This window comes from Gossypium hirsutum, chromosome A08 (assembly GCF_007990345.1).
Source record: "Gossypium hirsutum isolate 1008001.06 chromosome A08, Gossypium_hirsutum_v2.1, whole genome shotgun sequence".
Taxonomy (NCBI): Eukaryota; Viridiplantae; Streptophyta; class Magnoliopsida; order Malvales; family Malvaceae; genus Gossypium; species Gossypium hirsutum.
In genome coordinates, this window is record NC_053431.1 from 87,428,026 (window position 1) to 87,500,114 (window position 72,089).

The window sequence follows — 72,089 nt, forward strand, 5'->3', positions numbered from 1 at the left end:
ATCACCTTCCGAGCACCTTAATTTTCTTTAAGCTAAACCACCTCATAGTATACATATACACATTCGGCTAATTATAAAACAAATCAGCACTCATAACCGAATCATTAACTAAAATCACATTCGGTAATATGCTTTTAAATAATTTCAATATTTATTAACATCTAAAACTAATTTGCTTGGGGTGCCATGAATTATTCAAATCGGCCGAATATCATTGAATTTCTAAAATCATGCTTATAACCACTTGGCCGAGTTTCACATATCAAAGCCACTTATATATATTATTCAAAGTATTTAACAACACTTAAAAATCCAAAACCATAAAACTCAATTCATATAACACCAAACTCAATGCTAAATCACCCTAGGCACATTCGGCACTAGCACAAGCACACACACATTTAACTTTTCTAAAATTCAACTTTAACAAGCTTCCTATGCTTCCATGATAAAAAACGAATGCTCATCTTACCACCAACATGCATATTTAATTATCTCAAGTCTCTCTTAATCAATTTATTCATAATAGCATGAACTCAACAATCCATTACTCATACAAAACAACATAACCGAAAATCCCTTCATGAACTAATCACTCACATGTAACATACTTTTCAAAAACAAGCTCATAAACATATGAATTTTGGTATCAAATTATCCATTGAACATTCGTTTACTATCTTCTATCCTCAACTCAAATTTCCTCACTCATTTTCACTAAGGCCAAATCTAAAATGCCTCATAACAAAAACATCAAAACACCCACCAAGACACTCTACAACCCATAGCCGAATGCATCACTTCAAACCAATAACAAAAATTGAGTCATGGGCTATGAAAGGAGCTTAGCAATTAACTCAATTTCACATAAATTATCAAGAAATAAAATTAAACATACCTCCAATTAGAATCACCAAAGCCAAATATCAAAGAGCCCTTTTGTTCTACCTTAGATTTTGAGCTTGCTCCATTGCCGAAATCCTCAAAGCATTTTTCTCCATTCTTTCTCAAACATTCACATGAACAAGGCAAGGATGTATGGCCTTCTTTTTTTTCTAATACTTATTTCCTATTATAAAACCATGTAGTCATTATAATATTAATACAAAATGCATATATTTTTTCATCCCATACCATCATGGCCGGCCACTTCCTCTAAAGTGGGGAATTTGACATGCAAGTCTACATTTTTTCCACTATGCATTATTTGCCCACTACCATTTAACCTATCACATTTCCAAAGTTTCACACATAAGTCCTTTCTAATTAATTTCACATTTAAAAGACAAAAATCAAAACATGAAATTTTCACACACACACTTTCACTTATAATAGGCATAAAATATAACATTTAATTATTCTTGTGACTCGATTTTGTGGTCCCGAAACCACTTCCCGACTAGGGTCAAATTAGGGGTGTCACAGACAGGATCAGGATGGACTTTGTGTTGGGGTTGCCTTTCAATGCAACTAAGAAGAATGTTGTTTGGGTAATTGTGGATCTATTAACAAAGTCAACTCACTTTGTTGCAGTGCGAACAAACTACTCATTGGAAAAGTTAGCAAAATTACACATTTCAGAAATAGTTCGTCTGTACGGTATTCCTTCTTCAATTGTGTCTAATCAAGACCCTAAATTCATTTCAAGGTTTTGGAAGCAATTACAGATATATCTTGAAACCAAGCTTTGGTTCAGTATTGTCTTCCATCCACAGACTGATTGATAGTCAGAGAGGGTGATCCAAGTGCTGAAGATATGTTCAGAAGTTGCATGATTGATTTTGGGTTGAATTGGTAGAAATATCTACCCTTGGTGGAGTCTACCTAACAATAGTTATCACGCTAGTTTGGGCATGTCACCTTTTGAGGCACTGTATGAAAGTGGAAACACAAAAATATATAAACTTTTTCAGCACCTGTTGAGCCCTAATTCATGCAGTTTCGTATTAAATCTTGTCAAAATTCATACTTTAATTATAAAATAATTAATTTTCACTTAAACTATTAATTTATTGAATTTTAATTATTTTTATAATAAATTTTCAAAAATTTGGTTTATTTTTGACAGTTTTGCATAAAAGGTAAAAATTGGCTCGACAGACACCTCAGAAGGCTTGAACCGTTGGAGAAATTTTTGCATCGAGTGAACCAAGAGCAAGGTTGAATATTTTTTCAGCCAAGGATAGTCCAAATGATGATTATTTTATGCACTTTACATTTTTTTATCCAAATTTAATTGGGTTAAAAATTAATATAAAGCCATAAGGACAAAATGGCCCAATTGTGTTAATAAAATAAGACTGATCCAACAAGAGAAATGGCAGCCCAAAAGCGTCCAACAAGCTGACCCAATCAGCTGAATTTTTCTGATTTTTATGCTTTCAAAACAACCCTCAAAGTTTCCTTAAACTCCATTCAAACCCCTCCACTTTTTTGTGCCTTTGAAAATTTGCCTTTAACTTAAAATAGCAAGTTTGAAATATTCAAACTTGCTTGTTGTACGACCGGACAAGGAGGAGTGTGTGGCTGCTAATAATTTTCTATTTTTAGCAACCACTCCCACCTATAAATACCCCCTTTGCTACTTCATTCAACACACCTTCATTCCTACACATCTCTCTCTCTTTCACTTAACTTCTTCTCATTGTTTTTCCCTTTTTCTTGTCCAATTTCCTTGCAGATTTTCCTTTTGAAAAAGAGCCTTCTTCCACCTTGGAATAACATCTTTCAATTGTTCATAGAGGCTTCAATTCAACAAAACAAGCAGAGAAGAAAAGGAACGCACTAGTCTGACTTTAGAGATATATTGGATTTGCTTTCTAGTTCTCTTCTCTTTAATTTTCTTGTTTATGCTGAGATTATGAATATGAGGGATTGTTTTGTTATTTTTATTTTACTAATTAAAATGGTTTAAATTAATTTTTGTTAGATTGATTACATTCTGTCCACTCGAATTATTAAAATCATGTTTGTATTGTTATAGGCATTGGTGAGTTGTTCAATTAAATGAAACTATGCTTATGTTATACTTGCATTATAAAATGTAAGGTAACGAATGAATTAATTATTAAACCTATTGAAATTATAATTAATTGACACAATATTTAATTGGTGCATGTTTAATCTTTTAAGGTAGCTGAAGGTTAAATTAGCGACGGCTTGCAAGATTATTGTGATTAAATTGTTTCAATATAGAAATATGTTGTTACCTCACTTAATCTTTTATATGCTTACGAAGATTGATTAATTGTTTGAATTGCCATTGAAAAATGTTCAAGAGATCAGTTAATTTAGTAAGTACGTATGAGCAGTAGTTAGCAAATTACCAAGTTGCCGTGAAAATATTCGTAACAACATGAACATGGGTTTAGTAATTCTAAGTTAAGGAATGTAATTGATCTAACACAATTATGTCATCTTGATTAAAATCATATTTTGAAATCGTGCATTGAAATTTTTATTTCTATTTTATTTTACTTAGTTAAATTTTAGTTTTTAATCACTTCCTCAAAATCAAAATATTTTTAAACGCCAAAGTGTTTGATTTACATTTCATAAATATTTTTCTTTCCCAGCCCCTGTGGGTACGATAACTCGACATTTACTTGTCACTTTATTACTTGTTGTGATTGTGTACACTTACACATTTCCGTCGTTCCAAGTTTTTTACGCCATTGTCGAGGACTATTTTAAAAGTAATTATTTGTGAAATTGTTAATTTTGCATTTTGGTTTCTTTTTCTATTTAATTTTAATTCCATTACTTTTCTATGATTGTTTTAGGTGTTTATGAGTATTGGTCAAATTATCGATTTACTCCCCGTAGATCCTGAAATTGAAAGAATTTTTTGACAAAGAAGTAGATAAGCAAGTCAAATAAGGACCAAAATTTTGAGAACAAAATTTTTTAAAAGGTGGGAGAGTTTTCACAACCTAGTTGGTGAGTTGGCCCCGCTTGGGAAACTACCCTAGTGATAATCGCCTAAGTTGCGAGGCTTAGACAGGATATGGAGGCTAACCTTGTGGCGAAATGCTTCTTAACACTTCGCCAATACAGTAGAGTTCCACTTCACGGTGTGGCGAGTTCCTGATTGTGGTACGAACCTTATAAGGCGAACTTTCCCTGTAACATCCCTAAATAGGGCCTAGTCAGAATAGTAGTTTTGAGACCACAAATCTGACATCAAAATATTTATTTTATGATTATTATTAGGCCTAGAATACGAATATATGCATGTGTTAAAGTTTCATGAAGAAATTCTAAGTAAGGTGTCCAATTGGAAATTTGGGACTAAATTGAATAAATTGCAAAACTGGGATCCTAGAATCAATTTGTTTGAAATTGTTTTAGATTATGAATTAGAAGGTCTTGGAGAGTAATTTTCCCAAATTCTAAATTTTTGGACAAAAATGGGCTTGTATGGATGAAATTTTAAAGAAAGGGCATGAGGACATTTTGGTCATTAGGCTTTTTAATGAAATAAAAAAAGGAAAATGGAGCAAAAATATGCTCATCTTCTTCCATAGCTGTCGAAATTTGGAGGACACCATAGCTAGGGTTTCTTCAATTTTCAAGCTCAATAGTAAGTGCTCCCAAGCCCCGTTTTTCATGTTCTCTGTATTTTTAAAATCCCGGTAGCTTGCTCTTTCCATTTCTACCCATATTTCATGCTAGGGTTTATGCTCAAAAATTTACCCATGCATGAGTTATTGGTATTTTGATGGATTATAGAGAAATATGAAAGATAAATGTGTGTTAAACATCTTTTCCAAGTTGGTTTTCATGAGAAACCCTTATAGGGACTATTTTGCAAAAGATGTAAATGTGTGGTAGAAATGAGGAAAATAATAAAAAATGTGGGTTGCCATAAGAGAGAAAAATGTTCGGTTAGGCTTGGGTAAGATAGAAATTACATGTGTTCCATTATACGAGCCTAGAGACTAAATCGTAAAAATGTCGAAGGTTATGGGCAAAACAGTCATTCAAATTGGGGGTAGATATTAAGCTTGAAATGTATAATGTGGGGTATTAATAATAAATTTTGCTGTTATAGACCCCGAGGAACAAATTTTGGAGGTCGATTGTGGTAAACGTAAGGTTTCGGAATAACCGAAAAACAATCCCGAAAAGAATTCCAAGTAAGTTCGGATAACTTAAAGTAAACCCCTAGTATGCATAATTGAATGATTTATGGATGCATGATAATTGCATTTATTATTAGTATAAAACATCATTGAAATGCATATTTGATGGTAACATGTGAAAGATGTCTCGGTTGAGGTTGATAAAGGAGATTGGATGGATAAACCCTGATTGATATGTGTAACGAGATCCTACATGTGTTGCAGTAAGGATTTATCCTAGACGGGTAATCCGTTGATCTCAATTATGAAAAGGATCTAGCCCGGACGGGTGTTCCTTGAATGATCGAGCCTCCCAAAGAATATATATGCATTACAGATTTAGCCCGGACGAGAAATCTGAATTGGGTCTAAATTTAGCCTGGACTGGTAATTTAGATCCGAGCTCATTAAGGGTGTTTGTCGCTATAAAAGATTTAGCCTGGACTGATAATTCCGACACCACTTTACGAGTTCATATAATGGGGGATTTAGCCTGGACTGGTAATCCCGCCATATGATGTAAGGTTCGCGGGAGTGCATATATGGAATGATCATTTGTATGAATTGCTGGATAACGGGTATTCCATCGAGATTTCCTAGAAACTCAACGAGATTAACATGGGATATATATATGAATGAAATGTTGAATGATGAGCTCATCTAGTTAAATTACATGATACATGATTATGTAACTAACTCAGTGATTGAGTACATGTGATATGAAATCATTTCATAATGGATGATTTCATGAATTAAGTATGGATGTATGCTAATTACTCGGTAAGTTTACTTTCCGATTATTCGTGCTTACTAAGCATGAAAATGCTTACCCCCTCTCTTTTCCCAGTTTTACAGAGCTCGAGGACTCATAAGGATTGGAAGACAGTTGAAGAAGCAACACACTATCAACTAGTCAAGCTTTGGTATAAAGACACTTCTATTTTGTTAATGCATATATAGGGCTTTGAGTATTTTTTTCATATGTGTCATTTGAATTGCCAAATGAAGGCATGTAAAGATGCATTCATCTTTTTGTATAAGGCCATGGAAATTGGCATATTTGAAAGCAGGCTATGACCTGCCTTTATATGCATGTTTATGATCCATTACGATGGGTTGCTACAGGTGGCAATGAGTTCAAAAATGAGCCAAATTTTGAATGTGCTACAATAACATAAGAACCCATAAATACTAGATGGGAAATGACCTTTTTGTATGAAACCAATGATATGAGGTTTTCATACAACTAACTTCATCAAGATCATTTATAAGTGTATATTCATGTTTTACTTTGAATTTGGTATATTTTAAGAAAAAGAAGTAGAAAGGGGTGACTAAAGGCTCGGAAAATAGCCTATTAAAATGCACATGGTCAGACACACGGGCGTGTGTCTAGACCGTGTGTGACACACAGCTCATCCCCATGAGCGTGTGGTATGGCCGTCTGTCTTTTGCACCTAAAACTTTAAGTCAAATTAGTACACGGGTAGGACACACGAGCGTGTGTCTGGGTCGTGTTAATTTAACAGAATGCTCAAGTTTTGGACACAGGGTGAGCCCACGGGCGTGTACCTTGGTCGTGTCTAAAAGTCAGTGTTGCCCACGGGTTAAAGGCATGGACGTGCCCTAGACCATATGGGTGTGGGTGATCACACGACCTCTTATACACGGGCGTGTGACACTTCTAAATGAGGAAATTTTCTAAAGTTATGGAATATTCCCGGTCCTATCCCGAATCATCTCTAGGTATATTAGGGCCTTGAAGGCCCATTTAAGGGACGAGATGTGAATGCTTGTAAGTTTCAATTCTGAGCTAAACCTGATGAGTCGGTTCAGTATGTTTTAAATGAAAAGTTTCGGTAATGCCTCGAACCCTATCCCGATGCCGGATACGGGTGAGGGGTGTTACATTCCCGCTAATAAGGTCGCGACCTGTATTTTTGTGTCACTATTAAAGTAAGCATGTTAGCTTGTGGACACATTTACGTCATCTAGCACATGTTAGTAATTAAGACACTTGGAGAGCCTCGTAGGATGTGATTATTAGTGGAAGCGTGTGAGAGTGAGTAATGATTAGAGATAATCCTGATTGGGATTTGGACATGAGCTATCTATAAATAAGATAGCATGATAGGGAAGAGAAGATTTTTTTATTCATTTTTTCTGCTAGACATTGTTATCATTGAAGAAACCAGGAGAGTTCTTATTTGCTAACGAAGGTGTTGACTATTAAAGCCTATGAGATCTTCTATACCAGTTGTCTGTTGGTAAATTTTTAAACATTCTTTTAAGCTTTACCAGATAGATAGAAGCTAATGTAAGAGAGGTTCAATAAAATTTCTTTGAATACTAAATATGAAAGAAACTTCTATCTAGAAATTTTTTGCATGTCTACAGATTCTTGCTATATTGTAAAGTTGTTTTTTTTAAAGAAGTTTTATTGTTTTAACTAAAGAAATGGGAGAAGGTCTCAGTATTAAAGGGAAGGAACCAACAGAGTAGACAAAGCTCTAAGTAAAGTATTCTAGTGAGTTCCTTTGCACCTTGTGTCTTGTATTTGTATCATTTTATTTAATCCTTATCACTGTACAACCAAGTGGCTTTTCCCTTTGTCTCGAGTGCTCATGTCTAAGGAAACATATTCAAAGAGTCATTGCATACAAGGTTATATATGGTTAAACAGACCTAAAAAACTTGGCATATACATGGTATGCGTACTCCTTCATTGGTACACAAGCTCCATATCCAGACAGGTGTAATGCAGCAACAAAGGGATGTTGTGTACAATGATAAAAAGAAGACACGTGATAAAATGTTTTGCCTCTAATATGACACTTTGGTGCAAACCATGATTGGTGAAAACCCGACACATATGTGTTTAAACAAAGAGGGAATTTAAGGGGATACTGAGGTGATGTTTTTTAAATAGCTCTAATGAGTGGATATGAAGATACATGAAGAATTAGTTTTTTGGAAGAAGGATCAGAAGCTAGCATAAGGAACAGAGTACGTGAGAAAAAGGGTACATATGATAGTACTCATTGCTTAAAAAGTAAAATAAGTTTGTCTTTCATAAAAAGGGTAGTCACACATATGGCGTATCCACGGAGCAATTGTGCTCATGGCTATCATTTATGAGTTTAGAAACCAGTGTTGTCCTTCGGAAGGCTAAGTTTGATCATGGTAGTATTCACTAGTTATCTATGGATCAGAAGGATGTATCTGCCAAATATGTTGAACTAGTTTATCAGTTTGAGCCCTATTCCTTAATGTCTTATAGTAATATTAACGAATTTTATTTCCCTATGAACTCACTAAGTTGTCATGAACTTACCCAGTTTCTTCTTACTTTCAAGTTCTTAAGTTGAGTGTGGTGATTGATGGGATACGACCAGATCTACGACTAGTTGTGAGCCTTTTTTTTTCATAAAACATGTATTTTTTTAGAGTACTAGGACGTTTTTGGATTCCGTCATTTTTAAAACCATTAATTTGTACTTGAAACGTTATTTTGAATACTTTGAATATTAATCATTAGCCTAGTTGGCTTATCTTTATTTTCAATTTATAAATGTTGTTAAGCAGTCACCAAAGGCTATTTCTTGTACCTTTAAACCCTTAAGTGCGGCGGGGTACCATTTTAAAAATTTTCTTTCAAATAAATTGATGTGATTCCTAACCTCGAAGTCAAGACTGATCTTTTCAATTTAAGGAATAATGAATGAGGTTTTTGTTTTCAAGGTCCAACCTCTGATGGAACGCCCAAGTCTACATTTGTTCGAGAGTTAAGCGGGTCTTAGCTTTAATATAGCTAAGGTTCTTTAGCTACAACTACTACGGGTCGAGGTTTCCATCTATTGAACCATTTCAAGACTATCTATCCCGTTCAAGATATTTTCCAAACTATCCAAGTTCGGGAAATCGCATCATAAATTTATTCTTAAATTAACAGTATATCGTACTAGAAAAAAGGGTACTCGCCAAAATGGATAGTTATTTTGAAAGGGGAGAGTTTTGTGTTTCCAACGAGTCGGCCTATGGCGCTCCATACCCGAATCCAGCAATCAGGTCAGGCATAGGGTGTTACATGTGTCATGTCAACATAAAATGCACTTGGATTGTCACACAGGTTATTATATCAACAAAGTTAAAAAAGATAATGTTTGTGTTAGCATTTTCATTAAAAAAAGATTTGACTCTTTTAGAAAATTTAATAATCAAATTTAGCTAAAAAGGAACAATGGCCAAATTGACAAAAAAAAATGTAAATATTGAAGGTTAAATTTGACATTATGCTAAAAAAATTGACGGAATGACCTAATTAGAATAATATTAATAAATTTGAAGAGTCAATTAAAATATTTTAAAATTTGATATATAGTTTCAAAATGTTTGGTGCAATTAACCCTTTTATATAAGGGTAATATAATTTTTGGCCTATGAACTTGGCAACTAGGTTCACTTTAGTACTTTGTATTTCTTTTATCCACTTTGGCACTTGAAAAATATTAAAGTTTGTTAATATGGCACTCTGGAATTGTGCCACTTCTTTACTTGAAAAGTTCTTAAATTTCAAGTGATGATGTGGTATAATATCTAAATGTCAGATTTAGTATTTTTATAATCATATCGATGATTGAATAGGTAGACTATCAATTATCGTTTCAACTAGTTTGATTGATTTAACCATTGGACTAATAATAATTAAATAAATAATTAAAAAGTTACAAATATCTAAAAATTAAAAAAAAATATTAAATTGGTTATACTTGTTCAACTGTCGACTTTTATCCCAATTTTAATTTTTACCAATTTCAAGCAGTTCTTGAGTCAATCGGTTCAATCCATTTGTTTGTACCATTACATTGATCAATTTTTGGTCCATCAGATCCTATTTTGTTCCAGTAGCACTGGCCATATCACCAAATCTTAACAAAATCCATATTAAGGGACCGAAATTGATTTAATTGCTAAGTTCAAGGAACAAAGTGGAAAAAAAATTACATGTACCAAAATGGATATAATTCCCAAGTTCCGGGGCCAAAATTTATTTTGTGTAAAATTAACATGATTTTATACCCATTCATAACTTTTTTTACAATTGATATTTTAACAATTTAATCGTTAAATTTATTAATATAATTGTACTTGCTATGCATGTAAAACTTCGAATCAATATAAAATCTCTATCATATCAATTTAAAATATTGATTGTATTAATATATTTAACAGTTGGCTTTTTTATGTAAAAAAATAATTAAAAATTTTTTTTCTATCAAACTTGACATGTAAAATCTACATGAATAAAACATTAAAAATGACGATTAAATTATTAAAATATAAATCATAAAAAATATAAAATATAAAATTATATTAATTTTATATCGATTTAAATAAAATTGTTCTATATATTTATTGAGGTTGATAGGTGGTTATCCGACAAGCTAGCGGGTCCTAGTATGACTCACTCCATAATATTAGGACGAACCTAAAGAAAAATTACTAAAGTTGTGGGCCAAAGTTCACGTAAGAGATCCTTATAACAATTAGAATGTAGGTATGGACAAATAAATTTGACATTTTATGTATATTAAAAAATTTTCGTGTTTTAATTATTAAATTATGGTATCTTTCTTTATTGAGTGAAAAAAAATAATCTATATTTATAAAATCAGTATGTTAAAATTTTGGTTGAAATGTAAAATCAAAATATTAAAGTGATTAGTTTCCCACATTCAAGTCGTGGTAATTTTTTAAATTTATTTTGAAAAAAAAAAGAATAGCAACATTACCATAGTTAAATTTATGGCTTTATAAAAACAAAATCTTACTTTAACAAATTTTCAATTGAGTTGATATTTAATTAATTTGTTACATCAGTTCAAGAATTTAAATATTTATACTATATTTAAACATTGATTAAGTTAGTGCCGTCATTCAACTCCCTAAAAAGAAATTTCAAAAAAAAAACTAAATTAGGTATGATATCAAATTTTATCATTATTATTTTAGACAAATCTATTATTTTTAGGGTAAATTATATCTAATGTCACTCAACTTCAAAAGGTTACAAAATGGTCATTAAACTATTCGAAAGTTTTTATTTAAATCATTAGGATACTAAAATTGCTTATACATGACCTTTTTTCTTTTTTTTCTTTTTTGCATCACTTGCACCAATTGAAAACTCTCTTTCCTTTTCTCTTTTACAGTTTAATTCTTTTTCATGAAACAATTTTGAACGTCACGAATCTGTAAATCAAAATCCAGATAACTTTCTTCTCCGATCTCTGAGATTGACTACCATACTGATCATCAAATCAAAGCATCATCGCTTAGAGCTCGCTACTTGAATTTAAAAAGAAAAACTTAACAACCAAGTGAAATAAAAACTTTCGAATACTTTAACAACTATTTTATAACTTTCTAAAGTTAATTAACTAAAACGTAAATTTACTAACAATTTAATGACATTAAATATAATTTACCTTAAAAATTGTAATTTTACCTTTCTTACAAAAATATGATTAATTTTAATAAATATTATTTTCCACCCTCTGCAATAAAAGTGTAGTTTTATATTAATAATTTTTTTTAATTTGATAATTTCCTATATTTTATATTACGTTTATACTAATCTATAGAGTAGCACAAAAACTTTCACAATGGATCTTATTCTTCTTCTTTTTACATGAGAACAATGGGTCCCTTTATTTTTATTTTTTTAGATTATAAGAATAGTTGGATTTCAATTTGACCCTTATATTTCACTTGACATTCAATTTATATATTTTAATTTTAATATAATTTAGTCCCTCAACTTTTATAACATCATTAATTAGTCTGAAAATTATATTCTAACTAACATGTATGAATTTTTAAGAATTATTAGCACCTTTAAAATTCATTATCAAATTCAAGTCCGTTACAATATTATTTTTTTGTTATATTGAATATTAAGTGAGTTTTTTTAATTTCAAAATATCATATTCTAAAAATAAAATTATGTATATTAAATTTAAAACATAGGAAGAGTAAAGTGTAACATTTTAATTATTACTCTATAATTTAATTAAAAAATAATTAATTAACTCGGGAACTCTTTAATTAATATGATATTTTTCTTAATTTTTTTACCATTTTCAAAATGGTTGGGGATAAGACTTTAAGAATTGAAAATTGAAGGTTCAAAAATTGAATTTGCAAAGCAAGTACGTAAGCAAATATAATAATTAGAAAAAAGAAGACGACGACGAAACAAGGCGAAGCAAACCAGATACATTGAACCTGGACACTTTGGGTTGGAGCGTCGTAGGCCTATAAGAGAATCTATCCCTCCCCATTGTTTGATCCACAACTCCACTATTCTCCACCAATAGAAGAAAAAAGAACAGCAGGCTATCACATGGCTCCAACAATGGCGGCACCAGAGGAAGATCTGAGGAAGAGGAACCAGGAGTTAGAGAAGGAATTGAAGGAGAGTAGGGAAAGAGAGGAGCAGATGAGAAAGGAATTACGAAAGATGTGGGAAAGGCTGAGGGTCGCGGAAGAGGCGGAGGAAAGGCTCTGTTCTCAGCTGGGTGAGCTGGAAGCAGAGTCCGTCAATCAGGCCCGTGCTTACAACGCCCAAATACTTTCCCTCATGGACCAGCTCTCCAAGGGTAGCAACCTTCTCATCAACAACCACCCATCCCCTGCATCCATCTCCATCCTCTGATTTTGCTTTTGGCTGGTGTTTTTTTTTATCTATCTAACCGAAGGCACGGGGCTTCTAAATCCGTTAATTTTGGGTATGGTATGGATCCGTACATAGTATTTGTTCTAATTTTTGGTTTTAATTGGAGAAAGTTATGCCGAAAGGCAGTGGCGGATATGCCTCAGTTTTCTAGCTGTTTCGAATTGTGAAACTCAAACAAGCAAACGTTGGGCCTTTTGTTTTAATTGGAGAAAGTTATGCCGAAAGGCAGTGGCGGATATGCCTCAGTTTTCTAGCTGTTTCGAATTGTGAAACTCAAACAAGCAAACGTTGGGCCGCGTAAAATCATAATTCTTGTTCATCTTGTATTATTGTAAACGAGTTGCGTTTGTATTATGGAAAAAGATTTATTGGAAACTTTATTTTTTTTAATGTTGTGTTTATTTAATGGACAATAATTTGATTAACGGCTAACAAGTCAATTTTTGAAAAAAAAACTTAATTATGAATAATTATATTTTTATATAAAATTTAATTTAATTTAAATTTAACATTATTATATTAATAATAAATTTTTATTTTTAAAAAAATTTAGAATTATAAAATATTATAATTTCAATATTTAATAATATAAATAATATTGATTGTTTTAACAATTTCAATATTATTACATAATTTATTAAAACATTTCGTATGTCATGCTAAGATAGGACTATTATCTTAGAAACTCATCTTATGGAAGTTAGATTTCAGGGCGACAATACTTAATACGGTCACAGGTCGAAGTCTAAATGGAGGTCCTAGTTGATAGTTGTGGTGTGGTCATAGGTTTGAGTATAACGGGGGACTAGTTGACAATCGTTATGCGGTCGCGAGTTCAAGTTTTTTAGATACCTATAAATGATGCCTTATATATACCATGTAACACCCCTTACCTAGTCCAATCACCAGACCCGAGCACTAGGATGCTATAACTAAATACCAAACAATTACAAACAAATTATAATTTTTAAAATCTCAATTAATTATTAAATAAATCATAATTAATTAAATTAGCATGTGATTTAATTAATTACAGGTTAATATCGAGCTTACAGGAGGGTAAAACTAAACAGGCAATCATTTTAGATCAATTTGAAATAAATTTAAAAAGATAAGAAAAATCTGAAAACAAGGATCGGACAACCGTGTCCCCTAACTGTGTGCGAAAGCTCAGCCCGTGTGGGATGAACCATACAATTGTGTCACTAAATCGTGTACAAGAGTTGTGCCTGTGTGAGATAGGCTACATGGCCATGTGAATAGGTCAAATGGCCATGTGGATAGGTCAGACGGTCGTGTTAGTAACTCATGTAACTCCCTGTGCCCATGTGCACCAAAATCAATTAAAATTTTATAGACCACACAGTCGTGTTACGAGCAATTTAAGCAATTTACCCATGTAACACTTATGCCATAAGCTATCCTTTAAGCCATATTTTAACCTATTCAAAAGCATTTAATTCAAAACAAAAATCATCATTTTCAGCAACCATACTAAATGCCTAACCAATATGCCACAATTGACACCTCAATCAACAATTCAAAACTAGCCAAATGATCATATTCATTAATCCCAATAGACTTTCAATGGGACATCAAATATTAAAGCCAATAATAAACACTTTTAACCTTATAGCCATTCCACTCTTGATTATCATTTTAGCTTAATAACCTTCATGGGCGTCGAAACCACCAAATATAATTTCATACGCTTTAACTTAATTAAATAGTAGTATAGAGTAGTAGGGTTGATCCTACAAGGACTGAGACTTTTAATTTTCCTATTTAAATAACTAAATTCCTAAGTCTAAACAGTTTTCATGCCCACAACCTGTGCATTGTAGAGCTGAAAAAAAATAAAATGGAGATTTTAGTTAATAAAAGAAAAAAATAAAAATAAAAAAACAAATATAACGTAACAGCCCATTTTCAGTGGTGCCAGAAACAGTGGTTTCGCGACCATAATTTCGATGAATGAATTATTATTTTATTATTTATTTAATGTCTACAGGATTATATTAAGGTCGTATTAAAGTTTCGTTAAGAAATTTTGAAGTTTAAATGGTTAATTAAATGAAAAGAACTAAATCGTAAAAGGTGTAAAAGTTGAATTCTATTAATTAAAAGGGAAAATGGTTATGAAATCTTAAACTAATGGACTAAGATAGTAACTATACCATTTAAGGAGTTAGTGGACAAATATGGACATAAATTTGTTATTTTGTTAAGTAAATAACCAAGGTTAAAATGATAATTTAATAAATAAAACTTAACCTAAAATATAACAAAATGGTATCATCTTCATTAAAGGTTTTCTCCACCAAAAATTGAAGAAGAAAAACACCATTTTAGGGTTTGAAGGTTCGACTAACTTAAGTGCTTCAATGGTGTGTGATTTCGATCCCCTTTTTAATGATTTTTATGTTTTTCTGATCGTTTTAGCTTAATCTAGCTAGCACAAGGGTTAATTTTAAAAATTGTTAAAGGTTGAGGGACTTTTCATGGATGTTTTTGAATAGTATTTCATGTTAGTTGGTAGATTATTAGTTTTGGTTGTAAAATAAACATGTTTTGTTAAGTGATTTTTGATGAAATTGCAATTAGGGATTAAATTGTTAAAAATAAAAGTTCATGGGTTTTGTAGTGAATTTTTGGTAATTATGGATTTTTTCAAGGTCCCTTGTAATATCTGTTAAGTTGGATTTAGGCTAAAATAAGTTATATCCAAGTTATGAGCTTAAGGACTAAATTGTGAAAAGTTAAAATGTTAGGGGCAAATTCATAATTTTGCATAAATATGAACTATGGATTAAATTGAATACTAGAAGTATTTAATTTATTGAAATTATCTATTTAGATCAAGTTAAACCATGTTCGGACTTAAATCAAGGAAAAGTTAAAGCTTCGGATCAGTGTTCATTCTACTTCTACACCCTAGTTATTGAGGTAAGTTCATATAAACTATGATCGTTTTAATGATAGTTAAGTTGACTATTTGCTATGTTGTTTTAAAATAAATGAATCTCTATGAATAAATGTATCTATGCTATAATGAATTGACAGATAACGAGTCCCGTTTGAACCTTAAGAATTCTTAGGATACAAATGACATGTCATTAGAGATTTAATGTTTCGGATGCTAGTCTTGAATGTCCTATCGATTGCTGAGGTCCTGCATTTATTGCAAATTCTCCATAGGTTGTGTGAGCAACATTGTGTAGCTAACATTCCGACCCACAGCTCATGTGAGTAGGCCCATTTTACAGCTTGTGTGAGCATTAATGTAAAGGAAAAGTTACGGTTATATGGAAAGGCATACTATGTGTGAGCATTCTCGAGTATCCGATGTAATTCTACTTGGTTCAACGGGTAAGAAAAGGAAATGAAATGGTAAGTATGCAAATGGAATGAATCAAAATCTTATGATATCATTGATAAGTTAAATGATGTATTTATATATGGTAATCTACTTATCTTATGGTTGAATTCATTTCTATCATGGACAAGTGTACTAACGTGTGAGTTAATGATGTTGTACAGGCTTATACTCAACTTATGGCATTGATAATGATTTATGATTAATCTATGAATTGTATAAATGAAATGGTAAGCTATGTTTAAGTTTATATGAGCTTACTAAGCACTCATTGCTTACGTAGTTACTTTTCTTTGTTTTATAGTTAATTAGAAGCTCGAACGATTGGAAGCTTGTTGGAGACCTATTACACTATCTAACAATCAATTCGGTAGTTTTTGAGTATTTTGGCCAAGGTTAATAATGACATGTAAAGGTTATTTGTAATGGTATTTTGTGAATGTGTTAATAGTGATTTGGTATGTATATGCTTTAAAGTTTATGCTTTGTTTGGTGAACCTTAACACTTCACCAAGTTATCCCATTTTGGTCACATTCAAATGCTTGTATATAAAGTCTTTATTGGTAAGTTTGTGGTGATATGAAAATGAACATATCTGAAGTTACTTGGTATTTAAGGGACTAAGTTGGTATGTTTGGAAAATGGGAATATTGGCATGTTTTGGTAAATGATGATTGATACAATTGTGGTGCCTTTGAATGGCATATTGGTTAGGTGAATTAGGATGTTTGAAATGTCATGTTTAGATGTGTTTGAATGTGATTTAAATTCCTTGAATGTGTGCCCAAATGAAATGGTTAGTTATGATTGATTTGGATTTGAAATGGCTTGATTTTAGGTGAATTTTTGGGTTCACATGGCTGATCGTGATTTTGTGTGATAAGTTTTAAATATTTATATTGAATCGTTCTTGAAACTAACTATTATCACGATGAAGGCAAGTGTACCTATCAAACAGTAGTATAGTTTTAGCTAGACCGAATTGTCGAACCCAAAGGAAGTAAAAGTACTAGTAATGACTATATTTTTATTATCTAGCCTAAGAATAATGGGGTTTGTTTTAACTAACTAATTAACTAAACTAAGAATTCACAGAAAATAGAACTGGGGAATTACTTTTGGAAAACTCGATTGATTGAGACAATAGCTAAGGAAAAATCCACCTAGACTTCACTTGTTATTTGACTCTAAATCGGACGATTTATTCATTTGACTTGATCCGTAGAAATCCCTAAGTTATATTATTATCCCTCTCGAGACTAACAATGTCTAACCCTAGGTTGAATAATTGAAATCTCTTTCTAATTAACTCCATAGGGTTGCATTAACTTGATCTATGGATCCTTTTTTAGGTTTCACCCTAATCCGGCAAAATCTTGTCACCCTATCTCTAGGCGCGCAACCAACTCCGCTTAATTATGACAAATGTACTCTTAGACAGGGTCTATTCCTCCTCTGAATAAGAGCTTAACTTAAATCAATATCCTGGAATATCAAAACAAGAATTAAGAACACATAATTAAGAACAAGTCAAATATTTATCATACAATTCAGATAATAATAAAAAGATTTGTCTTAGGTTTCATTCCCCTTAGGTATTTAGAGGCTTTAGTTCATAACTAAAACGGAAAACATCTCAGAAGAATAATGAATACAAAACATAAAGAAAAAAAAACCCAAAACCCCTGAAGGGAAATTGAAGGGAGATCTTCAGTTTTGATGATGAATCCGGCTTCTGAGATGGATCAATCGGCTTTCCTTGAGCAGTTCCCAGCCTCCTTTTCTCTGTCCCTTTTCCTCCTCCTCTAGGGTGTATTTATAGGCTTTGGAATGCCTAAGAACCCTCAAAATTGGTCTTTTTCGAATTGGACTAAACTTGGGCTCGGCAGGGACACGCCCGTGTGCGATTACTTCAAGCCGTGCTTGAACCTGTTAAAATGTCACGGGCGTGTGTTCTACACGTGTGAGTCGTGCTTCAATTCTGCCAAATTGACATCGCCATGTGGTTTGTCCGTGTGAGGAAGTCTAGGCTGTGTTGATTTCGTATGTTGGCCCATTTTCTCCGTTTTTGGCCCGTTTCTCGTTCCTTTCGCTTTCCTATGCTCGCCTAAGTATAAAACATGAAATTAAGGTATTAGGAGCATCGAAGTCACCAATTTTAAGGAAAAATCATTTATAGAATGTGTTAAGTATGGGGTAAAAATATGTATAAATTACGGTTTATCAAATACTCCCACACTTAAGCATTTTCTTATCCTCAAGCAAAATCCTCAACTCATAATCAAAATAAATTCTTCTCAACTTACAATTTCTATCGATAATATCTCAAAATAATCCATAGGTAATCATACATTGAAAATTCAACTAAAAGAACATTAGAGCTTCAAACATTCCAAGTTGAGTATTTAATCATGCAAAACTTAGGCATCTCCTCTTATCTAAGTGGTTACCTCGATTCGAAATCTCATGGAGCTTAACATCCTCACTAAAGATTCACTCAAACCACTCAAAGTGTTTAAGGACAATGAAAGTAGCACTCATCAGTCAATAATGAAAAGTCATTACCATAGGCTTGCATGAAAATCAAATCTCCACCACTATAAATTGAAATGAAACATCAATCAAAAGGTCTTTAGAGGGTCGTAACGAGGCTTTGTTAGGGGGTGTGGTCTCAAGATGAAAGAAAGGGTTAGAATCGAGATTGAATTGAAAAATTGCCTAACTAGAAAAATGACTAGTCAACAATTGCGTACAGCAGAGCTTTTTTTCTCAGAATATGGAATTTAACTTCTTTAGCTCAGAAGATCACTACTACAAATATGTATACATTTTTTTTAAGAACAAGTCAAATTACAAAAAAGAAGAATAAAACATAGCGAAGTAATTATTCCAACTCAAATCTCGACAAAAATAAGGATCAAATTAATTTAGGGGATTTCAATAATAATGAGGTATGGGTTAATATTGAGGGTAAATCAATTAATGTGTTGTTAGGCTCAAGAGGGTTCACTAAGGGTTAATTGTGAAGGTAGACTTTTCATGGCATGTGTGGGTTAATCCTAAGTGCCTTTATCATTTTGACATATCAAATCAAATGGTGTGGTCTTGACATGCATAATCAAGCAAGTTCTAGAATAACAATTCAATACTGACGCACTCATAATGAAAGTGAGCATGAAAGAAATAATAGATGCTCTAAAGGCTCAAGATCTCACAAAAATTATGGCTTTTTGATGTTTAAACTTGTGGATTTTGATTCAAGATAATACCTAAACTTGGGGAAACAACTTAAAATTTTAAATTAAAAATCAACTTATCATGCTTAATTCTCTAATGTCTTAAAGATTAAATAATCAATGCATGAATGTCTATGTTTTAATTTAAGATATATCAATAAAAATCATAGATCAATCAAAATTTATCCTAAACATGACATGAGAGCTTTTCAAGAGAACAAGGCAATCATTCAGGGATAAAAATGAATACCCCCAACACTTAAGATGTACATTACCCTAATGTACAAAGATAGTTGTATAGAAACGAATATAAAAATAAGATAGGGAGAGAAGTGAAACTTCCTGAGTGATGAATGAATTTCCTTGAACTGGAGTTTTGGAGAATAATCAGCGTGAGGGTGGAGGAGGATACTCCGGCGGTGGTAGAGGTTCATTAGCCCATAAGTCCTGTGCCAAAAGAATATTGTATCTGAAGTTGGTTATGGTCGTGGTCGAGCAGGACATGGCAGTCGTGGAGAACCTTTCCAAGTGGAGTTTCGAGTCCCTGAGTAATAGTGAGCTTTGGAGCTCTTTATAACTATGATAGAATCAGGAACTCTTTTAGGAAATATATAAGGAAGGATAAGTGCTCAATATGAATTAGCCAAAATTAAAAATTGTAAAATAATAATTATAAGTCCTAATAAAAATAAGGTGAAAGAAAAATAAAAAGTAGTCTTAAACTAAAATAAAAGTAAAAACATAAAATAATAAATAAAAGTTTTTAAACATCTTCATCACTGAATGGTTCGCGAGGTGGGGGTGGCGATGAGATGTGGAACTGCTGACAAATCTATTGTGGTGTAGCATCAATATGATCGAAGTGCTGAAAACATTGCTACTCGAATCTAGTTAGGCGCTCAGAGATGTCAGTGTATGAAGCCGCCGCATGAATTGGACGAGAGGGTGGTGGTGGCTGAGACGGTGGGTCCCCGTGACGTGGAGGGACATCATCAGTAATGTCTTCAGGGGCCTCCTCCTTGGTAGATTGGGCTATACGATATTAAGGAGGGTAGGTTCCTCGGCGTTTTTTTATTATCCTTATGCTTAGCATGCTCGAGATGCCTTGTGGAGACATCTGGCCAATGAGGGTCAAGGATGATTATTGTGCCGCAGTGTCAAAAAGCCCGAAGTGTCACGCCAGTCGAGTCACATAAGGGCCAATGGAGATGGCCCCCTTCCTATGCCACTCCATCTGATGCTGAATGGCGAGGGCAATGAAATAAGCAAGATCTATGACGTGCCCGTGCAACATACACCATAGAAAGTAGGTGTCGTGAGTGTTGATGATGCCAGTGCTCTCTCTCTTTCCAGTTAACGTGTGAGCCAAAATGGCGTGTAAGTACCTCAGAGAGCGAGGGAGAGCCGATGCATTGGAGCGGCTAGGATTGTAGGAGGCAGTGCCGAAGGGGGAGGGCGTCCCAGCACTTCGAGGGAGAACGATGAATGTGGCGGTTGAGAGCATGTAAGTCATTGTCCTCCTTGAACTCCTCCGTATATAAGCCCAGTGTAGTACCGAATTCTGGGACGCATAGCTGGCAGACTAATCTGCCTAGGCGAAATTGAACTGTGCCGGGATTATCGTAGTTTGTCATTACGGTCTGAAGATGAAACGTTGAGCATAGTTCCATCGTGAGCTCGAGATATGTCGGCTCGATGATCCCAAAGAAAGGCTCCCAAGGGTCGGTGGTTAGGAGAGCCCGAATCGCATCAGCCAACTGAACTTGTTCTACTGCAGCCCAGTCAAAGCAACGGCCCGCAATTAAAGTTGGGCCTGGAGTATTTGGAAAAGTTCTTCTTAGGGCCCAATGGGGAACTGAAGGAAAGGGTGACGAATTTTCGTGGTAGGACCCGAAAAAGATGACGCTCACTTCCTTTTCTTTGAAGCAGGGATAGCGGCCTTTTTACCACGTGAAGACGACATTGTATACCTGCAATATAAAAAAGAACAATAGTAGGTAAACGAATTTGAAAAGGAAAAAGCCATGAATTTGAACTAACAATGTCAGCCAAAACTACTAATACTAACCAAACTCAACCAAAATAATCAATTTGATCGCATAATTTCGTGACATTAGTAGGGTAATGGCATGAGAATGAGTATCATAATGGCATGGGTATGACAATAGAATGAGGCTTTCCTAACAACTCGATTCAACATGAAATGTATGATAAATAACCTAAGAATGAAAATTAAATAATAGAATAATGAACAAAATGAAAATATAATGAAAAGAATGAAGATTATTTTGATAATAAGCATTAGAAATAAGTAAAATAGAAGTGAAAAGAGTAAACAAACGCTAAGGGAGAAAGATTGGGCGTAAAAATTGGAGTAGGAGCAGCGCACGGGCATAGTAGGGAGGGCGTGTGGACTTGCAGGGGCTAGGGTTAGGGTTTTTTTTTGGGTGAAGAAAAAATGAATAGTGCAGCCTTTTTATAGATTTTGGGGCACACGGCCAGGGAACACCCCCGTGGTCCCCAATTTTTGCCCGTGTGATTCCCGAATTTTAAATTTTGGGCACGTCTGACAATTGGTCCACGCCTGTGTTCCTTGGGCGTGTGGGTGCACACGGCCATGTCGCACGACCGTGTCTATCTTCGTTCGCTTCTCCCACGCCTGTGTATGTAGGCCCACACCCGTATTAATTTAACAGGTTCGACCATGGTTTCCAGGCACGGGCGTGTCACACGCCTGTGTTGTTTTGGCCGGTTCGCCCACGGCCATGTCGCATGGCCGTGGCAATTTATCGTAGCCCGTGTTGAGGAAATTTTTGCCTGTTTCCAACATGGTCGTGGCAATTTATCGTAGCCCGTGTTAGGGAAATTTTTGCCCTGTTTCCACACGGCCTCAGGCACACCCGTGTGCCAGGCCGTGTCTGTATGGGAAACCTGTATTCAAGAGCTCTGTTAGTAAGTTAGGTGTTAAACACTAAAATTTTAAAGAAGTTAATACAGTTAGTGTTCGGGTTGCCTCCTGAGAAACGCTTATTTATAGCCTAAGCTCGACTTACCTTTCCATTGAATGGTCATGGTGGTTCGAGGAGTTTATACTCTTCATTCCTGCTATGAATCTCATCAAAATAAGATTTTAGATGGGTATTGTTTACCTTAATAGTACCGAACTTGGGATGACTTACCTCGACTATACTAAATGGGAAAATGCTAAGTACCGTAACAGAGATTTCTTCATTCGATTTGGCAGTGACAATGTGAGGATCTGCGGCATCTAATAAAACTTTATCTCCAACCTTAAGTTGATTTTGAAAGGTATTGAGCTCATCCTGGCATAATTTTGGTTTATCGTGTGTTCTCGATTTATGTGTCCGCCGTTCATCTAGCTCCTCTATTTGTAGCCTTCGTTCTTCATGAATAGGTCCTCTATTATCGCTTGAGAATGGCTCATGTACTTCCTTCAGACTCATTTCCTGCAAAGTAGGTTGTACCATATTGTCAGTTTTAGTAGAATGGTTTAAACGATCACCTTCAATTTCCGATGTGTTGCCAGAATTGTGAGCTTGAAGGGTGATTGTTTCGTCTCCCACACGAAGTGTGAGCTCACCTATGCCGACATCAATAATCGTTTTAGCAGTTGCTAAAAAGGGCCTTCCTAAAATTAAAGGAGTGTTGCTATCCTCCTCTATGTCTAGAACAATAAGTCAACGGGAAATATAAATTTATCGATTTTAACTAGCACATCTTCAATAATACCTCTAGGAAATCTTATAGTTTTATCTGCTAATTTAATACTCATCCTAGTGTGTTTGGGTTTTTCAAGACCTAGTTGTTTAAACATTTTGTAAGGCATGATGTTAATACTAGCCCCTAAATAAGCTAATGCATTATTAACATCTAAACTACCAATTAAGCAAGGAATTGTAAAACTCCCTCGATCTTTTAATTTGTTGGGCAGCTTATTCTGCAGAATAGCTGAGCAAACTGTGTTTAGCTTCACATGCAAAGCCTCATCCAACTTCTGTTAATTTGCTAAACGCTCTTTTAAAAATTTTATTGCGTTTGGCATCTGCGATAGAGCTTCAATAAACGGTAAGTTAATATGTAATTTTTTTAAGAGTTTAAGAAATTTACCAAGTTGTTCATCTGAGCGGTCTTTCCTTGTCGCATTAGGGTATGGCACACAAGGTTTGTATTCTATACTTACTGATTTCTACTCATTGTGGTCTACCTCACCTTTGCCTTTGCTTATCTCAGTTTCTTGCCTTGGTTCTGGTTCAAGTGTGACTAACCCTTCCTCATCTTGACTAGTAATCGCGTTGAGTTGCTCCCTTGGGTTAGATTCTATGTTGCTTGGCAAGCTACCTTGTGGTCGTTCAGAAATCAACTTGGCAAGCTGTCCAATTTAAGTTTCGAGCCCTTGGATCGATGCTTGTTGATTCTTAAGTGTTGTCTCTGTATTTTGAAAATGAGTTCCTGACACCGAGATGAATTTGGTTAGCATCTCCTCAAGGTTCGACTTTTTTTCTTACTGGTAAGGTGGTTGTTGAAAACCCGGAGGATGTTGTGGCCTTTGATTTCTTTGACCTCCCCATGAGAAATTGGGATGGTTCCTCCAACCTACATTATAAGTGTTACTATATGGGTTTTTTTGGGATCTAGAGTTATTGTTACCCATATATTGGACTTGTTCCTCCTCGATGCTATGGTTGAAGGGTTGATATTCTGTGCACGCTCCTCCTCCATTCGAATCGCACCTCATTACTGGATGTACCTGAGTAGAACCACACAAACCGTCAATCTTTTTATTTAAGAGTTCTACTTGGTTAGATAGCATAGTAACAGCGTCGAGGTTGAAAACACCGGCTGCTTTCGTCGGCTTTGTTCTCATAACTTGCCACTGATAATTATTCAGTAACATCTCCTCAATAAATTTGTAAGCCACCTCAGGTGTTTTATTATTGATAGTTCCTCCAGTAGCTGCATCAACCATCTATTGAGTCGAAGGATTCACACCATTGTAGAATGTTTGAACTTGCAACCATAGAGGTAATCCATGGTGAGGACACCTTCGCAGTAGGTCCTTGTATTTCTCCCATGCATCGTAAAGAGTTTCTAAGTCCATCTGCACAAATAAAGAGATATCATTACGTAATTTGGCTATTTTAGCCAGCGGAAAATATTTTAATAAAAAATTTTCGGTCATTTGTTCCCAAGTAGTAATTGACCCTCGTGGTAACGAGTTCAACCACTATTTAGCTTTGTTCCTTAATGAAAAGGGAAACAACCGAAGATGGATGGTGTCACCAGAAACGTCATTAATTTTAAATGTATTGCAAAATTCTAGGAAATTTGCCAAGTGAGCGTTGGGATCCTCATCCTGCAAACCATTAAACTGAACAAACTGTTGTATCATTTGAATTGTGTTAGGTTTCAGTTCAAAATTATTTGTAGCAATAGCAGGTCTAACTATACTTGACCCAGTTCCTGTTAAATTAGGTTTAGCATAATCATACATAGTGCGCGCAGTAGGATTCTGATTAACAGCAATCGCAGGAGGTAGCAGATTTTCTTGGTTTTTAGCCATCTCCTCGGTTGTGGTTGAAGTATCGTCCTCTTGCTCGTTCTCTATGTATCTTAAGCTTCACTTTATTTCTCTCTGGTTTCTGCGAACTGTGCGATCGATTTCTTCGTCAAAAAGTAGTGGTCCTGACAGGTTTCTTCTAGTCATAAACTATAAAAACCTGCCAAGAGAAAAAAAAAGTAAATTAATAAATAATAACAAAAATAAAATAAAATTAACTTGCAAGAAAAATAAATAGCTAAAGTAATAAAAATCGAGTGTTCCTAATATCTTAGTTCCTCGGCAACGGCGCCAAAAACTTAATCATGATTTTGTGTGATAAGTTTTAAATATTTATATTGAATCGTTCTTGAAGCTAACTATTATCACGATAAAGGCAAGTGTACCTATCGAACAGTAGTATAGTTTTAGCAAGATCGGATTGTCGAACCCAAAAGAAATAAAAGTACTAGTAATGTTTGCCTTTTTATTATCTAGCCTAAGAATAATGGGGTTTGTTTTAACTAACTAATTAACTAAACTAAGAATTCACAGAAAATAAAATTGGGGAATTACTTTTGGAAAACACGATTGATTGAGACAATACCTAAGGAAAAATCCACCTAGACTTCACCTGTTATTTGACTCTGAATCGGACGATTTATTCATTTGACTTGATCCGTAGAAATCCCTAAGTTATATTATTATCCCTTTCGAGACTAACAACGTCTAACCCTAGGTTAAATAATTGAAATATCTTTCTAATTAACTCTCTAGGGTTGCATTAACTCGATCTATGGATCCTCTTATTAGGTTTCACCCTAATTCGGCAAAATCTTGTCACTCTATCTCTAGGCGCGCAACCAACTCCGTTTAATTATGAAAAATGTACTCTTAGACAGGGTCTATTCCTCCTCTGAATAAGATCTTAACTTAAATCAATATCCTGGAATATCAAAACAAGAATTAAGAACACATAATTAAGAACAAGTCAAATATTTATCATACAATTCAGATAATAATAACAAGATCTGTCTTAGGTTTCATTCCCCTTAGGTATTTAGGGGCTTTAGTTCATAAATAAAAAGGAAAACATCTCAGAAGAATAATGAATACAAAACATAAAGAAAAAAACCCAAAACTCCTGAAGGGAAATTGAGGGGAGATCTTCAGTCTTGATGATGAATCCGGCTTCTGAGATGGATCAATCGGCTTTCCTTGAGCAGTTCCTAGCCTCCTTTTCTCTATCCCTTTTCCTCCTCCTCTAGGGTGTATTTATAGGCTTTGGAATGCCTAAGAACCCTCAAAATTGGCCTTTTCCGAATTGGACTAAACTTGGGCTCGGCAGGAACACGCCCGTGTGACACGTTCGTGTGCGATTACTTCAGGCCGTGCTCGAACCTGTTAGAATGGCAGAGGCATGTGTTCTACCCGTGTGAGTAGTGCTTCGATTCTGCCAAATTGACAAGGCCGTGTGGTCTACCCGTTGGAGGAAGTCCAGGCCGTTTTGATTTTGTACGTTGGCCCATTTTCTTCGTTTTTGGCCCGTTTCCCATTTCTCGTTCCTTTCGCTCTCCTATGCTCGCCTAAGTAAAGAACATGAAATTAAGGCATTAGGAGCATCGAATTCACCAATTTTAAGGAAAAATCATTCATAAAATGTGTTAAGAATGGGGTAAAAATATGTATAAATTACGGTTTATCAATGGCCTAGGACACACACGGCCTTGTGTCACTTGAAATTTATTAGTGTTTCAAATCAGTGAGTTACAAGACCTAGCATACGGTCGTGTGACCCTACTCAGTGAGTTACATGTGTGTCCTTTTGTTCGAATGTTACACAGCCTGGGCTATGTCACACGGCCATGTGACCCATGTTTTCTAATTTTTCAATTTTTTTCTTAAAACTTCTGTTTTGTTTCAATTTAGTCTCAAATTGTTTCTAAGCTATTTTTAGGGTCTCGAAGGCTCGATTTAGGGACAAAATGCATATGATTTATATGATTTTGATTGAGATTAATCTATTTAATGATATGATGTTAAATGATATCTAGTTGATTGGTAATGTTTCGTAACCCTAATCCAGTGATGGAGACGAGTTAGGAGTAACAAAATTATGATTGTAAAATAAAATTAAGGAAATTAAATTAAATCGGTGAATCAAATAAATTAATACTTAGCCTTAGCCTCGATGCACTCCGAAATCAAATCGATCTTTGAAAGTAGATTATCCTTTCAAATGATAAGCTGGTTATAGCGATCAAGGACGCCTCAACAGCCAACTTTTCCTGCTGTAGTTGGTTCCAATACGACCTGCCAATCAACCCTTACCAATTATCTAACCACGTAACACACATTCATAATTTAGGATCTTGGCAGCCTTGCGATCTAGAAAAGCCCAGCTCGAATTAACGGCCTCAACCACGTGGGTCGTTAAATCCAATCACTATCTCCCTTGACGAAGGTCCAACTAGCCCTTACCCACATGGACATGCCAATTTATTTATGGGAACTTGAATTCGACAGATGACTGACTCGTTTTCCAGTTGTACACCAAACAACTCCAACTCAACGCGCGCTTTATGAATTGAAATTGAATTAACTTTAAGGGACGATTGTGACTATCCCATATACTAGAGAGATAACGAATATTGTATTTGAAAGGTTTTAGTACGGATTCATATTTCACGATTCTCGATAGGAATGATAACCAGACTAAGGCTAAATAAGGTTTTTAGTTGAGCATGAAATTAATCATACTCGATGGATTATTATAATGGATTTAAGTATAATGGTGATAGGTAGAGGAAGTAAGGGACTTATAGGGCAATTGAACCAAAAATAAGAAAAAGAAATAGAATGGCAGCAGGTTTTGCCAATATTACAAACGTGTGAAAAGGAAAGGAAAAATTGTATTGAATTCAATTTAGGTGTCTCTTTGCAAACACTTATACAAGTATTTATACACTTTTCAAGTGTTATATTTAGCATGAATCAACCAAATAAAATTAACATGATTCCTCTAATATTATGCCAACTAAAATCAGATTTTTCCTTTTTATAGAATTTGACAATTTCAAAAATATGATTTAATCACTAATTCTACAAATTTTCTAATTCAGGCCCTTTTCTTGCTTCTTGTTCCGATTTAGTCCATTTTGCTTGATTTTGAATTTTGGTAATCTTTGATAAGATTTAATCAAGAAATCATAAGTTTAGTAGCATTCTGTTAAAAAATTAGTCAAAAATAGATACATCAAAAGCACAAAATTAACTTGCTATCAAATTTCCCCGTACTTAGTTGATGCTTGTCCTCAAGCATGATGTGTATTCCCATACCAGAAATCATTCGACAATTTTTTCGAAATGAAATCTTCTTCTTAAGCCAAGCGTAATGTAAACAATTAGGTGAATAAAAAAAAGTAATCGCTAGGTTTAACCAATAGGCGTTTTATAAAATTTAACATTATGCAAAATTCAACTACTTCACTTAATTTAGGCTTAATCAAACTTGTGAGACAATCGTACTCAATAAAATTTCCACAACTTTGGGACATAATCGAATTTTTTTACGTGAAATGAGATGACAACCCAAGCTTCTCACTCTGGTTACCCAATTTGACGTGTCTCCAATTAGTTTATTTCTCTTTAATCATAGCAGCTCGGTTAGTGGCAAGTTTCGGTTCATTACTCGAATCTTTTGACTCTAAATAAGATGACAATCCAAGCACCTCATCCATGTTACTCAATGTAACACCCCTAACCTGTATCCATCGCCGGAACAGGGTTACGGAGCATTATCAAAGTTTTCAGAACATTTACAGATAATTCATGTCAAATTTTATTCAATTACTGAAATTACTCATAACGTCCCTTAAAATGGACCCTCGAGGCCCAAAACGAGTATTAGAATCGAATCGGGACTAATTTGGGAACTTAGAGAATTTTTCACGAAATTTTAAAATTTTTCCAAGATGCAGGACTCACACGCCCGTGTGGTCCAAGAGACACGCTCGTGCTGCAGGTTGTGTTCGACCCCGTGTAACTCTCTGACTCGTGCCAAATGGCTGACCACATGCCCATATGCTAGGCCGTGTAGCACATACAGCTAAGATACACGCCCATGTCTCTGCCCGTGTGCTCAATTTTGAGCATTTTGTTTCTTAAATTTAAGGTGCAGGGGACGCACGGCCTAACCACATGCCTATGTACTAGGCCATGTGTCACACATGGTCAAGACACACGCCCATTTGTCTACCCGTATGGACAAAATAAAGCAATTTTCTAGCTTTATTTCTCACCCAAACTTTGCCAATGACCTACACTAAAACTTTCATTTATATACCAACCAATTCAAGCATCATAACCAAGTTAATTCTAACATCTAACATGGTACATCATTACAAGCATTCATGTTTATAATCTTACTCTTTTGTGAATGTACATGTTAACATAATTTAATCAACCACACTAAACACATGGATATTCATCATGGTATAACCTTATAATTTTACCAAAACAAATATTTACTAACTATTCCAAATGGCTAGATTACAAACAACCCTTTTACATGCCAATACGGCCAATTAACCTACACATGCCATTATAACCATGACTAAATTACCATATGTATCGAAATGAGTTGATGGATAGTGTGAGTGATCTCCGCCAAGCTTTCAACCCAACAGCTTCCGATTTACTATAAAATAAGGAAATAAAACTAAGTAAGCATATAATGCTTAGTAAGTTCGTATAACATGGTACTTAACTTACCATTCATTCTGTTTCAAGATAAGCATGTAAGACACATTCAATCAATTTGATCTCAAGCCCTACACATATCCTCATTGCCCTTGTTAGTCATATATTCCATAATAACATCAAGAAACATATATGGGTCAACACAATCAGATTTCTGGATATATATATCTTCAATATCACGTATCCATATAACATGCATAAATCATATCTTTATATTACAAGTATATTTTCATAATAATTCATCTCGAGTTCAGATTATTTCATGTCAGAACTTTATTCATATAATTCAAAATATCAATGTCACACGAGTAGTACACTCAATGTCTAAAAAGCTATAATCAAGGATGAACATATTCATCAAATAAATTCCACGTGCAAATATTATCATCTCATATTTCTATATATCAATTATCATGTATCATCATTTTCATGTATTTCAAGCAGATACGTGTAATAACTTATTTCTTATTCATATCTTCTCATGTCAGGATTTTTTTACCAGTTGAATTTATTTGAAATATCGATGGATACACAGGTAGTACACTCGAGGTGTACAAATCAGGATCTGTCAATTCATATTCAAAGGTACCCATTAGGGAACTTAACCAGAAAGCACACTCTTGAGCCACATATCATATAACATGATTACTTGTCCAAGCAAAATCCTGTTTCCATCATATGCTTACAAGAGCTTAATCAGGATTGCCCATCTGGGCTAAATCCTATCTGTAACATATGCTCAAGAGGGCTGATATCAGGATTACCAGTTCAGGCTAAATCCTTTCTGTAATGAGGTCAATAGGATTACTCGTCTGAGCTAATTCCCGTCAGCAACAAATGCAGGACCTCATTCAATAAGGAGAATCACATTTATCCATCGATTTTCACTTATTCAAATGGGATTTAAAATTTTCAAGCATTACCAGGCATGTGATTATTTCATAGGCATGTGATTATTTCATACATCTATAACATTCTTATAATTCAAATAAACACATTTCACATTCATTTGAAGCATAAAAGTAACATTTTTATTGTTTATCATTTAAAGGGCATTATCATTGATCGGGCTTTTTCAGATATATTTTCAATGTCATATATATATATGATATTTATATAAATTACATACACAAAATCTAATTCAAGCATATAAATATACAATTTAGTTACACAAACTTACCTCGACAAATGTTCGTGTACATAAAATCTATTAATCCAACATTTTTCTCTTTTCCTCGTTCTAGCTCTGAATTTAGTCTATCTGGATCTATACGAGTAAATTTAACATCAATTTGATACAATTTAAGCTCAATTTAGTCCAATTTACATCTTAGGCAAAATTACCACTTTTAATTAATGACGATTTCATCCCTAGGCTCGGAAAATGAAATCCATGCAATTTACTCCTTATTCCAAGCCTAACAAAAATTTCAATATAAAATTTACAGCACATGTATTCTATAAAATTCAAAATTTTTCTTCAATTTACACAACTTTACAATTTAGTCCCTAAATCATGTTTTCATCAAAAATCAATTTGTAAAAGTTGTTTATCTATCATCAACCTTTCTGTTCTACCATAAATTTCAAATTTTCAGCATATTCATCCATGACATAATTTCTATACTTTGATAATTTTTCAAATTAATCCCCCAAATAGATAGATTAGACTATCCAGGTTTTAAAAATATAAAAATTACTAAAAAAGGGGCTTGAATACTTACCTAATTTGGCCAAGAAAGCTTGCTTTTTCTTTCCTAGGGTTTCCATGAAATATTTGGGCAAGAAGATGATATAAAATGATTTTTATTTCTATTTAATTATTTATCAGCTTTTAATTTTATCACTTTCCAATTTAGTCTTTAGTCTCTTTCTAATTTTCCTTGGATGAATCATCCAAAAATATCTACTAACTTTTCATTAATGGTCTAATTACCATATAAGGACCTCCAATTTAAATTTCTATAGCTATTTAATCCATTTAGCTATTAGAACAAAACTTTTGCACTTTACACGATTTAGTCCTTTATCAAATTAAACATGTAATCGATAAAATTTCTTTACAAAATTTTCACACTATATTATTATCATACTGTAGATCATAAAATAGTATTAAAATAATTTTGCTTTTTGGGCCCGGATCTGTGGTCCCGAAACCACTGTTCTGATTTTATCAAAAATTGGGTTGTTACACTCAATTTGGTCACATTTCTGAAATCTTCACTAAATAACTAAGCCATTAACGGAGTAAATATTTATTTATTTACTCTTTTTTATTTTTATTTCAATGAAAAAAATGAAACTTGGGTCCTTTATTAGGTAAGTTTAAAAAGCCAACTATTTTATGAAATGTTGACTTAGCCATAATCTTTTTTCTACAAAACACTTGTCAATCAAATTAAGCAGTAACTAGTTATTCATGAATTACCCAATTATTTAAATTAACTAAGCATAGGATTTGGAGGTTCAATTTCAAAACAGATTAAGGAATAATCTTAGTATACGAATTAACACATATAAAGAAGAAATAGCATGAAATGTCCTACGAATCCCCTTTACTTAGCCCACATTACTCTCAATGTGCAATTTCAAAAGAATAATAAATAGAAGGGTGAAGTGTACTTGTATTAATTTGGCAGAGGGTGGTTTGGGCAGTTCAAGTTGGTCTTAGTCGGTTCAGTCCTCGGGCAGAACTGAAATTTGACAAGGTGTGCCCATGCCACAAAAGAAATTCGATTTTGATTTATTTTTGGATGAAAAGGGATAGTCTCCACCATCGTTCCTGGTAAACAATACATTAAAATAGATTAAATAATAATCTTATTTTTTTTTATTTTCAACATGAATTAAACTGAATTCAAAATTAAATAAATTAAAATAAATAAATATGGATTACCTTCCAAAAAGCATTTTTGTTTAACATCGTTAGCTCAAATACCCTAATTTTATTCATTTGGCTCCTCGAGAAGTAACTCATCCTCTACGTTCATTTGGAAGTTCTCGTAAAAAGGTTTCAGCCTTTGCCTATTGACCTTGAAATACTCCCTGGATTTCTCCATCATCGGTGGATTGAGGTGTCTTTGAGCTTCTCTGTTCGGGTTTGCCTTTTCCTCTATTGGAATCATTCAATGTTCCGGTAATGATTTGAGTTCTAATTTCGAGGCCTCCATGCGAATGACAACTTTACATATTGGTTCTTTGATCATCAATAATTCTTCATATTTTTCCATAGAGTCGAGATCTAAATTCCTACATAGCAAGTTTGTAATTCATCCTCTTTGTAATATCCAAAATGAAAGTTTGTCAATGGTTCAATTATATCGACACTAGAGAAATTTGTCATTACACTGGGATAACCCATGTCCTCATAAACATTGAACTAGACCACATCACCGTCGAATTCCATGGTCAGTGTTCCACTCAGAACATCAATTTTCGTTCGTGCGGAGCTTAAAAATGATCTCCTAAATAGAATATTGATGGTCACTAAACTAACTAAAATCACGACAAAGGCAAGCGTACCTATCGAATAGTAGTATAGTTATGGTGAGTTGGGAATATTGTATTCACGAGGACTAAAAGTACTAGTAATTCCCTTTTTTTATTTAGCCTATAAATTAAAGGGGATGTTTTTAAGCTAAAATTAACTAAACCAATTACTGAGAACGCAATAAAGAGCGAATTGGGAAAATATTTAAAGAAAACCAATGAGATAGACAATACCCAAGAAAGAATCCACCTAGACTTCACTTATTATTTTGAGTCTGAATTAAACAATTTATTCACTTGTGCCTTGATCTGTAGAAATCCTTAAATTATATTAATCTCTTTTGAGAGTAAGAACAACTGAATCTAGGTTGATTAATTGAAATCTCTTTATCTAGGTTGATTAATTGAAATCTCTTTCTAATTAAAACCCCTATTGTCACATTAACTCGATCTATGGGTTTCCTTATTAGATTTGACTATAATCCGGTAGATTTATGTCTTCCTATTTCTAGGATTGCATGCAACTCCTCTCAATTATGCCAGATCTACTCTTAAATAGGGACTTTTGCTCTACTAAAATAAGCACATCAAACTTGAATTAATATCTTGAAAATAAAGTAAGAAATAAGCATATATAATTGAGAACAAGAAACAAATATTTATGATGTAATTCAAAAAATCAAATAATAAGATCCATCATAGGTTCCATCTTCCCTAGGTATCTAAGGAATTTAGTTCATAATCTGGGATAGAAGCATCTCAAAATTAGAATAATAACAAGACATAAGAAACCCAATAAAACTTCGAAGGAAATTTGACTAGAGATCTTCAATCTTGAAGGAGATCTGCTTCTGAGTTGATTCCGACTGTGTTTTTCAAGTAATCTCTTCGTTGTACTCTGCGTGTCCTCTTTAGTCCTCTTTTAATATGTATTTATAAGCTTTAGAATGCTTATAAACCCTAAAAATTGAATTTTTCAGTGTAAAAGAGAAGTAGGGCTCGAAATCGACACGGGCTCGCGTATTGGCATGTGGCCAGCCCGTGTGGCTTACACTTAGAAACCCTAAAAATTGAGTTTTTCAGTGTAAAAGAGAAGTAGGACTCGAAATCAACACGGGCTTGCGTATTGGCAGATGGCCAGCCCGTGTGGCTTACACGGGCATGTGCCCAGCCTGTGTAAAAATGCCTAAGCTGTGTGGCTCCTGAAAATAGCTCTTTTTATCCGCTTTTGGCCCTTTTTTGCTCCTTTAACTTCCCTATGCTCACCTAAGTATAGAAAAATAAATTTTAAAGATTAGGATCATCAAATTCACATAATAAAACATCCAAAAACATGCTAAGCATGGGATTAAAACATGTTACTTTTATGGTTTATCAAATATCCCCAAACTTAAGCTTTTGCTTGTCCTCAAGCAAAATTCTCAACTCATAATTAAAATTAAAACTTTCTTAACTCATAATTCTCATCAATAATGTTTTGTCATAATTCCAAAATAATTATACATTGATAATTCAACTAAAATAGCATTAAAGATTCAAATAATCCAAGTCAAGCATTTTTAAATCTTGAAAACATAGGTATTTCCCCTTATCTAAGTAATTATCTTTAATTTAAAACCGACAAGAATTGACATCCTCATTAAAGATTCACTCAAATCACTCAAAGTGTTTAAGGTTCAAAAATAAGCACTCAATAGTCAAACATGAAAATTCATTACCATAGGCTTGCATGAAAATCAAATCTCCACCACTATAAAATAAGATGATACACAAATCAAAAGGTCTTTAAAAGGTTGTAATGGGGCTTAGGTTAAAGGTGTAGAGAAAGGCTGAAAAAGAGGGTTAGAATCGAGATCGAATTGATAAATTACCAAACTAGAAAAATAACAAATACTGAATTATAAATAATTACATCAATGGAAACTATTCAAGAATAACACAAGCTTCTTCTCAAAATATGAATTTAACTGTTCAAGCTCAATTAACAAAAAACTAAATAACTATATATTTATTTTTTTGATGACTTTTTATATATGTAAATAAGAAGAAATAATTCAGTAACTTAATTAAAAGGCTTAATCAGACAATTAATCAAATCAAATCTTGATAAAAAAAATGAAGTCAATAAAATAGGAAAAATTCTTAATGAAGAAAAAATAAGTTATGGGTTATCATTAATGGGTAAATCAAGAAACGGTGTGTTAGGCTCAAAAAGGGTTCACTAAGGGTTAATTATGAAGGTAGGCTTTTTATGGGATAAGTAGGTTAAAACCTAAGTGCCTTTATCATCTCAGTATATCAAATCAAATGTGTGGTCTCGACATGCATAATCGAAGCAAATTCTAGAATAATCAATCAATATTGACACACTCATAATCAATAATAAAATGAGCAAGAAAAGTGTATGCTCTAAAGGCTCAAAATCTCACAAAAATTATGGTTTTTAATATCAATCTTGCAAATCTCAAACTTCAAGGTAATACCTCAATTCAGGGAAACAACCTAAAATCTTTAGTTCTGAAAATAGATTTATGATGCTTGGTTCTCTCATGTCTTAAAGTTTAAATAATCAATGCAAAAAATCTATGAATTTAGTCTAAAGTATATCAATGATAATCACAAATCGATAAGAATTCATTCTAATAGTAATATGAGAAAATTACTTGAACACAATACATAATTCAGGGATTTTCTAATAATCATATAAATAACCTCCCCACACTTAAGATGTACATTGCCCTCAATGTACAAACAAAAATAATCACAATAGAAACAACATATCATAAGAGAATGAGAGAATTGAAACTGCCCTAAATATTGGATGAAATCCCCAGAATAGTGAAAAGCAGAATTGTAGACAAATCTAAATGTAGTGCATAATTCTGAGCAACTAATAAGAAAATAAACACAAATGGTGAAGAAGATTAAAGGGTTACTCGATTAGAAATATCATAATAAATAAAAATGTAATTCAAAATATAAAAACAAAAGAAGTCTAAGAAACATAAAAATAAAAATAAAAATAAAAAATAAAATAAATGAACTCAATGGTCCTCATCATCAGACTCGTCGGTGTCGTGAGTCATCGGAATTGGAGAGTAGATATGGAAATGCTGATAGATCCTCTGCAAGGTTGCATCAAGACTGCCGAACCTCTGAGTGCAGTATTGCTCGAAGCGAGTGAGCTACTTTGAGACATCTTTTGAAGTAGGAGAAGTAGGAATAGGTCGATGACTCGAAGGTGGATGCTGTAGTGGGTCCTCATTATGGCGAGGAACATCATCAGTGAAGTCTCGGGTTTATTTTAAACGTCAGAATGAAACAATCGATACTGAAGGGGATCCACTCCATGATGCCGCTCGATCATCCTCATGTGTATCATGCTCGAGATTCCCTGTAGGGACTTCTATCCGATAAGTGTGAGTGCGGAGGACTGCTCCGGTGCGTCTAGGAGACCGAAGTGTCGAGCGAGGTGAGCCACATAAGGGCCTAAACAGATGGGACCCCTCTTGTGGCAGCCAGTCTGATGGCAGAAGGCTAAGGCGATAAAGTACGCCAAGTTAAATATATGCCCGGTGGCCATGCTCCATAGAAAATAGGTGTCATGAGTGCTAACGACTCAAGTGCTCTCCCTCCTACTAGTCCCAGTGTGAGCTAAAAGTGCATGAAGGTACCTTAAAGTTGGAGGGAGAGAAGTCGCCTTCGAGTGACTCGCATCATAAGGTGTCTGGCTCACTGTAAGCTCTATCTAACAACGTGATGGTGTGTAATGGATGTGCCGGTGAAATTAAAGGAAGTTATTGATGCTCATAAATTCCTCTGTGTAAAGTCTCATAGCAGCACTGATCTTGGGAACACTCATCTGACACACCAAACCACCAAGTCGAAAAGTGATGGTGCCTAGCTCGTCATGAGTTATCATGACCTGCTGTACAAGAAATGTCATGCAGAATTCCAAAGTAAGCTCCATGTAAGTGGGCTCGATGATGGAGAAAATTTTTTCCCACGGAGCTGTGGCAATAAAGGCATGAACATCGTCAACTAGGCGGATCTGCTCCAATGCGACCCAATCGATGCATCGGCCTAGACCGAGTGGTCGTACTCAAAAGAGCTGATATAAACCCTCTTAGGGGCTTGGCGAGAATTGGAGATAGGGGTGACGGGCCTTGGCAGAAGTGCTCGAGGAGGAGGTCCTACCATGGGTCTTCTGCTTTTTCGAAGCGGGGACGGTAGCCTTAGTCTTGCCACATGTGTTTGTCATGGTGTGCCTGAAAAAGTAAAAGAATTCATCAATAAACAAAGTATCACCAAACAAATATGAAAACTAGGGTTGAAAAGATAAAATTCAAGTAGTTCAAATAGAAAATTACTCCTAAAACAGTATGTATGAATACCTAAGTATGCAAAAATCATATCGTATAACTACCATGAATCAATGTGATGAAACAATAAAGAATAAAAACCAAATCATGGTATGCTTAAACTAAGACTAATAGCAATAGTAATTTAAGAAGAATAAAATGATAAACTAAAAAGTAACCTAAATAGACTAACCATATTAGAAAGAAAATCAATAATCAATACTATAACACAAGTAGAAGGAGCAGTGAAGAAAACAGAAGCAAATTATAAACATTCGAAATGAATAAAATATGTAACATAAAAAGAGTAGAATATTAAAATAAAAGAAACTAAGAAAGAATTTTTAAAAAAATAACAATTTTAAAAAATAATAATAACAACAAACAAAAAGAAATAATAATAATAGTAATAAGGTGAAATAAAAATAAAATAAAAAATAAAAATAAAAAAGGAAACTGACTGTGTGAAGGGCGGTAGGTCGGGCGTGCGGCTGGAAGGGAGACCAAGGAAGAGACGGGGGAAAGAAAGGGAAAAAAAAGAGAAAGTAAGGGGGTTGTAGGTGGCCGACAGAGTGAAGAAGGAAAGGGGAGAGGTTTGTGGGTGGCGTGCTGGAGTTTGTAGGGTTGGTCCGTTAGGAAGAGAAAGGGGAAAGGGACAGAGAGGGAGGCGGCTCGTGCTAAGGAAAGGAGAGAGAAGTCTGGGGCTGGGGTACATGGGCGTGGGCATGGGAAGGGTGAGAGAGAGATGGCTGCGTCGTGGGAAGGATAGGAAGAGGAGAGGCAGTTTCATCATGGTGGCCGAAAGGTTGATGGAAAGAGAGCTGCGGCAACTAGGGTGGGAAAAGTTTGGGGAATAAGACAAAATGAAAAATAAATTTATGGTTTTTGGTTAAAAAAGGGAGACGACCGTGTGAGGCCCGTGTTGAGCCACACGACCATGTCACATGCCCGTGTGACTTTAATATTTTTAACCCTGTAGTCACACGACCTCGAACACGCCCGTGTGTCCAAGCAGTGTGTGCCACATGGCTGTGTCGCCTGGCCGTGTGCATCTTCCTTCGCTTCTTCCATGCTCGTGTGACCTCCTAGACGCCCGTGTGGCTTGTCGTGTCTCGCGAACAACCGTATGCCTCACCCGTGTAACTCTCTGACTTATTTTAAAATAAAAAAATTTAGCTCCAAGTTTCACACGGCTTAGGACACGCCTGTGTGTCCAGGCCATGTACTATTTTAGTCTGTGTCTCTGTCAATTTTTGAAAAATTAAGTCCCAGGATCCACACGGCCAAGGACACGCCTGTGTGTCCAGGCTGTGTGGTTCATATAGTCATGTCGTCAAGCCATGTAACTCATTATTGATTTCTTTAAAAATTCAAAACTAAGTTTTAAAATTCCATACGGCTAAGGACACGCCGATGTGTCCAAGCCATGTGTGTTAATTTTTTTTAATTTTGAAAATTAATTAATTTTAAAAATACCATGAAATAAAATTAAGAAAATTAGCAGTGTTAGCACTCAAGTTGCTTCCCGAGAAGCGCTTATTTAAAGTCTAAGCTCGACTTACCTTGTATTCGCACGGTCACGGTGGTTAGCAGAGTCGAAACTCCTCTTTCTCGATGTCAATTCTATTAGCAGAGTAAGGTTTGAGCCAAGTAATGTTTACCTTGAAAGTGCCGAATTTAGAATGATTTACCTTGACTGTACCGTATGGGAAAATATTTAGTACCATGAAAGGAATTTCTCCATTTACATTAAGCTCTGATGTGGCAATTCGAGGGTCCATTTTATCTAATAACACCTGATCCCCAACCTTAAATTGGTTTGTTCCATCCTTATGCCTGTCATGGCATCGCTTTGGTTCTGTATCGTGTACTCTCGGTTTCTCCTTGACATGTGTCCGCCATTCATCTAGTTCATCGATCTGTAGCCTTCTTCTTCATGAGTTGTTCTATTTTTGCCGCATGAGTTGGAACGTGGCTCTATCAAATTTCTCTGAGGTGTTTCCTACAAAGAATGTTGAGCCACAAGGTTACTAATATTAAGAGAACTCGTATATTCATTGCGATCATTAGATAACCTAACAGAATCACGAGCTTGGAGTTTAATCGTATCATCACCTATACGAAGTATTAGTTCACTTGTACCAACATTAATGATAGTTCTGGCAATTGCTAAAAAGGGCTAACCTAAAATTAAAGGTACGTCACTATCCTCATCCAAGTCTAAGACAACAAGATCGATTGAGAATATAAATTTTTCAATTTTGACAAGAACGTCTTCAACAATACCCCTAGGTAACCTAATGGTTCTATCTGCCCATTGAATACTCATCCTAGTTTGTTTAGGTTTCCCAAGACCTAGTTGCTTAAACATTTTGTAGGGCATGACATTAATACTCGCCCCTAAATCAGCTAAAGCATTATTAACATTTAAACTACCAATTAAACAAGGAATAGTAAAACTCCCTCGATCTTTCAACTTATTGGGTAGTTTATTTTGCAAGATAGATGAACAAACTGCATTTAGCTCCACATGCGATGACTCATCTAACTTCCATTTGTTTGCCAAAAGCTCCTTTAGAAATTTAACTGAATTGGGCATCTGCGAAAGAGCTTTAATAAACGATAAGTTAGTATGCAACTTTTTCAAAAGTTTAAGAAATTTACCAAATTGTTCGTTTGTGTGGTCTTTCTTTGTCACGTTAGGATATGACACACTAGGTTTATACTCCTTACCTACCGATTTTTGTTCACTGTGGCTCACCTCAACCTTACCTTGACTTACCACAGTTTCTTGCCTTAGTTCTGGTTTAGGTTCAACTAACCCTTCTTCATCTCGAACCGTAATTGCATGAAGCTACTCTCTTGGGTTAGTTTCGGTGTTGCTAGGCAAGCTACCTTGTGGTCTTTCTGAATCAACTTAGCAAGTTGACTTATTTGATTCTCGAGCCCTTGAATCGACGCTTGTTGATTTTTAAGTGCAGTTTCAGTGTTTTGTAAGTGAGTTTCTGACACTGAAATGAATTTCGTCAGCATCTTCTCAAGGTTCAATTTTTTCTCTTATTGGTAAGGTGGTTGAAAGCTAGGAGGGGGTTGTGGTCTCTGATTTCCTTGGCCATCCCAAGAGATATTCGGATGATTCCTCCAACCTACATTATAAGTGATTCTATAGGGATTATTCTGAGGTCTAGAATTATTACCCACATAGTTGACTTGTTCGTTCTTTGTGCTAGGGCTGTAGGATAGACATTCTGGATTGTTCATTCCTCTTCCATTCGTATCACATTACATCACCAGATGTACTTGCATAGAACCATATAAACTATCAATCTTTTTATTCAAAAGTTCTACCTAATTCGATAACATGGTGACTGCATCCACGTTAAAAACACTGGCTACTTTCATCAGTTTCTTTCTCATGAGTTGACACTAATAATTATTTAGTGACATCTTCTCTATAAACTCGTAAGACACTTCAAGTGTTTCATTGTTCAAAGTACCACCAGTGGCTGGATCGATCAATTACCTAGTTAAGGGATTCAAACCATTGTAGAAGGTTTGAACCTGTAGCCATAGAGGTAACTTATGGTGAGGGCACCTTCTTAATTAATTCTTATACCTCTCCCATGCATCATATAGGGTCTCTAAATCCATTTGCACGAAGGAAGAGATATTATTCCTCAACTTAGCTATCTTAGCCAGTGGAAAATACACCAATAAGAACTTTTCGGTCATTTAATCCCATGTAGTGATAAAACCTAGTGGGAGGGAGTTCAACCACTGTTTAGCATTATTTCTCAATGAGAAGGGAAACAACCGTAGGTGAATGGCGTCATTAGAAACACCATTAATCTTGAAAGTGTCACAGAATTCTAGAAACTTGGCCAAATGAGTATTTGGATCTTCATCTTGCAAACCATCAAACTGAACAAATTACTGAATCATCTGAATAGTGTTTGGCTTCAGTTTGAAGTTACTCGCAGAAATAGCAAGTCTCACAATACTTGATTCAGCCCCAATTAGAGTGGGCTTGGCATAATCATACATGGAAATGAGGAGTAGGATTCGGATTTATAGGATTTGCGGCAACCACAGGACGTAGCTGATTATTTTGATTTTCAACCATCTTCTCAATAATAACAATAACATTTTCTTGCTCTTCCACTGCACTTTATCGACTTTGCCTTGCTTCTTTACGGTTTCCACGAGTTGTGCTTTCAATCTCACTATCCACTACTAAAGGTCCTAATGGGATTCTTCTAGTCATAAACTAACGAAACCTGCCAGAAGCAAACAAAAGAAAAATTATAAAACAAAAATTAAACCAAAAATAAAATGCAATAAAATAAAAATGGCTAAAGTAATAAAAATCGAGTGTTCCTAATATTTGAGTCCCCGACAACGGCGCCAAAAACTTGATGGTCACTAAACTAACTAAAATCACAACAAAGGCAAACGCACTTATCGAATAGTAGTATAGCTATGGTGAGTCGGGAATATCATATCCATGAGGACTAAAAGTATTAATAATTGCCTTTTTTCCATTATTTAGCCTATAGATTAAAAGGGATGTTTTTAATCTAAAATTAACTAAACTAATTACTAAGAACGCGACAGAGAGCGAATTGGGAAAATATTTTAAGAAAACCAATGAGATAGACAACACCCAGGAAAGAATCCACCTAGACTTCACTTATTATTCTGAGTCTGAATTAAACAACTTATTCACTTGTGCCTTGATCCATAGAAATCCCTAAATTATGTTAATATCTCTTTCGAGAGTAAGAACAACTGACTCTAGGTTGATTAATTGAAATCTCTTTCTAATTAAAACCCCTATTGTTGCATTAACTCGATATATGGATTCCCTTATTAGATTTGACTATAATCTGGTAGATTTATGTCATCCTATTTCTAGGATTGCTTGCATCTCCACTTAATTATGCTAGATCTACTCTTAAACAGGGACTTTTGCTCCACTGAAATAAGCACATCAAACTTGAATTAATATCCTAGGTATCTAGGAAATTTAGTTCATAATCTGGGATGGAAACATCTCAAAATCAAAATAACAACATGACATAAGAAACCCAATAAAACTTCGAAGAAAATTTGACTGGAGATCTTCAATCTCGAAGGAGATCTACTTCTAAGTTGATTCAGACAATGTTCTTCGAGTAATCTCTTCATTCTACTCTGCGTGTCCTCTTTAGTCCTCTTCTAATATGTATTTATAAGCTTTAGAATGTTCAGAAACCCAAAAAATTAGGTTTTTTCGAGTAAAAGAGTAGCAGGGCTCGAAATCGACACGGACTGGCGTATTGGCATGTGGCCAGCCCGTTTGGCTCACACGGGCGTGTGCCCTGTAACAGTCCGGTTTTGACCCTAATTGGAATAGTGGTTTTGTGACCATAAATTCGAGTCTGAAGAATATTTTAATATTATTTTCTGTGTCTGTGATATGTGAATTTATGTCTGTGAAATTTCTGTGATTTAATTTGTTCTTTTCTGTGCTTAATTATGAAAATTGATTAAATCGCGAAAGTATAAAAGTTGAGTGCTAAATGTTAAAGCACCTAATTGGCTTGGCTTTTAAAATAAAGGTCCTTGCATGTCAAGTTTACCATTTATATTAATGGTAGACAATGATGGACATTAGTGGTTGAAAATTTGATGATATATGCCAATGGCAAAATGGGAAAATGATTATTAAAGTTATTAAATGAAAATAAACATGAAAATGAAGCCATTTCATGCATGTATTGCCAAAAATACAAAGAAATAGAAAGAAGAAGACTATCCTAGGGTTCGGCCATTGATTTGGTTGATTAAGGTATGTACTTTGGTCTGTTTTTGATAATTTTCTACGTTTTTGTGATCGTTGCTTCATGTTCTTCAAAACCCATGTCTGAATTTCTATTTCTGTTAAAGATTTCATGAAATGCCATTGTTGATATCATGAGTTTTGTGATGTTTTTGAATGAATTATAAAGGCTTGCTAGATGATTCATAAGTTTTGTCTTTGAGTTTTTGATGAAATTGAGTTATTTGGGTTAAATTTTGAAAATGAAGTTTAGAAGGACTAAATTGTGAATTGAACATGTTACATGGGCTTGTATAGAAGCCAAGAAAAGTCGGCTAGCCCTTTTTGCAAATAAATTTTGCATATTGGTGATTTTAAGAAAAATGGACTAAATTGTCAAAGTGTGAAAATGTAAGGGCTAAAATATAAAGTTCCCTAACTATGTGTATATGGATTAAATTGAATGAAATGAATGATCGAATGGTTGAATTTGTATTGTATTAGATCAAGAACAAATAAAATCGAACTTAGATCGGGGGAAGTCCAAAATAGTTAAATAGACGACTCGTTTTATCCGAAATTCGTTCGAGGTAAGTCAAATTACAATTACATGTTAAATTGAAATAAATTCTGCACATATAAACTGTAATCTGTATTGGATGGCCTTGAGTGCCTGATGAATATCTTTGGAGTAAAGTATGATAATATGTTAATATCTAAAAAGCTCTGTATGTTTCTAAGAAAAGTTGACATCTGTCTGAGACATCGTGTAAGACCGTGTCTGGGACACAGGTCTCAATTGAGATTTATGTATAAGACCATGTCTGGGACATTGACATTGCATCTGATTTCGTGTAAGACCCTGTCTGGGACAGAGGTATCGATATTGAATTACATGTAAGACCACGTCCGGAATGTCGGCATTGTACTTATTTATGAGCATCTATATCGTTTCTGACCCGTCTGATGATAGCGTACGAAATCTGAGTTTGAGTATATGAAATGTATAACCTATGCAGGTACATTTGTATCATACTAAATTTTTGAATATGAAAAACTCTGTCTCTATGAAATATGTATGAAAATGAAGCATGACATATATGCAAACAAATAAGCATGGTTAAGTTTATGAACTATTCTATGAAATGGTTATGAATCTATATGGGTGAATTGTATTTATATGCTTTAGTAGTTAGACCAATTGTATTTGGCTTACTAAGCTCTTTGTAGCTTACTCTGTGTGTTTACTGTCTGTTTTACAGTTATCATAGCTATTGAAGGCTCGGGGATAGTCGAGGATTGTCACCGCACTATCGATCTCATTTTGGTACTTTTGAAGGTGTAAATATTTTAAAGTATGGCATGTATAGGCTAGAAGGTTTATGTATTAAGTTTTGAATTGTAAATATAGGTTATGAAATAAAAGTTGGCTATCAAATGGTATATTTGTGTTAAGTTTTGGTATGGTTTGGATGAGTTTTGAATGATGATGAAATAGTTGTAATGAAGCATGTTTTGAGCATGAAATTGGCTGAATATTTTGTATGCATGTTGTTTAATTTGGCTTAAACCAAGCCTGCATTGTGCCACACGGGCATAGCACACAGGCATGTTTGTTGGCCGTGGACTTAAGTCAGTAGCTAGCTAAGAATCACACGGTCGTGGCACACGGGCGTGTCTATTGGCTATGGGAATAAGTCAGTATATAAGCTCTGTTTTGGCACGGCTGGTTCACATGGGCGTCCCTGATGCTCGTGTGGGGCACACGGCCTGGTCACAGGGGCGTGTAACCTCTATAGAATCAAAAATTTTTAAAAGTTCTGAACTTTATGAATGTGTTCGGCTTAGTCTCAACTGTCTCTAAAAAGTACATTTTAGGTCTCGTAGACCATCTTAAGAGATGATTGCTTATGAAATGATGTTATATGATATCTGTGATTCTGAATTGGTTTAAAATGTTTTGTTTGTCTGGTAATGCCTGGTAACCCTAATCCGATGTCAGTTACGGGTTAGGGGTGTTACATGCCCAGCCTGTGTGAAAATGCCCAGGCCGTGTGGTTCCTGAAAACAGCTCTTTTTGTTCGCTTTTGGCCCGTTATTTGTTTCTTTCACTTCCATATGCTGACCTAAGTATAGAAACATAAATTTAAAGGATTAGGAGCATCAAATTCACTAATTCACAAAATAAATCATCCAAAAACATGCCAAGCATGGGATAAAAACATGTTACTTTTATGGTTTGTCAAATATCGAAAGAATTTTTTAAAGTTATCATCCTCTACGTCAACAATTTAAAAATCTGTAGGAAGGATTAGTTCATTTACCTTGACGAGGACATCTTCCAACACCCCTTCCAGATACACAACTGACCTATCTGCTAATTAGATGATCACCTTTGTTTCTTTTAAGGACCCGTGTTTAATAATCTAAAAATAGATAAAGGCATAAAGCTAATAAATGCACCTAAATCACACATGGCCAATTTAGTGCAAACATTACTTAATTTGCAAGATATAGCAAGCATACCTTGGTCCTTACACTTAGGCGGAATTTTTCTTTGTAAAACTGCAGAGACGTTTTCTCTTACACCTATTATTTCATTACCCATGAGCTTCTTCTTGCCAATGCATAATTTTTTTAAGAATTTAACATAGTGTGGAATTTAACTAATGTTGAAGAATCAGCGGATGAGTTGTGGTTAGGGGTGAAATGCCACTCGAACACAGAGCTAGCTGGTTCTCCCCGAAATGCGTTGAGGCGCAGCAGTTGACTGGACATCTAGGGGTAAAGCACTGTTTCGGTGCGGGCTGCGAGAGCGAACGTTTCTAGGATTTCTCTCTTCTTAATCCCTTTTACATTGGGTGAACCTTCCAAGGAATGGGGGTGGTACTACGGATGGTTTTTGTGTTGCCGATTTCCTAGTCACTGCTAAATCATGTTTCTGTTCTTCCCATCTAGTTTCGTGGTTAGGATTCTGCTAAGTGTTGTCCCAAAAATTGTTCCACTTTGTAAGGTCATAGAACATATATTTTGTAGTGGATTTGGCTCAGTTTGAGATGGCAATTTCCCTTGAGACTCCAACTGACTGACTGCAAGTGCAAACTTACTTATTTTTTGATCTACTTCTTGTAGGTACACTTCAATCTTTTGTTGGAACTTTTTGGTTTTAACGACTAACCTTTCCACTATGGTTTCAAATGATGACTTTGAGGGTTGAAATTGTTGAGGAAGAGGAAGTCTTGGCTGATACAATTGATTGTATCGAGGGTTCAATCCATACCTCAAATTTGGGTGATCCATCCACCCTTCATTGTAAGTGTTCACATATGGATCATGACACCTTTGAAGTGGCGTTGAGAAGTTCCCAATGACATCTACTTGTGTTGTTGTGTCCTCGTGTAAGATTGGACACGAATCTGTCGGATGATCAAGCATTACACAAATCCCGCATAACCAAGCTAGGTTTGTTTTTCCTATAAGAAAATTTAGAAGTATAATAGTGAGCTTATCGATTTTATCTCCTAAGGATGAAGTACTTAGCTCGTGAATCCTTTTTGTGGTTTCTTTAGTTAGTTGAAATTATTGAGAATTTGCAGCAATGGTCAAAATTAATTCCCTTGCTTTTTGAGGAGTCATTTAACAAGTTCTACTCCACTTGTGGCATCAATAATTTTCATTTCCATAGGGAGTAACCCCTTATAGAAATATTGAAGAAGTGATTATTTAGTTAAGCCATATTGTGGGCAACTTGTACACAATTTCTTGTATAGCTCTCAGTAGTTATAGAGCGATTCAGTCTCCTTCTATTGTATTTTGGCAGTATCTCTCTTTAATTTGGCTACCTAAACTATTGGAAAGAACCTGTCAAGAAAAAACGAGACATATCAGACCATGTGTTAACAGATCCTAGAGGTAAATAAAATAATCATTCTCTAGCAAAGTCAGGTAATGAAAAAGGAAAAGCTCAAAGTTTAATTTGATCCTTAGTTACTACATGTGGTTTCATGCTTAAGCAAACCATGTGGAATTCCTTAAGATGAGTGTGGGGGTTCTCGTTTTCCAAATCGCGAAAAGTGGGCAATAAATTAATTAAGCCCGAGTTTAATTCAAATGTAGTTCCTCCCATCAGTGAGTTATGCATAATGGTTGTTGCTAATCCGGTGCCATAGCCAGCTGACGAATGGTTTGATTCACCAATTCTTCTGGTTCATTGAGTGTATTATCTATTACTTCCATGTAAGATAGTGTTTCATATTTGATATCTCTCACTTACGGTTGTTTTTCGTGTCAAATAACTTCTCTTCATAGTGTTCGAGCTAAATTCTCAATCTCTAGTTCAAACTCTGAAATTCCCGATTTTGACATGATCATAAGTAAAATAAATAAAACTAGTATTATTTCCAATCCCCGACAACGACACCAAAATTTGATGGGCATCGAAACCATAAAATATAATTTCTTATGCTCTAACTTAGTTAAATAGTAGTATAGAGTAGTAGGGTCGATCCCACAGGGACTAAGACTCCTAATTTTTTTGTTTACATAACCAAATTCCTAAGTTTAGGTAGCTGTCAAGACCATGACTTGTGCATTGCAGAGCTGGAAAAAAAAATAAAATAGGGATTTCAGTTGATAAAGAAAATAAATAAATAAAAATAAAAACATAAAATAAAACAATAACAGAATTATGATTGCAAAATAAAATTAAGGAAATTAAATAAAATCGATGAATCAAATTATTAATGCCTACCCTTAGCCTCGGTACACTCCGAAATCAAAATGATCCTTAAAAGTAGATTTTCCTTTCCAAATGATAAGTTGGTTATAGCGTTCAAGGACACCACAACCGCCAATTTTTCCTTGTGTAGTTGGTTCCAGTATAACTTGCGAACCAACCCTTACCAATTATCTAACCATGTAACACGCTCTGTAATTTAAGATCTCAGCAACCTTGCAATCTAGAAAAGCTAAACTCGAATTAATGGCTTGAACCGCGTGGGTCGTTTAAATCTGATCACTATCTCCCTTAATGAAGGTTCAACTAGCCCTTATCCACATGGACACTCCAATTTGTTCACGGGAACTCGAACTCAGCAGACGACCGACTTGTTTTCCAACTATACGCCAAACAACTCCAGCCCAACGTGTAACACCCCGAATTTGGGCCTAGAAGTAGTGGGCCTTGAGTGCGGGTCCGTAAGGAGGTTGTATATAGGTATTTAACTGTGCAATGAAATGACACAATTAAATGTTTGCTTTAGTGGTTAATGGCTTTGAGAAGTGTTGGGGAAATCTTGGGTTCAAACTTGGGCTTTAGCAAAAATTTTGGTATTAAGAGAAAAAAAAACTGGATGCTTGGATGAGGGCTTTTAAATTATTATGTTAAATAAATGACACAAGGAAGCTTGTAGTCTAGTGGTTGTGGCGTCATTAAGGTTGTATGGGAGCTTGGGTTCAAGCCTTGGCTCTTGCAATTTATTTTGGTTTTTTTAGGGAACCTGGACTTTGGCCTTTAGACGTTATAATTAATTGGGGATAAAATATGACATAAAAAGCCTTGTGGCTTAGTGGCAAGTAGCGTGTGGAGCAACTGAGGGAAGGCATGGGTTCGAATCCCATGGCAAGCAAGGAGCATTTATTTTGCTAACAGGGGGCGGCAAGAGTTGGTGTTGAATTTAAACTCTGATGTTGGAGGGATCCCACATCGGGAAGCTAACATAAGAGTGGTTGCGAAGCTGGCTTTAAATAGAGAGAACCATGAGGAGAGTAAAGGTACCTTTCTTGGCTGATCCCCTTTCGCTGTATGGCGTGCTCGTTTGGGTTGGGCGTCGGCTAAGAGTGCTCAGAGCGTGGATTAACTCCAGTCTCCTATCAGGTGTGTATTTCTCACTACTCTAGCTATAGGATGGCTATTTCGGGCCGCGATGGGCCGAAAGGCGCCATGTGGGCCCAATGGGCCTATGGGCCCAATTGGATAAGTTGTTTGATTGTGTAGTAAATATTGGACTAGGCTAGGTAAATCTCATATTTGTGGCTAGATTTGGGCTAAAAGGGTCACACGAGCATGTGGGCCCATTTGGGTCGAGAATAGGCTTTAGGCCCATTCGTATTGTTATCCCTGTTTAGAATACTTTAGTTTACCAAATTACTGAAATGCCCTCGATTTGTAGAATTACCATTTTACCCTCGATTTATAGAATTACCGTTTTACCCTCGATTTATAAAATTACCGTTTTACCCTCGATTTACAGAATTACTGTTTTACCCTCGATTTATAGAATTATCATTTTACCCTCGATTTACAGAAATACCGTTTTACCCTCGATTTACAGAATTACCATTTTACCCTCGATTTACAGAATTACCATTTTACCCTCGATTTACAGAATTACCATTTTACCCTTAATTTGTAGAATTACTGTTTTACCCTCGATTTACAAAATTACTAAAATACCCTTGGTTTACAAAATTACCAAAATACCCTCGATCAGTAAAATTACCAAAATACCCTAGTCTGTAAAATTACTAAAATACCCCTGGTTTGTAAAATTACCAAAATACCCCTAGTTTGTAAAGTTACCAAAATACCACTGGTTTGTGAAATTACCGAAATACCCTCAATTTGTAAAATTACCAAAATACCCCTGATTTACAAAATTACAGAAATACCCTTAACTTTCTAAAAATTATAGAAATACCATTAGTTTACAAAATTACTGAAATACCCTTGGTTTGTAGATTTACCAAAACACCCTTGTAGGATGGAATGACTACAATACCCCTAATAGGTAAAAAGATCGTAAAGCCCCTGTAGGGTAAAGTGACCGTAATACCCTTGTATGGTAAAATGACGAATATGCCCTTATGTTCCGTATGACTGATGTGCTTAGGATTTACATATATTGATATTAGATTAGTTAAGTTTGAGTGACAGGTGGTAGTTATCGTAGGTGATTGATTATAGAAACGTTTCAACTTCAACCCATAACAGGTGTGTACTAACCCTCGTAATAGCTTAGATTAATATATGCTGCGAAGCTGAAATGCTAAAATATCGGTATTTCGGGAACTTGTAATGTTGCGTTTGGGTATAGATCGATAAATACGATATGATCGGTGTTTGGATCGGTGGAATAGGCAAGAACTCAATTTTGTGCACGATGGTAAGTTGGGCCTCAATGGGCTGGAATCGGGCCCAATGGGCTTCGTGCCCATTTGGGTAAAACTGAGAGAAAATGGAATCTTGAAAAGTTGCATGTTAACACAGTTAGTACTGCTATAAAATTTGGATTATGTGGGCTTAATGGGCTAAATCGGCATTCGTAGGGCCCATTAAAGGTTTTGGGCCCAAAAGCCCGAGTTTGATAAAGTGGGTTAAAGATCATTGTTTAAACACTCGGAAATATTGATAATTGTTGATGAACATGGAAAACCCTGATATTTGGTAAAATTACGAAATTACCCTTATAATTTGAAAATAACTATTTTGCCCCTAGGTAAAAATGACCATTATACTCCTAGGGTTTAATTATAAATTTGATACGTGGGGTATGATATACATGATTGATATGATATGCACATGATATGTATGACATGCACATGATATGTATGAAATGCACATGATGAATTCATAAATGCATTGGGTTGGGTTATTATATGGATGGAGGAAGTGCAAAAGGGCTTATGCCCTAGTTTATTGAAAAGGGCTTATGCCCCAGTTTACTGAAAAGGGCTTATGCCCCAATTTATTGAAAAGGGCTTATGCCCCAGTTTACCGAAAAGGGCTTATGCCCCAGTTTATTAAAAAGGGCTTTGCCCCAGTTTACCGAAAAGGGCTTTGCCCTAGTTATTAAAGAGGCTAGGCCTCCAGATATATTATAAAACAGCTATGCTGCCAGTGGTGTGTTGGTTGGGTGGGTTGAGTTATTCCCCACATGGTGTGTTGGTTGGTACGGGTGGAGAGTAGCGGATGGTGGGTTGAGTAGTCTCCCCAAATGGGCTTGCATACATTCATTGGTATTTCATGTGATATTGAAATGGGCTTGCATACATTCATTGATATTTCATGTGTTATTGAAATGGGCCTATGGGCCATACCGTTTACAATAAAGGCTTCGGCCCAGTGATATGATTTATGAAAAGGCTTCGGCCCAGTGATTTGATTATGAAAAGGCTTCGGCCCAGTAACCGTTAAACGAAAGGCTTTGGCCCAGTATATGTCGAGACTGAATAGGGCTTTGGCCCAGATTGTACTGATACTGTGTTTTCACTATTTGTTTGTTATTGGGATTACACACTCAGTTTTCGTAAACTCAACCCGTTTCTAACAGTGCAGGTAATCCCTAAGCTTAGATGGTTTGGAGCTGTGAGGGACTCGGAGATGGCCACACTACTGTTTCTGTTTCTTTTAATTGCAATAAGTAGCCGATTTATTTCTTTATAAGTTTTATCTTATTAATATTATTGTTTGGTTTTGGGTTGTAATAAGGCCATTTTCATTATTTTTCTGGGATTATTTTATTTTTAATAACTTTAATCTGTTTGTTCATAAATGGGCTAGAATTAGGACGTGTTTTCAAAATGATAATTTTTTTCAAAATAACACCACGCCACGATTATCCGATTTATCAAAGGTTTCAACTTAAATAAATTACAACTCGATTTAACCAAGTGTGGCAATGGTTGTGGGCATGTCCAGGATTGGATCCATTAGAAGAGCTTGGTACTTAAGCAGCCTTCATGGCTTACCTCTTCTATTACGGATTCCTTCCTGGTGCCTAGCTCCCATTCACTTTGTTAGCTTAACAAAAGTCGATTTTTAAAGCACTAAAACGAAACATGGATTTTCAACTTTAATGTGGCACATCAGATTCAGCCATAACGTCTGGGCTGGGTTTGGGGTGTTACACAACACGCGCCTTTTGAATTGAAATTGAATTAAATCTAAAGGATGATTGTGACTATCCCATATACTAGAGAGATAACAAATATTTTGTTTTAAATGTTTTAGTATGGGTTCATATCTCACAATTCTCAATAGGAATGAAACTGGACTAAGGCTAAATAAGGTTTTTAGTTGAGCATGAAATTAATCATACTCAATGGATTATTAAAATGGATTTAATTATAATGGTGATAGGTGGAGGAAGGAAGGGACTTAAACGGCAATTGAACCAAAAATAAGAAAAAGAAATAAAATGGCAATAGGCTTTTGCCAATGTTACAGATGTGTGAAAAGGAAAGGGAAAATTGTATTGAATTCAATTCAAGTGTCTCTTTCCAACCCACTAACACAAGTATTTATACACTTTTCAAGTGTTATATTTAGCATGAATCAGCCAACTAAAATTAGCATGATTCCTTTAATATTATGCCTACTAAAATCATATTTTTCCTATTTATAGAATTTGACAATTTCAGAAATCTGATTTAATTAGCCACTAATTTTGTAAATTTTTTAATTTAAGCCATTTTCTTTCTTCTTATTCCGATTTAGTCCATTTTGCTTTCTTTTGAATTTTGGCACTCCAATTTAATCCATGAAAGATTTAAGCAAGAAATCATAAGTTTGGTAGTATTCTATTAAAAGTTAGCCAAAATAGATACATTAAAAGCACAAAATTAATTGTCTATCAAACCTAGAAACAAAAGCTACCAAAACTTTTAAGTAAAAAATAAGTATAAACATGATTTATACTAATCCATACTAAGACATAATCTAGGCATATCATGAATCAAACCAAGTCCAAACATCAACCAAACATAGTGCCTAGCATATACCACATCATCCATGAAGACATTAAGCAATTAACTAAAGCAAACATCAAGCTATCAAGAAAATGACCATTGCCATCACATTTATACAAATTTACATAACCTTTAAGAGCCAACAAAACTCAATATGATCATAAGAAGTATAACACATTCTAGGTACATGCCAAGACAAAAAAAACAACCATTCACCAACACTAGAGTTCGGGATTGTTGTTGAATGCTGTATTGACAATCAATTCTTTAAGTACCTAACTTGTGCATGGAAAACAAAACTGTACATTGAATATAACTTATTGGTATTTCTATAATCCGAACATTTAAAATATAATAGAAGTCATAATTATCCATAAACTTAGTAAAAATAATAAGCAATATGAAATCTCAATAGCCTAATTCACAATGTCATTAATCCCAATATGTTCATTGGCAATTATTAAGACAATATAACCACCTTTCATAGTCATTAGCAATTTCAACCAAAGTAATGACACATTTCATCTCAATTTCTCATTCAAGTGATCATTAAACACATACAATCAATATTCATAGTGTAGCCCACTATTTCATATCCCCTTTTCACATTTCATTTCATTCAGTAACATTTGTTATTTCAATAACATTGTCATTTCCATATCATTTTCCATTTCAAAATTGTTGTCTTGATTTCACCATTACTTTCCTCTATTAACACAACTAGGACTCGAATGGATACATGGATCCAACCAACACACCAAATTGGCACCCGATGCCTGACAGATAAATCTATAATAATGAATTGTGCCCTACCCTGGTTGGTAAACTGAAAAATAGATGTGCTCAACACTAGTCGGTATAATCGACAAATGAGGTGCCTAGCACTCCCCAGCATGTAGTAGTAAAACCCTAAACTCTTCTTATCCTATGGCATGCCAATTATACCCGACCCTTCCTAAACAGTTAATAGGTAACATATTTCTCGTTTCAATCATAAACCAATTCCTCAATTCTTAACAGAGTCTTATCAATCCAATGATTCAACCATATATAATCATATACATAACCACATATTTCGTTTCCATATCAAAATCAATTTCACATTTTAATTAATATTTAATATTTCTGCATCTATTCATATAATCCTTAACACAATTAACAAATTCAACCACTTCAAAACATCTCATCGAATCAAATTTTATAGCTTACCTTATAACTTACCATGCAATGTAATGTAAAAATGCAACAATTGAAACAATTCGAATTATAGAAACACAAGCCATAAGCTCTGAGCTATTTGTCAACAACATTGTCTTTTCCTTTCTTTCTTAAGGATTTTGGGTCAATGTTAGCTACGAATTAACACAAATACAATAAATTAACACTACATAACCCAATTCACATTCAATTGCTAAATTATAAAAAATTTGCATATTATTCAATTTTAATCCCTAGAACCGGGACTAACATAAATTTCACAATTAACCCCCAAACTTTATGTCAAATTTCCTAGAGTCCCTATACAATTTCCTATTTCTCAATTACACCCCAGATTTTGAATTTTGCATAATTTAGTCATTATTGTACAAAATCATCAATTGAATTTACAAATTAGTCTTATTTCACTTCTAACCTTAAAATCTATCAAAATAACACCTCAAACTTCAATTATTTAATAATAGCAATATCTTAAATCTTGAAAAATATCGAAAAATACAATATGGGTTAGCTAGCTTGTATTACCAGGGTTCCAAAAACATAAAAATTACAAGAAAATAAACTAAATTGACTAACCAATTAAAGTTTGAAACTTTTGAAACCCTTCATGTCATACGTTTTTCTCCATTTTGTTTTTGCTTCGAAATGGTTTGGATGAAGGGATAATAATGCTTCTCTTTCAAACTACTATACTATCTTTTAGTTTCTTTTAATTTTATTATTTTAACATTAATTTAACTAAAGTTTATAAAATAAAAAATATATATATAAAACTAAGTTTTGACCGGCCACACACATATATTCTTATATATGGTTTATTTACTTTGTAAGTCCTATGTATTAAATTCTAATTGTAATTCCTTAATAATTCTTACTTTATTCACTTATGCAATTTAGTCCATGTACTCTAATTAAACACTATTTTGACGAAATTACCTATTTGAAATTCAATCCACTTCTAAAATATCTCTAAAAATATTTAATAAAAATATTTATCAATCTAGTTTATGAAAATGGGGTCCCAATATTACACTTTCCGGTACTATTAACTTCCGGGTCGTTACATATCATACATAAGATTGAGGTCATAATCATATGGAAAAACAAAGGGCTTTCCGATGTAATCAACATAATTTTGCTCTCTATTTTCAGGCAGCCAATATCTTTAACCTTTCATTTTTATTTGAAAGCTAACACCATGGTGGACACAAAAGGTCTCTCAGGCAAACTGCATATGTTTTGGTGGAAGTAGAGGTTAAACTCGGATTGGCACGACAACTATTGTAGTTATTAATGAGTTTTTTAATAACAACAACTATTGTCATATTGAAAGGAGCATCACCTTTACTCTACTAGAACAACCGCTACCCATTTGAGACTCCTCCTACGTCCACGGTAGTGCTGACCTTCATAGGAAACCCTATAGTTTTCTCTATGATTATGCCCTCAAACTTTTACATGGTATTTATACGACTGTTTTTTCAAGTTTTATCAACATTGAGGCACAATATGCTGGGGATGAAGGTGTTGCGAAATACATACCTGCAAGAGGTGTAGATACAGGATGCTACACTGGTGCATAATTTGGTGCTTGTGAAAAAAACATGGGGTTAGTAAAAGGAACATGAATATATAGAGGGAAATGACTAGGATGTGGTGTAGAAATCGATGGCCTTTGTTGGGTTGGAATCGATAATGAACCCGTTGCTACACTTTCAGACATATGATGTTAGGGCGATCACCGTGGCCTCTTCGGATGAGGTTGTCTACTCCTCAGCTCCACCGAAAATAGATATGGCTTGTCGGTGACTTTAAACCAAGGCATGTACTCAAAAAAGTCACCTGTTCAATGAGAAAAAGGTTCGTAAACGGGTAAGAAATTCATTCTTTGATCCCAAATTTCGATATACTTCTTGTGGAAATCTTGCCAATTTTTGTTGGTTTTCCCCCGCAAATCAAGCTTCTGCGGTACTTACATGTCTCGCGATGGTGGCAAAACTTTTGCCTCCACTCGAACTACTGCATCACTTAACCTGATTTGTGCATCTCCACCATCGCGTAAACTATCAATGGCACATTTGCATTCCACATACTCTAAATGGCTAAAAATTCAGGTGAGATGAATTCTATGATATTCAGATTGACATATGATATTCATTCAAACTTTAGTGTACAATTATACATTTTTTTTATCTACAAAATGTTAAATTCCAAATCATTGCGTAATTGTAACAACCCAATTTCAATGAAATCGGAACAGTGGTTTGGGACCACAAATCCAAGCCGAAAATAAAATTTATTTTTATTTTATTATATGGTCCATAATATGATAGAAATTTCATGTGAAAATTTTAATAAGAAAATTTTATCGGTTATGTGTTTAATTACGAGAAGGACTAAATCGTATAAAATGCAAAAGTTGAATTCTAGTAGCTATAAGGATTAAATAGCTATGGAATTCAAAACTTGAGGCCATTATATGACAATTAGACCATTAAAGAAAGTATGTAGATATTTTTGTGACTCATTCATGGAAATTTAGAAAAAAGGCAAGGACTTAATTGGAAAGTGAAATAATTTAATTAATTAAAAGATGATAAAAAGAAATATCATATTATTTTATCATCTTCTTCCCCAAAAAAATACATGGAAACCCTAGCAGAGAGAGAAGAAAATTTCGTGGCCAAAGTGGGTAAATTTCCTTTCCCGTTTTTAGTAATTTTGATATTTTTGAAACCGGGATAGCTTAATCTATCTATTTGGGGGATTAATTTGAAAAGTTATCAAAGTATGAAAATTAGGTCATGGATGTATATGTTGAAAATTTGAAATTTATGGTAGAAAATGAAAGGTTGATGATAGATAAACAACTTTTACAAAGTGATTTTTGATGAAAACATGATTTAGGGACTAAAATGCAAAGTGGTGAAAATTGATGAAAAATTCTAAATTTTATAGAAAATATGTGTTGTAAATTATATATTGAAATTTTGGTTAGGCTTGGAATAGGGAGCAAATTACATAAATTTCATTTTTCGAGCCTAGGGACAAAATTGAAATTTATGGAAAAGTTAAGGGCAAAATGGTAATTTTGCCTAGGATGTAAATTGAGTCCACATGAATGTGAAATGTGATAAATTGACGTTAAATTTACTTGTACAGATTCGGATAGACCAAATTCAGAGTTAGAAGGAGGAAAAGAGGAAAATGTCAGATTTGTAGATGTTATGTACACGAACATTTGTCGAGGTAAGTTCGTGTAACTAAATTGTATTTATTTACATGCTTGCATTGATTGTGTTTATGTAAATTGTATAAATGTCATAAATATGTGAAATGATTACATATCCGATTAAGCCCGATAAATAAAAATGTTTAAATTAAATGATAATGCCCGATAGATAATAAATGATAAACGATGAAAATATTACTTTTATGCTTGGAATGAATGTGGAATGTGATCATTTGAATTATATGGATGATTATAGATGTATGAAATAATCACATGCCTGGTAATACTTGAAAAATGTTAAATTCCGTTTGAATAAATGAGAATCGATGGATAAATGTGATTTCCCGAAATGAATGAGGTCCTAAATTTTTTGCCGGTGGGATTTAGCTCAGACGAGTAATCCTATTGACCTCATTTCTGAAAGGATTTAGCCCAGACAGGTAATCCTAATATAAGCCCTCTTGAGCATATATTATGGATTGGATTTAGCCCAGACGGGTAATCTAGATCAAGCTCTTTAGAGCATATGTCATAAAAAGAATTTTGCTTGGACTGGTAATCCTGTTGTATATATGTGTGGCTTGAGAGTTTACTCTCTGAAATAGTACCTTATGGGTACCATTGAATATGAATGGACGGATCCTAATTTATACACCTCGAGTGTACTACCTCTGTAACCATCAATATTTCAGATAAATTCAACGGGTGAAAATCTTGACATGAGAAGATATGAATAAGAAATGAGTTATTACATGTATCAATCTGAAATACAAGAAAATGATGATACATGAAAAATGATATATGAAAACATGAGATGATGATAATTGTACATGGACTTTATTTGACGAATATATGTTCATTCTTGATTATTGACTTATACACCTTGAGTGTACTAATCGTGACCTTGATATTTCGAGTAATATGGGTAATGTTCTGATATGAAACGATCTGAACTCGAAATGAACTAGTTTGAAATTATACTTGTAATAATGAGATGAATTATGCATGGTGAATGAATGCATGTTGTGGAAAGCATATGTGCCTGGAAACTTGATTGTTGTTGAGCCCATATATGTTTTGATGTTATTATGGAATATATGACTAACAAGGGCAATGAGGATGTGTACAGGGCTTGAGGCTAAATTGATTGAATATGCCTTACATAGTTACCTCAAAATAGAATGAATGGTAAGTTAAGTACCATGTTATACGAACTTACTAAGCATTTTATGCTTACTTAGTTCTATTTCCCTATTTTATAGTAAATCGGAAGCTCGTTAGATTGGAAGCTTGGCGGAGATCACTCACACTATCCATCGGCCCATGTCGGTACAATACGGTAAGACAATTATGGTTACAATGGCATGTATAGGTTATATTGGTCATATTGGCATGTAAATGTAAATGATTATTGTAATCTAGCCATTGGAATAGCTAGTGATGATTATGTTTTGGTATATGTATATATATGTATTTAAGTTTACTTTATGGAGATAACATAAGTATTTATTATTGATTGATTTAGAAAGGTAAGATTTAAGCGTGAATGCATGTAACAATATATCATGTTTTGGTATATGTATATATATGTATTTAAGTTTACTTTATGGAGATAACATAAGTGTTTATTATTGATTGATTGAGAAAGGTAAGATTTAAGCGTGAATGGATGTAACAATATATCATGTTAGATACTATAAATTGCTTGGATTCAATGCTTGGGCTAGTTGGTATTTGGATGTAAGTTTGGTGCAAGAATTTGGTATGATTTTGGGTGAGAAATGAAGCTAAGAATGGCTTTATTTTGTCCATACGGGCAGACACACAAGTGTGTGTCTAGACCGTGTATGCCACACGGTCTGGTAAATGGACGTGTGGTTAGGCCGTGTATCCCATACACCTTAAAATTAAGAAAATAGAATGCTCAGAATTGAGCACATGGGCGTGTGTCTCAGCCATGTGTGCTACACGGCCTAAAACACGGACGTGTGCCTTGACAGTGTGAAATGTGCACCTAATTTCGAAAGAATTTAATTAACCACAGGGCCTAGCACATGGGCGTGTGGCATGGCTATGTGCACAAGTCAGAGAGTTACATGGGGTCGAACACAGCTTGTGGCACGGGCGTGTCCCTTGGACCACATGGGCCTGTGAGCCCTGTAACTTAGAAAAAAATTTTAATTTCGCGAAAAATTCTTAGAGTTCCAGATTAAGTCCCAACTCGATTTTAATGCTCATATTGAGCCTCGAGGGTCCAATTACGAGACGTTTTGGATGATTTTGGAAAGTGAATAGTAATTGCTATAAATTATCTGAAAATATTCTAAAAATTTTGGTAATACTCTGTAACCCTGTTCCGGTAACGTACACGAGTTAGGGGTGTTACAATAATTATTATAGGTTTGAAAAAGATCAATAACTAATCTTACATTCGAACGTTGATCTAACAACAGTTGAATAACTTCGAGCTACTCTGGTAGTTTGATATAGCTCGACCCATGATTCTACCTACTCAAATAATATGTTAATTCAAACATATAATATATAAATAACATTTATTCTATTAACTATATATTATTATCAAATGAATTTTACCTTGTCATTAATAGGAATGTACAAGGGTCATTCACTCAATGACGTAAGAATGGTAGTCGCCATCATGCCCATGACTGCAGCAAGAGTAGCCAACAATCGATTGACATCTTATCTAGTTTTGTCGCCTGAAACAACTCCCTATACAATATGGCTAATACAGTTGATCCCCAACTCAGTCGTCTGCATTCTTTGAAGTCTATTAGGTGTAGTAGCCGCCTTACGTGTAATAAATTTCTAGATTTATTGGGCATTAGAATACCCTTGATTAACCTCAGGATGAATGCTCAGGCGTATTATTCTTTTTCGATGTCATTCGTGTCCTTAGGAATATTTTTGAAATTATTTTCCAACCATTTCATGTATTTTCGACCACCTTGAAACTTGTTCAACACCTTTCCCAAAAATGCCTCACAAAGGTCCTCTTTACCGGGAACAAACGCTAACCCCATAATGATTGACCCATCCACCAGTAAACCGAGTTGTAAAGCTATGTCCTTGAGTGTTATTGTACACTGTACACTTACTGTATGAAAGACGGATTGTGTGTGTGTCTCAGGTCTCCAACTTTCTACCAACGCGCTAATAAGTATAGGATCCAATTTGTAGCTCTTGAGCATACGAGATGCATGTAAAAATCTCGCATCTTGCAAATAACCACAAATTTTAATGTCTAGGCTCTATGAAAAATTGTGTAAGAACCATTTAAAAACACGATCATCCTTCTATTTATATAACCAGAATAAAATATTTTAAAAAAATTTAAAAATTTAAAATTAACTTAATTGAAAATAAAGAAATTTAAAATTTTTCCTTACCAAAATTGATTCAGCGGCGAAAATGTGCTTATCGTCGAAATGAATCAGCGAACTTTTCTTTCGTGAAAATTTAATCGAAATGAACAATCTACAAAATAATAAAATAAAAATATAATATTGTTAAACAAATGTATTATAAAATTTCGAACAAAATTTGAGAACTTTGAGAGAATTAAGAGTTTAAAGAGAATAGAGAGTTGAATTTGAATGAAAAGAATGAAAAATGACCTGCCGTTTATAGGGAAAAAAATAGTCGTTGCTCCTTAAAAAAATTTACTATTGGCTTCGTTTAGATTATTGCCGTTAGGAAATGACTATTTGGAGGAAAGCAAGTCAGTTGACAGGAAAGCAAGCCTAGTTGGACGTACTTTCACACACTCTCTCCAAAATCGACTTATTTTCCTAAATTTAAAAAAAAAAGACCTATTTGGCCAATTAAAAAAAACAACATATACTTCTAATTTAGCCAATTTGTTACAATTATACATATATTAATAATTAATGTTTTGTAGTATATAGGTTGAAATATACCATAAGTCCATGTACTTTTAACAAATTTAGAATTTGGCCCCTATACTTTTATTTTCAAGAATTTAGTCTCTTTGCTTTTCAGATTTGAAAATCAAGTCAAATTGTTAACATTGTTTTTTTTGTTAGTTTTGTTAATGTCACATTTTTAAATAAAAAAATACTCACTTTGTAGTTATGTAAAGAAAAAATGACATTAAAATGAACCTGAATTTTAAAAAAATTTAATAGTGCTAACAGCTAAGCCTGAATTTCGATATCTGAATTTCGATATCTAAAAAGTAAGATTAAACTCCCAAAAATAAAAGTATATGAATTTACAAAAAAGTACAAGAACTTATGACATATTTTAAACTAGTATAAAATATGAATATTTTAATTATATAAATATGAGCATTTGTTTAAATAATGTTTTGCTTCATTTATCTCTTACAACTCTAATATGTGAATATGTACTCTCATTTATGTAATATATGTAATTTGAATTAAGTTTTAATTAAGCATTATTTATTATTAAGTTTATATATGGCATTGATTATCACAAAATATTATATTATTATAAAATAAATTCTGATTGCTAAAATGAAATTGTACTATAATATTTTGTAACAAATATATTTATATTGTGTTTGTTTCATAAAGAACAACTTTTAAAAAATGATTTCAGAAAATTGGTTAGACAACGAAAAATATTTTATAGAGAATTATCCAAATACTAGAAATATCATTGTTGCTGGAAAATCAATATATTTTCTAAAATCATTTTCGAGAAATTATTTCTAATGAAACAGACACAACCTAAATTTAATTTCTAACTCAAATGATTTTATTCTTTTAGTAATTTCGTTTAATTGAGAAAAAGTTTTAATTGAAGAACAAAGCAAAACAAAAGTGTTTTAATTTGAAGAGCAAAACAAAATAAAAGAAAAGAAGAGAGTTTTAATCAAAGAACAAAACAAAATACAAAATGGACATGAAAGGCGAAAGCATCAACAGGAAAAGTTGTTTGGACCTTTTATTTTTGAAGTATTCAGATCTAATATATTCTTATAAAAATACAAAAAAAAATTAAAAATAAAGTTTTGCTTTAAATATATTAAAAAAAGTTAAAAATTAAAACACTTTCGATTAAAATAGACACAAGGTCCGTTACTAAAATGAAAAGGAAGACAAGTATATTGGGCTAATAGATACTGTTCCAGCGAGGATGCTCCACTTGCACTTTATTATCGGTATACGTTGATTTCATTTTTTTTTTAAAGAAATAGGTTGAATTCCTAAATGGTTTTGCTGACGTGGAGACAAAAGTGTTTCTTGTGAAACGCATTTTATGCAGAAAGAACTTTACATTGACATGTCATAGTCCCTAGTTTAGAGATTAAACCATGGTGTTTTTTTACACGTAAAATTCGTCTATTTTCTTAAATATTTAATAATTCAATTTATTTCTTTAATTTTTTTTAAGTTGGTATATACCGATAATTTTATCTTTGCATATATTGTCTTGGTGAGAGATCGAATCGACATTCCTAAGAACAATACTTCAAAAAAATTTCTCAAAAGAGCCAATCTCCCCTCAATAAATCTTAATTTAATAGTGCAATTCCTTTTGTTTATTTAATATTTAATTTTTTAGAATAAATAATTTAATCTAAAATATGCATCATTAGTGGTTTATTTAAATAATGCAAATTTTCAGTGAGCTCATTTCATACATATATAACTCTAATTAAAATCACATATAGTACAAGGACATATGTGCTAAAATACAAGTTATATTAAAATGTAATTTTTTATTACTATAAAAGAATGACAAAATTAGACTCGACAAAGCCATCGTCGTCGGGCAACCCGAGGTGACAAGTCATCGTTACTGTGCAATTCGAGATGACATGAATGAATTAAAAAAACCATCATTGTCGAGCAATCCAAGGTGGTAAGCCATTATCGTCAGGCAACCCGGGGTGGTAGGTCATTGTTGCCGGACAATCTGGGATGACATAAATGAATTAAGAAACCATCATTGTCGGGCAATCCGGGATGACATAAATGATTTAAGAAAATATCATTGCAGAGCAATCCGAGGTAGTAAGCCATTGTTACTGGGCAACCCGGGATGGCTGTCATCGTCATCGAGCAATCCGAGATGACATTATGAAGTTAATAAAGATGAGTTACAAGTTCAAAAACTTCAGTGGAAGCAGAATGCAAAATGATGTTCATGCATACTTAAAAGAAAAAAATAAAGTAATTAGTGATAAAATGGATGCTAAAACCAAATGGCAAAGACCTTCGGTATTATTCTAAATGCTTATGGTTGAATTGATTTCACTATACCATCTTAATGTATAAAGATATACGATTGCTTACTTATCGTGAGATTTTACTCTTTCTGGTCAGGTTAGTTCTGTAGCTACATTTTGAAACTCACTTCAGCATCCAACCGAAGCCCAAGACTCCCTAAAGTTTGTATTTCATTTGGTTATGTAAATTGACATGTACCTAGGGAAGTCACTTTAAATTTTATGTGGTTGATGAATGTTGAAAATATGTTTGAATGTTTTTAAAGAATGATTATTATATAGTTTTGTTGTTGTTGATAATGATAGGTTAAGTTGTTGTGAGTCTTATAGATTGATAAATGTATATATACATATGTATATGTGTGCTTTGACAAGTTGTTAAGTTAATCCATGACTTGAAATAGAACCCTTGAATTCATGGTATGTTTGTTTAAGGTTAATATTTGATGAGTAAACTGGTTGTGTATAAACTTGATATATGTAAATGTTTTGATATAAATCTTGTAAGTTGTTGCTATTGGTAATATGATTAATTAGTTAACTGAAATTTTGGTATTTTTATTGCAAATATTGCATATGCATGGTCATTATCTAACTCGACATGAATGGTAATGCATTTTAGATTTAGTTCATAATGTGTGAAGGTGCCTTGAGGCATATTGGTTAGAAATAGAATATATTGTGTTTTGGCATGGTTTTGTTTTGGACATGTTTTAGGTATGGGTTATTGCAAATTCATTTTAGGTATGGGTTATTGCAAATTCATGACATAGTTGAAGTGTTGAATTAATAGCTTGCATATTAAGGTACCTTTTGGCACACACAGGCTAGCACACGGTTGTGTGTCGTACCCAGACATGTAACATGGCCATGAAATTGTTATAATTTGTTGGCTTCTAGGTTGACACAGCCTCAGCTTGTTACACGGGCTGGCCACACGCCCGTGTGGCACTGTATAATTGGTCAAGTGATTTTTTATACGGCATCAGTCTGATACACTATCCAGGAACACGGCTGTGTGACTTTAAGTTGAAAATTTTGCATCCAGGTCCACACGACTTCAGTTAGTTGCACAACTTGGCTACATGGTCGTGTGACTTCTTTACACATGGCTTTAGTTATTTACACGGCTTGGTGACATGGTTGTGTGACTCTTTTACACATGGCTTCAGCTTTTCACATGACTATGTGACCATTTTTACTGAATTTCCCTACTTTTTTAAGTTTTCAATTAATTCTCTAATTGGTTCCAGGTTGGTTTAAGAGCTTTCATAAGCTCGATTAGGACTCAAATTTATTTGTAAATCTTACTAAACTTGGAATACGAGATGTTTTGTTGATATTATTGAATGTTAAAGCTGCAAATGTTTGTGAATTGTTCTGTTAACTGTTGTAACATCCTGTAACTTAGGTCCAACGATCAGACCGGGTAAAGGGAGTTACACGGACTTGGCGGTCTGGTCGGGTAAAGGGTGTTACACGACTTGCTACATTTTGAATGATTTACGAACTAAGGCTGCACCTTAAACTCTATACAAATTGTGGCATGGGAGGAAGCCTACCCTAAAACGTTTTAGGATTTAGGGATGCTCGACCCATATATTGGAGAAAGATACAAGGAAGTTAGATTCAGGGATAGAATTGTGCATATTTGTAGGATATCCTAAAGAAACAAATAGCAATTTATTTTATAACTGAAAAAGAAAACAATTATAGTGTTACCTCATACTACCTTCCTAGAGGAGAGTAACATGAATGAATTTAAATCTTGAAGTAAAGAAGTAAATGAAGAACTTTCAAGAAATAAATAAAGTCCTATAGTAATGGTTTTGGATCCAACTCTTAATAGTAGGCCTACAAACAATTAGTAGCATAGGGAGCTTTGTTGCAGTGAGAAGGTCTCTCGTAGGCCTGAGTTCTTCCAATCTGAATGAGGTGTTTTTAACATAGAGTATGCTGAACAGGAAGATGATGACCATAGGTCATTTTTCATTGTGATAAATGACTTGATTACTATTTGATAGTAATTGGCTTTTTATGAAGGAAAATGTAATGGTTACCATGAGATCAAATAGGATCATATTGAAAGAACAAATGTCCTATGCAGGTAACACACTTATGACAAGGTCATTGGATGAACACTTATTAAGTAGCTTTCATAATGATATTTAATAAGGGAAAGCTCAGTTACAAAACTTTAGTGGAATGATTTTATGACTAAATAAGTTTATAATTAATAGGTGAAAACTAGAATTTAATTATAAATTACTTGAGCCCTAATTAAATATGTCCAATCGTCCCTTCGCTAGCTCGTTGAAACTAGAAATGAACTGCATGGTTAATTAAAAGAACAAAAATGAATAGAAATGATGAAATAAGAGAAATGGGCCGCATTTACAAATGAATGTCTTTTCTCGCTAAGTACATAAATTACTTGAGAGTTAATTTAAGTTTTTTGAATTTTTATTTAATTCATTTTAGTGAAATAATTGAAATCTGAAAATGAAATTAAATTAATTAGTCATTATGAATCTGTTGAATAAGGAAAATAATTATATTTCTTGGCCAAACCAAAAGCAACAATCAAATGGCACTACTTAACTATATTTATTTAAGTTTTAGGTTATTTAGACTTAGGGAAGACTCACACATGATAAGTGTAAACACGAAGCCATAACTTAAATTCGCAACTCCTAGGAATTAGATCTAATCAAGACTCACTTAGATCTGTATACAATAGAAATTATTCATAAAAAATTAGCCCCCCTAAAGCCCCCATAGGGTTCGGCAATGCAGCAAATTTTAATCGAAACTTCAAATTTGAAGTGGAAAATTATCACTACCTTAACTTGCTTATGATGACTTGCAAACAAACTCCTCAACGTTACAGTTGATCTATATGATTTGGATCCAGATCTTGGATATTTAAACAGAAGGGAAATGATAACTCGTCAAATTCGTCCATATCAAAATATATAAAATAAAAAAGAGAACTACTGATACTCAATTGAAGTAAACCAAAACTTCTGCACTCACATAGATCCGCGACGATAGGAAAATAACAAAGAGTAGAGGAAGAGGAAAATATAGGCAATGACGACGAAAGGTGGTCGTGTATTGGAGGACGAATGGAGGGTGAAAAGTCTGCTGATATACAGAAATGACAGTAAAAGAAGAATAACAGGGTTCGACTTTTAAGAAGAAGGAAAGATGACCATAAAAATAAAATCAAATGGGAGGAGGAGAAGAAAGAAAATAAAAGAAAAACTGAGAACAGAGAGGGAAGAGAGGTAGGGGATGGCAGAAGGGGGAAAAGAGTGAAAAAAAAAACCTCAACACAATATTAATTTAATCTTTGTTTTTTAAAAAAAACTTGATAGCTTTTAGATAATTCAGATAATTTTTTCTTTTTTTTTCTTGAATAATCAAGTTAATCAGGTTTTCCCGGAGTTTGAGTCAGACTGAAATTTGACAACTGATAGGGGGTTGGGCAACACAAACTTAAAGGAAAAAGAATTTGTCAGTAAAGGGAATCAAACTCGGGTCTCAAGGATACTTACACTACTACTTAACCACTAAGCCAATTACTCATTCTTTTAATAACCTTACGACATTTATTTTTAAAATAAGACATGACAAATACTAGGGTTTGAAACAAAATTTGCAAAATAATAAAAATAGTGCGAGGGAAGGGATTGAAACTTAGGTTTCAAGGACCATTTCAATAACACTTAACTAGTAGACCCGTAACTCATTTCTTTTCTACAAACACAATATAATTTAGAATATCAGGGCGTGACCACTCTCTTGGCTCACAAACTCGATTCTACTAACCCACGAGTTTTGGGATGTGACATAGACTTAGTATTGTAAAAAAACATTTTCATTATTTGTTCCATCCCCCTTGGTACGATCCTCGGAATACTTCCAGTATTTTGTTGTACAACTATATTACAATTTAACCCATGCACTTGAGGACATCGTCATTATTAATTCTTATATTTTTTGTGTTATATTTATTTTATAAATGATAACTCGTTTATAGGCAGTCACAACCCTGGTAATATTTACTGGGGACTGCTGGCCACTCCTACTTTAGTTAGAGTAGTAGTGTATTTTCTATTTAAATAATATTATTTATTAAAGGCTTGTTCAACTAGGATTTTCTACTTTTCTCTTTAAATAGAAAGCACCAATTGACCTAAAAATATACTTTATAGATTATTGAGTTATCGTTATTCTTCTAGAAAATAGTGGGAGTTTGTTCACTAAGAATAAATTCTATTTTCTAGGAATTACAATCTTTTCTAATTTTTATAGAAAGGATTACTTTCCTAATAAAAATAATTAATTCGTTTCTTTTTTGTTCTTTGGTTCTATTACTCGAGCCCATACTCATATATTACGATGCTATGTAGAGTGTTGATTTCAAGCTCCGGGAAATAGCTATGAAAGTTGAGATTAATTTTAGGGCATCTTGAAAATGAAGGAGCCTGACATATTGAAAACTGCTTTCAAGAATCTGTATGGGCATTATGAGTTTCTGATCATGCTGTTTGGTTTAACTAATTCCTCTGCTGCATTCATGGACTTGATGAATATTATTTTCCATTCGTATTTGGATTAATTTGTGGTTGTCTTCATAGACGACATTTTGCTGTATTCTCGTTCTGAAGAGGATCACGATGCACATCTGAGGATTATTTTGAAACTTTTGCGGGACAAACAGTTGTATGCGACATTGAATAAATGTGTATTGTAGCTAGAAAGGTAACATTCTTAGGCCATGTTGTGTTAGCAGGCGGAATCCGTGTGGATCCAAAAAAAATTGAGGCTATTTTGGAGTGGAAACCATTAAGAGTGTCACTACAAGAAAATAGGGCTTTAACGGCGTTTTATCAAAAAACGCCGCAAAAATTGTAAAACACAGAGTAATAGCGGCGTTTTACCAAAAACGCCGCTAAAAATGGAGCAATAGTGGCGTTTTAGTAAAAAAACGCTGCTAAAAACAGAGCATTAGTGGTGCTTTTGGTAAAACGCCGCTAAAAACCAGAGCATTAGCGGCGCTTTTGGTAAAACGCCGCAAAAAACCAGAGCATTGGCGGCGCTTTCGGTAAAATGCCGTTAAAAACCAGAGCGTTAGGGCGCTTTTTGGTAAAACGCCGCTAAAAACCAGAGCATTATCGGCGCTTTTGGTAAAACGCCGCTAAAAGTCATATAACCCCTAAACCCCCAAAAAATCATAAACACTAATCTATAACCTCTAAAACAATAATTATTAAAATTTATGGTTATACAATATATTAAATATTTTCTTATATAATCGTAAAAGAGATAGTTTTGAGTTTAAAATATTAAATTAATTATCATTATAGTTTAAGGTTTATGGTTTAAGATATATGTTTTAGGGTTTAAGGTTTAAGGTTTAGGAGTTAACTAGTATTTGAAGGTTTATGATGAATTATGGGTTTAGGGATTATAATTTAGGGTTTAGGTGTTAGTGTTGGAGTTTAAGGTGTAAGGGTTTGGGGTTAAGGGTTTAGGGTTTAGTGTTTATGGGATAGGGGTTAAGAGGTTTAGGGTTTAGATTAATTAGTATTTTTTAATTTATATATTAAATGATTTCTTATGTAATTGTAAAAGAGATAATATTAATTTGAGTATATTAAACTTATGATTATAGTTTAAATTATTTAAGAGGATAATAGATAAACTTTATATATATTAAATGGTTTAAGATTTAATCTAAAAATATTTTGATATATTAAAAATAATTCAATTCAAATTAATTCCTCTACACTTAATTTATTTAAGTGAAATTTAAACTTAAAATTTAGTCCTTATATTTTAATTTGATTAGTTTTGGTCCCTGTATTTTTCAAATCGATCAATTTTATCTTTTGTGCTTTTCAAAATTTAAAATTTTAGTCATGATTACTCAAATGATAGCAATTATATATGTTTGGTTAAATTCTGCTATTAGTCTTGGTATTGTGTGTAAAGTTGTAGGTTGAGTTCATGTTATCCAATTAGATCATTCTTGGTCCCTATACTTTTCAAATTTTGAAATTTTAATTTTGACACAAATGACAACCGTTAAATCCGTAACTGGCTTTTTGTGAGTAATATGTTTGTTACATTAGATTTTAGAAATAGCAAAACTTAATGAATTTAATAGCTACCATTTAATTAATACTACAATTTCAAATTTTCAAAATTACAATGACTAAAAATAACAAAATTAAAGTAAAATGACTAAATCCACAACTTACATATAATTCAATGACTAATAGAAAAATAATAATAATTAAAAATATTTAACTTGTTTATATTTAAAAAATTAATAAATATCAAATGAAAATAACATGTATATATTTATAAAAAAATTAAAACAATATCATTAGGTTTAAGTAAATTTATGTTAAGTATTTATAAATATGATGTGTTTTAAGTAAAATTTAATTGGAGATTTAAGGGGTTCGCGGCGTTTTTAAAAAAAACGCAGCAAAAAAAATAGTTTAACCTAAACAGTATAGTTTTAATTAGAGAAAAAGAAACGCCGCAAAAAAAACATAATTGTTTAACTTAAACTTCCTTTCTGAAATGTTTTCTTTTTCTCATTGCCGACACTAAAGCCCCTAATTTTTTCCCCTAAAATCAGTATCCTCAAAACACCCCCAATCTCACCCCTCCGTTTCCCTTTTCAATAAAGAAATTATCCAACAGCAGCGTCTCCAAGCTCTTATCGAAGGTGCCCACGATTACTCTGGCTCCGCTGTACTTGGATGGGGCGATGGGTATTACACGGGTGAAGAAGATAAAGGGAAAAGGAAGCTGAAAACTTTGTCTGCAGTTGTGGAGTAATTCCTTGTGGAAAGAAGGAATTTCTTGCAGAACTTCATCCAATATTCTATGCACAGTAAGTTAGGTTTTATGTGTTTGTTGTTTTTATTAATTAGCACTAGCAATCAATGGATTTTTTGTTCTTTAGCGTTGTTGTTGTTGCCATAACAGTTTGCTACTTCGTTTCTATTCGCATTCCCACTCCCACTCCCACTCCCACATACTCATTTTGATGAAAGATTGACGAACCCACCCGCAAATTAGTTATTCTCGTGCTCTCTGTTTTCTCTTAGGTTTTTTTGTTGATGTTAATTTGTTCAAGGCAAACAATGAACGAGCAGCTGGAATTGCAAAAAGCAACAATGATATAGTAGGACATGTAAATAATGGAAGTTGCACATCCACAATAGATGGTTTAGCCAATGAAGATGCAAATCTAATGATTAAACTGAAGTTTCTTACATATAAGGTATACTTTATGAATCTCTTCATTAGATAAGCTTCCCTTTAATTATTAAAGGGATAGGGGGTTATGATTTGGCCTTCTGCTATATTATTTGTTTCAAGAAAGTTTCATTTATTACTTGGTTTTAATTTTACAGTTCTCCCAATTAGTAATTTTCATATGATATTCCTTGAGAGTCTGATTTTCATCCTGCTTTGCCCTTACCAGTTGAGAACATTTCTGATCCACAATGGGTTGTCGATTCTTTTCAAGGATGGTCCAGCTGCTTACAGGGCTTACTATCTTAGGTAAGGTTTGAAAGGAAAGTTAAATAGTGTGATGCTATACTATTTAGTGAAAGTAAGTAGCAAAAAATTGGGGGGAGTTGTATAATGGTACGTAGGAGGCATTGGTTCTTGGTTTTAGATGGTAATCATGCTCAGATGTTGAGGCATCTCTCTCTCACAGTCTCATTCTCCCATGTTAAGCATTAACTTTCTGGCCTCCTCTCTAATTTCTAACATGTTATGAACTGTTCGTTCTTTCTGGTGATATACATACACATATAAGCTACAAAGTTTTTCCTCTCATGATGTTTTCATTTTTGAATCCTCAAGTAAATCCATAAAATCTGTGTAGTGGACTTCAGTTAAGCTCATTTATGGAAAATTTATCCCTTTCTGGTATTTAGGCAAATGAAGATTTGGGGCACTTTAGCAGGAAAGCAGAGAAAACTCAGCAAGAACCTCAAGTAAATAATGTTTTGTCTTTTTAAAGTCATTCTTTGTTTTGTCTTTGTTCAATTTCTTTGTTTTTCAGTTTGACGTCGTTTGGTGGAGCGCGTTTGATTTACCTTTTAAGCCGCTACATAAAAGATTCATTAACCCATACAAAACCTGACTCGTTTCTCCTCTTCCTCTG

At 34.0% G+C, this 72,089-nt stretch overlaps 2 protein-coding genes and 2 non-coding genes across 10 annotated transcripts in view; all 4 read left to right on the forward strand.

Annotated features, from left to right (window-relative positions):
• Nucleotides 1-12,233: 12,233 nt before the first annotated feature.
• Nucleotides 12,234-13,251, forward strand: LOC107921290 (protein RESPONSE TO LOW SULFUR 3). The gene has a single exon (XM_041074783.1). The coding sequence runs from the start codon at nt 12,529-12,531 to the stop codon at nt 12,838-12,840; it is 312 nt and encodes a 103-aa protein (XP_040930717.1). The 5' UTR covers nt 12,234-12,528; the 3' UTR covers nt 12,841-13,251.
• Nucleotides 13,252-24,519: 11,268 nt separating this feature from the next.
• On the forward strand, nt 24,520-24,625 carry LOC121205299 (small nucleolar RNA R71). Its single transcript, XR_005900383.1, has one exon. It is a non-coding gene; the product is annotated as a small nucleolar RNA R71 (small nucleolar RNA).
• A 16,594-nt stretch (nt 24,626-41,219) lies between these two features.
• Nucleotides 41,220-41,326, forward strand: LOC121205504 (small nucleolar RNA R71). The gene has a single exon (XR_005900580.1). It is a non-coding gene; the product is annotated as a small nucleolar RNA R71 (small nucleolar RNA).
• Nucleotides 41,327-70,400: 29,074 nt separating this feature from the next.
• LOC107922622 (tRNA ligase 1) overlaps nt 70,401-72,089 on the forward strand; it is a 4,309-nt gene continuing 2,620 nt past the window's right edge. For 2 of the 7 annotated variants that reach the window (XR_001691375.2, XR_001691373.2), the window contains exons 1-5: nt 70,465-70,799; nt 71,017-71,192; nt 71,397-71,476; nt 71,860-71,919; nt 71,988-72,089. The exon at nt 71,988-72,089 is cut by the window's right edge and continues 49 nt beyond it. Coding sequence is in view for 1 of the 7 variants with exons in the window: in XM_016852734.2 (XP_016708223.1) it covers nt 70,793-70,799; nt 71,017-71,192; nt 71,397-71,476; nt 71,860-71,919 (323 nt within the window). In the remaining 6 variants the exon portion in view is untranslated. Of the gene's footprint in view, nt 70,800-71,016; nt 71,193-71,396; nt 71,477-71,859; nt 71,920-71,987 lie in introns of all 7 variants that reach the window. The other 5 variants (XR_001691376.2, XR_001691374.2, XM_016852734.2 and 2 more) reach the window with 5 other exon arrangements.

What these genes read in the sequence shown, in the direction of transcription:
- LOC107921290 (XM_041074783.1), top strand. Translation starts at nt 12,529, where the DNA reads ATGGCTCCAACAATGGCGGCACCAGAGGAAGATCTGAGGAAGAGGAAC.